The sequence below is a fragment of the Adiantum capillus-veneris genome, chromosome 28 (assembly GCF_014529385.1).
Source record: "Adiantum capillus-veneris isolate H3 chromosome 28, ASM1452938v2, whole genome shotgun sequence".
NCBI lineage: Eukaryota > Viridiplantae > Streptophyta > Polypodiopsida > Polypodiales > Pteridaceae > Adiantum > Adiantum capillus-veneris.
In genome coordinates, this window is record NC_140958.1 from 60,595,346 (window position 1) to 60,667,434 (window position 72,089).

The 72,089-nt window shown below is 43.9% G+C and overlaps 1 protein-coding gene across 4 annotated transcripts; it reads right to left on the reverse strand.

Moving 5' to 3' along the window:
• Positions 1-1,958: 1,958 nt before the first annotated feature.
• LOC147420529 (protein ROOT INITIATION DEFECTIVE 3-like) lies at positions 1,959-35,856 on the reverse strand. 4 transcript variants are annotated; one of them, XM_086504736.1, is made up of 8 exons: positions 35,472-35,856; positions 5,060-5,164; positions 4,671-4,804; positions 4,438-4,600; positions 3,303-3,502; positions 3,048-3,172; positions 2,664-2,917; positions 1,959-2,548 (listed from the first exon to the last, which is right to left on the reverse strand). In XM_086504736.1, exons 2-8 carry the CDS (start codon positions 5,084-5,086, stop codon positions 2,390-2,392), a joined length of 1,062 nt encoding a protein of 353 aa, XP_086360862.1. In that variant the 5' UTR covers positions 5,087-5,164; positions 35,472-35,856; the 3' UTR covers positions 1,959-2,389. The 4 variants fall into 4 exon arrangements, with proteins under 4 accessions (XP_086360862.1, XP_086360864.1, XP_086360863.1 ...); XM_086504738.1 differs by having other exon boundaries at positions 4,438-4,623; positions 4,671-4,822; positions 35,472-35,505; XM_086504737.1 differs by having other exon boundaries at positions 4,438-4,623; positions 4,671-5,164; positions 35,472-35,515.
• Positions 35,857-72,089: the final 36,233 nt, after the last annotated feature.

Here is a 72,089-nt window from a genome sequence, read left to right on the forward strand (position 1 = left end):
TTAACTTTTAGCTCCAGAGAGAGTGAAAGAGACGGGAGCGTTTATGGCGCCTTGTATGACACAAGAAGTTTTGGACAAATTCTCACAACAATTCCCACATTGTGACTTACCTCAACATCATGAGCTTCTGTGAGAGAGGCACCGCATACCTAGCTAGGTACGATTGGGGGCAGGGGACCGCCAGCCCGGTGGTAAGGCGGGGGCCGGGGGTCCCCTACCCCCAGCCGTACCTAGTTAGGTATGCGGAGCCTCTCAAGCAGAACCTCATGATGTTATTCATTGTATGAAAAACACTCGAAAAGACTCCGTCTTCCTACATGAGAAAATTTATAAATCTCCTTGTGATAATATCCCCCTCCAGCCTTGGCACTCGGGCTGCAGTCCTCCTTAGCCAATCTGTTAATGTGGCCTAGCATCAGCCAAAGCCTCTAGAATACCTCATCTACTCACTTTGGTGGGAGGCGGACAAGTGATAGCCAAGCCATCAATGTGGCCTGGCATCGGCCAAAGCCCTTAGGCTACCTCGTCTACTCACCATCTGTGAGATATAATTGAACATATCAGGCTATTAGTTTAGAGATGTCAATCTTTGGCCTACTAGTGTGTCTAATGTTCTTGAGTCTAGAGTCTCACCTTACCATGAACACAGTCTTCAAATGCATGGTTAAGACTCTACACCCCCTGCCTATCATGAGAGAGATTTCTTGTGCATATTACACCAAGGGACACCCACACTAGAGAGCACAAGCACGACATCTACACGTATTCGCATTGTCGAGAAACCCAACTTGCTTCATACTTAGTCACCTTAACTGATCAACATGCACTGCCACCCCTCAGCATTGTGAAGAAAACTCACTTATACAAGGTGGTTGTAGGCTTGCAGTGCTGATTAGCGACTTTGGCTATAATGTACTAAGCCATTGACCGATTGGGAAAAAGATGCCATGTGAATCACAACTCTTGGTCACTCAATCTGGGCTATCCAATTAGATAAAAGATGGGATCATCTGAGCATCCTCGAAGCTCCCTCTGTTTCCGAGGACCCTCTTGATTACGCTACATATAATGAGCTCTTAGAGTGGCTTAATTCCTAACTGAGTTATGTGGTAACCATCCACCCCTTCCCATGGGTTGGCTTACCCTGCAGCAACTAGTCCTCAAGCTACCTCACCCCTGCTTGCGAGCTGGTCCTACGAATAGTTTCACCTTCATAACACCACTGCCCTCAGAAAGCCCTGTTCATAGCCAGTCTCTCCAACATTATCTCTCAATTACACTCTCCCCATGGAACCCTGGGGCTCAGGTAAGCCTATCAAATATCATCATTATGTTTAAAAAACTCTCTCATCCACAGCTCTCCCTCACCACACGAAGCAGGGGACCTGCTCGTTAATGGATGGCTTCATGAAGAACATGAGGATTTTCCAGGGTCGTGCCCATGATGTGTGGACCCTTAGACAAAACCAAGTGAGGAGGCAGTAACACCTATGCCCTACCGAGAACCGATCAAGGACATCAACCTTGGTATGCCTTAGGGCCCTCATACCATTCTCCTCACCACTAGTTATTGGACCAACCAATACTTCTTGATCAGGGAAATCTAGATAGCAACCATCCAAATGCAAGCAATGTGTTGAGTAGAACATGCTGAGTAAAATTTGACGAGAGCCTGATGCACCAATTTGGTCATGAAGGGTCTCATAATATCAGTTTTCAGTCCATCAGTATGTCTGGTGTCCTTCAGTCTAGAGTCGCAGCATAGTCTCCATTGCATATTGAGCACTACATCTGCTTGTCCTGATCGTCCTTGGTATGGAGCTGGGTGTGCTACTAGCCAGTCACTATAGATGGTACATTAACAGTACAGGCGTTCAGCTGAGCATTGAGTTATGTTTCTTCATTTCTAGTCATTCAATTCATTTCGTTATTATTGTCATTTATGGTTATTATGGCTCTTTTCTGAGAGAGATTCTTGGGGCCACTGTACTAAGAGACGCCGCGCTAGAAAGCACGACATGATTTTCCAGCTACAATCTGGCATAGATTGTCTTTTATCCAACCCCCCTCTTTGAGCACAAGATGAAGATGCATAAAAACTTGTAGATGGAATGATCTCAAAATACTAGACATACAGCTCTGTCTTCCCACTCCATACCCTCATGTAATCAACGCCCCTCTTCACCAACCAAATGACAATATTTTTTAGTACAATGCTCTCAGCAACTCCATTTGCTTCACATAATCCTCATTTGTCTAAGAGACATCGACTTTCCTCCCTTTTTAATATGCTAATCTGAATCTCCAAAGCAGCTAGTGTGGATTCGTGCTGCACTGAAACCAGTACACACCACTCCTGTGAAACAATGTGTTGCCTGCAGGGGGCCATTTAATGCCCCTCTTCAACAACCGAATGATGAATTTCTGAGTACAATGCTCTCAGCAACTCCGTTTGCTTCACATATTCTTCATTTGTCTTAGAAGCCTCAGCATTCCTCTCTTTCAATATGCTAATCTTCATCTCCAAAGCTGCTGGTGTGGATTCATGCTGCACATCATTGAAGCCAGGAAAACGACCCTCTTGAGAAACAAGTGGGTGACTGCAAGATGCCCATGCAACTTTTGGTAGAGGGTATGCTAAAATGCAGACACCTTTTGCATACCTGGAGTTCAAAGAGCTGTTTCTCCAAACACAGGGCGCTATAAACACACCCACCAGTCTTCGGCTCAAATTTCGAGGTTGATGTGTGAAGCTGTACCACAGGATCCTTGAGTGCAGTAAACTCTTCTACTGAAGTTTTAAGAGACCCCAATAATGGAGCTTGCAATGGTCTAGACTTATGAAAGCTAAGATCATGTTCCTTGCAATGACCAGCCACATAGCCTTCATGAACCATCAAAAGGTTGGTCACTGGACCTTCATCAATCAATTTATAAGACAAAATTAGCATCAATCAGGCAATGCGGCATAGAATGTTTACAAGCAAGCAACAATTTTTCATCTTCTAAACAATTTCCTGCAGAGAAGACGGTTCACAGGACCCTACCTTTGACAAGATGCTCCTTCACGATGCCTCCCATTCTAATATCCCACATGCGAACAAATTTGTCCTCTGAACCAGATATGAGAGACGCTCCATCCTCACTCAAAGCTAAAGCTGTTACAGATGCACTGCCAAGGAAGATACTTCCAAATCTTAGACCACCGATCTTTTGGTAACACGTGTGAGACTTCTTGTCTAGAGCCCCATACTTAAGACCATCACAAAACAGAGCAACCTTGAGAGAGTACAATGTCTTACCTATGGGCAGAAATATCAGAAAAAGAGTTCCGGGCCACATCTGTGCATGAAGGGGCATACCAAAGATCCAGGAAGCATACAATAATCTTTCCAGCCATTGTCCCCATTAGCAATTGTCCATTTTGATGCAAAACAGCTGAAATAATTGCTGATTGCAACCTAAATGACCGAAGAAGCTTCCCAGTCCCAATTCCCCATACCTGTTTTTATATTGCCCTTACTTAGTAACAACCAGCAGTATTACTGAACGCTTCTGGCCCATTACTTGATTTGACATGAAAGATAACAGAGAAAGGGACTAGGATGCATGAGCTTCAAATGTATAATTAGGGACCTTGTCAGCAAGTTGACATGCCTTTGGCCATGAGAGAAACTAGGAAACGAAAGGAAATTTTCCTGGCCTTCAACAAGTCTGATTTGCAGAATTCAAATGTGAACATAAAGCAAAAAACCTAAGCAGGCCACAACCGCAATACTTCTCATTTAACATGGAATAGGAAAGCTTTACAAAGGGCATAAGAACTACAAAACAAAACCTCTGTTCAGCCGCAAAAACTTCTTCCATTGTTGTAGATGATTGCACATATATGCCTACTAAAATTGGATTGCATAAAAGGAGGTCAGCTCCCTGATTAGAATAGACAAAACACCCTCCTTCATTGAAAGAGGGGCAGCCAAACATCCAACACATAAATAGAGAAGCCATTAGGAAGGCTTTTGAGCATGTTATGACCACACGCTATCTACAATAATGTCGTTCCCGGAACATACCATCTAAGCCCATGGGTGTACATAAAGCATGACTTTGTGAAGACCCTGCATTGCCAGGGGGGGAAAAATCAGCCAAATGACTGACATCGATCGATAAAGATAAGGCTTTTAAGAATGTATGCCATGGTACATTGAGATAAGACAATGTGCTTCTGAAACTATACTTTTTAAGTCCGTGAAGCGTGCACAAAACAGCCCAGTCATTATATGGCACAGCCAAGACGTCTGCCATGCAGTATGACGTAGCAACAGATGATAATCATCAATGCACAGCTTTGAATTCCAAAAATTGACATGAATCCACCGAGGAAAAGTCACACACTAACCTCAAACATGTGGCCGTTAATAACAGCAAAACAAGTACCTTGCATGTTTGATCCAACGAGGAGGTAACAACAACAGCATTTGAGCCTCCAGCACAACACAAAATTGTTGTCACCGGTGCTCTATGACCCGCCCATCTATAAAGAAATAGTTTTGGCATGACGAGAGTTGTTGCTTGTCTCTCTTCACTTTTGTCGACAATGCTGCCAATCACCATGTGCACAGCCTTCAGTGTCTTACTTAAGAATATGAAAACACAAAAAGCCCACCTACCGCATTAGAGGCCATACTGTGACAGTGCCATCATCAGCCCCAGAAATCAACAAAGAGTTATCCTCGGAGAATACCAGACAGCTGACTCCTTTATGATGCGCAGTCCATGAAGCCAATAAACTCCAGCTTGAAACCTAAAAAGTTGCAATGTGCTGCCAGGACACATGAGAACATTTTGCTGTGCACCTTAGTGCTTGTTAAACCAACAAATCCAAGGAAAAAATACTGAGATACAATTGGTGTAATTGTATCTCAGTGTGGAACGGTGTCAGCAACTCAAATAAAAGTTCAACTCTAAGTAGGTTTATCCCTGTCACATCAAAGACTATATGAAACTGCTAGAAATGGAAACTTCAAGAAGCTGAATCAATGAAGGTATAGAAAAGTACCTCCCAAAGGTAAACTTTGCCAGACATACCACCACCTGCAAGGTAGACACTATTGCTTGTGCAAGCAAGTGGCACAATCGGCTCCAGAGGATATCGCCTTTCTACCTGCATATTGTAATTTTCGCTGTGAAAATTTTGAAAAAAAAATCCGTACCGGTAGCGGGTTAATCATCTTATGAATTATGCTTTCAAACAGCCAAACTATATGATAGGCAAAGCGGCGCTCAACTCTGATGAACATGTAATAGAAAAGATAATATGTTGTACCCAGAGCTGATCATACGTAGTCAGTCCGCACTGTTAGCTATACTAATATTTTTCTAAAAACAGTCCGGTAGAAATTATCCTTGGACAGCCAAGCTATATGATAGACAAAGCCGTGTGAGGTAGAAATGGCGCTGAACTCTGATAAACAAGTAATAGAGAAGATTTTAGGTTGTACCCAAGACTGATCGTAAGTGGTCAGTCTGCATTGTTACTATCCTTATATTTTGCTCAACCCAGTCAAGGGGATTATCAAATCTCGGGACTCAATTCATCTGGTGGGCAGTAACCCATCATGGTATTACTCAGCTGATTATTGCTTAATGGTCTTAGAGGTTGCTACAACCACACAGGCCCGTGCTCGGAACAGCTGTTTTGCAGCCCCTTGAGGGCAGTTTTTCATCTTTGTACACGGCATATTCTAGTCCCTCAGAAATCTTATCTGACGGGCAGGTCACAGGAGCCATGGGGTAGAGCAGCTTCCTCTATGACAGCCAGAAGCTGCACTGAGTAGCAGCTGTCCATTGACAGACTGACCAAGAACAACTGCCCTAGCTGGGCAGTTCAGGCCCTCAAACAGCGTCACTGGCAGCTGGCTAGCAGCCCTAGCTGCGCAGTTCTGACCCTGTAGCAGCCTCATTGTTGGGCAGCAGACCAGTATCCTAGCTACGTTGATCAGGCCTCAGCTGGACTCATTCTGGACGGCAGACCAGCCCTTCTTCAGAGGGCCTTTCACGCATGTTCCTACAGCACACCGGGAAGTTGCCTAACAGCTCACCAACAGCCCAGTGGGCAATTACCTAGCATCTCACCCGCAGTCTTCAATGGGCGGTTGACTACCCTATAGATAGTCATTGGTTAAAAGAAAACCTTCATGTGAACTTTGAAGGATCCAGCCTCATCAGGCGGTTAGCCAGGTGCATTCAGGCGGTCGACGAGGGGAGAATCTCACTGAGAGCTGCATATTTCAGCCAATGAAGCCACTCTGGCAATGCCAAGTGGCACCACACATATGGCCAGGGGACAAAGGACTCAGCCACCCATTACCCACCTCCTTGATCATCCAATAAGGTGGCCCATTAGTGCTAGCAGTCCACCTATGAGGGGACCACTTTGAGCTGATCGGCTCCCGATGTTCACAGATGACCTCACAAGGATGCAGCTAGAGCCCCGCAAGGCATGTGTGCTGAGGGTGTTACGGCCAAGGAAGGAGGGAAAAAAGGAATTCTACAGAGATAGCCGGGTCATCATTGATGGCCAGCCCATGGATTAGCATTTTGGGGCCTATGCGACACAAGCTAGCCCACCTAAAGAGATTTTTACTGCAGCGTGGAACCGCAACAGTTCATGATGGGAACAGCCTAGACGACTGAAGCCCTCAGAGGGAACTACCTTGAGTGGAGGGGTACCAATGGATGTCCGTATAGACCATGAGACAGGGGACTTTGAGAAGCTCAGGAGGAGTAGACATACTTTTCCAACGAGAGCTACAGGGACACCTTAGAGTGGTGGTTCAAGATACAAAGGCTCGCTACATGTGGTTTTGCCTAGAGATTTCCCAATCTAGAGTGGTCTACATAGCCCATTGCTACTTCTCTCCATCAGGACTGTCATGCACTATCACAGAGGAGGAGACTAGAGAGGACGAGGAGATGGACAAGCACCACACGCATGCTTATCTACAGAAACCGTGTACTACACCATGGGCGAGGTCTTCCTCATGGGAGACTTCAATGCTCACATGCAGAGAAGACATGTGAGATATATGACTATGAGGACGAGGAGATGCACTTGCACGATCTCCTCAGAAAACTGTGTCTGATATTGTGTCTATTTGTCTTGGAAGGGCACATCATTTTGCAGCTTTCTCCCTCCTATGCTTGTGACTCCCTTGACTTGGATTTGTTGCCGGTTCCTCACATTAGCAACTCTCTCTCCTTTTTTGGTCATAGTGTTCCTCTTCATCACCTGTCACGTGACACATCCCAACCCTATGTGTCCGTGGACAAGCTACATCATAACCAGGTTCAGTCAGTCCAGTCAGTTTAGATTTAGAAGTGATCTGGCACTTTTGTGAGTCTATTTGGCCCAGTCACCGAGTGTAGATGCATATCCTCTGGTTGCACACAGCATGATCATCGGTAATCCCAACAGAATCCATCAGATTCCATCAAGGGAATTTTCCAGTGCATTTAGCCTATTTTCCCTATTTTTGGTATTTTTCACTTATTATTTTTAAGTGACTTTCCAACAAAAGTAGGTAGGGCAATTTTGCTAAGAAAATATATAAGCAACCCCAAGTTAGCACTAAATGTTAGAAGAGGCAACAGGAGCTCCCGCTCAACACGCACCTTCTCAGCAAGAACCCATCAAAACCCTTGGCATTTTGGTGTTCCCTCATCGCCCACACCCTCATCAGCCTAGCGTTTTTGCATACCCTCAGCACCCCACAGCCCTGGCGTTTGCAGCCATTCCAGATCATCGCCAGCACATTAGATCCCCTGGCGTTTTTCACTAACGCTACCTGCAGTTTCAGATTTGGCCAGCGTTTTTGCTAACGATACAAGGCAGCCCAGGGTTTTTGGTTTTCAGCCATTGTCGCATCAGATGGTCAGCGTTTTCAGCCCTATTGGACAGCAGCAGATTCAGCCCTAGTTGGTTGCAGAAGATCCCCATTTTCAGCCCTCGAAAACACAGCCAAAACAGTCATTTTCAGCCACCGAAACAGTCCCGAAATTCAGCAGATAGAAGACCACAGATTTCAGCCCTAAAGTCGTCGTCGTCGTCACCGGCATAGTCCCAAGTTGCATCAGTCCATTGCATCCGCATTGTTCCACTTTGTGCAATCAATAAGTAGACCACTCTCGCCGACGAGAGTGGGGCCTTCGAAGGAGGGTTTTACAACGTCTCTGGTGTCGTATCTCTCTTCTCTCTCTATCTCTCAGTCTCATACACTTGCACGCAGATTGTCCATTCACTTTGTTCGTGATCATAGCACTTTCCATTAAGAACGGAAGGCTCTCCCTTCCATATGAACTAAAAGGAACCTTGAGCACAGTTCGGAGCACTCATCTTGAGCAAAGCGCAAACAATCATTCCGCTGCACCTAACATTGGTATCAGAGCTTTGGCAGTGTTCTGTATCACTCAAGGAAAGAACCACAAGAATTTTTTTGCTTGTTAAGGTCGCACGAACCCAATCGCTTGGGCGTGTCGATTCCTAATCGTGTTTTGTTGAAGAGTGACAGGAATCCCAAGAAAGAAGGGCTTGTGCAACCTCCCCTTCTGTCTCTTTTCACTCATTGAGAGCGGACCGTGCACTTAGCGGCCGGTCAATCGACGTGAGGTGGGAAAAAGCAACCTTGGTGCGAGCGCAAGGCCGCCAAGGGGTGCACCCGCGAAAAAGAGTAGAACTCGGGTGAAGACAAGATCCTTCTCAAACGCGGTTTGCAAGCGAAAGAAAACCTCAAGAACCCCAAGAACCAAGAACCCCAAGAACCAAGAACCCTAAGAACCAAGACCCCCAAGAACCCAAGTTCCTCGTGAACTTAAGAACCCAAGACCACAAGAACCCAAAAGAACCCACGACTTCAGAATGGTCATCACTCGAAGCGGAATGGATACTTCGCTTGGAGGTGATGAGCATGAAAGAGGCGAAGAAGAATTTTCTCCACCAGGAGGTTTTTCTGACCCTTCCCCGTCTACGTCAAGGATTGCACTAACTCCTATGGAGGCTTTGGAGCAATTGTTTCTGGAACAGATTTTAGAACGCTAAGCAAGAGATGCAGAAAGAATGGCAGAAATGAAACGCAGACACGCAGAAGACAAAGCAGAAAGAGAAGCCGAAAGAAAGGCAAGACAAGAACGGCGCGACTGACACATGCAAGAGTTCTTGCGACTCTTGTCTCCCATGTCGACACAGATGCAAGAGATTCAGGAGACAGAGACTCTCTTAGTCTCTTCTTCTCCAAAGCATGCATGACACACAGGATTTGCATGATTGTGTGAAGCATGATGATGATTTGATTGACAATTACTTGCATGATGTTTTGATTGACAATGATAAGCACAATGATTTGAATGACAAAGATAATAAACATGATGATTTGGATGATAATGATTTACATGATGATCTGGATGACAAAGATAAGCATGATGATTTGCATGATCAAGATGTGATTTCTCACAAGTATGATGAGTTGCATGAAGATGATGTGATTGTTCACCAGGATGACGTGCTAGTGGATACTTTTTCTAGCGAAGCTAACCTCGTTGTAGATTCGATCAATCACGAACGACCGATCTTGGCTTTCGAGTCGAGGTCCAAAGAACCCTCACAGGACGATTTGATCATTCAAGAAGAACCGATCTTGGCTCTCAAGCCTAGGTCCAAAGAACCCTTACCGGAAGTATTATATGTTTGCATGATTGATACGCACGCATTGTTCGAATGTTTCATTCGTGATCGTTTCCTGTATTTTAGTCAGCATCGTTATGTGATCCCTTTTACTAGGCATGACATATTGTATGTTGAGCACGTTTCTCTCATGAATGAGCACGGATGTATGCGGATTATTCATGAAAAGCTGAAAAGTATGCATTCAAGGGAGTCACATTCAATGTCTCTTCCTTAGCAGACACAGTTGTAGAAAGAGCACATGAAAGTATGAGCACCAAGCATGGGCATTTCCGTTGTGAATTGCCACAGTTAATTGCTCTAGATCATAAGAGAAAGATTCAATCTCATGGTTTGCATGTGTGTGGTGAACAGTTTGGCACTCCGTCTTTACGTTCATCTACATTGCATGCACAATCTTTTAGGAAGACAAGATTTTTTCCACTCACTTTACATGGAATAGGTATGTTCATGGTTTTGTGTTGGAAATGGGTTCAAGAATTTTCAACCATGGAGATTCTTGAAGAAGAAGGAAGCATGACTCTCAACGAAGATGTAGCACCGAAGGAGCCACAGAAGACTTTGAGTCGCTTTTGGCACGGCCCATAGAAGCAAGCGTTGCAGACCTTTATGAAGTTCAAGTACCGCACGACCCACACATTAGAGTGGGCCGGCGAAGAGTCCCTTCCAGGATTCCGGATGCTATTGGCGATCTCCCTCGACAAAAAAAAGTTCGGTATCAGTACCTCACTTTGAAAAGGAGGGGATGTCACGTGACACATCCCGACCCTATGTGTCCGTGGACAAAGCTACAGCATAACAGGGTTCAGTCAGTCCAGTCAGTCTAGATTTACAAGTGCTCTGGCACTTTTGTGAGTCTATTCGTAGACCGTGCATGCCCAGTCACTGAGTGTAGATGCATATCCTCTGGTTGCACACAGCATGATCATCAGTATTCCCACCAGAATCCATCAGATTCCATCAAGGGAATTTTCCAGTGCATTTAGCCTATTTTCCCTATTTTTGGTATTTTTCACTTATTATTTTTTAATGACTTTCCAACAAAAGTAGGTAGGGCAATTTTGCTAAGAAAATATATAAGCAACCCCAAGTTAGCACTAAATGGCAGAAGAGGCAACAGGAGCTCCCGCTCAACAGGCACCTTCTCAGCAAGAACCCATCAGAACCGTTGGCGTTTTGGTGTTCCCTCATCGCCCACACCCTCATCAGCCTAGAGTTTTTGCATACCCTCAGCACCCCACAGCCCTGCCGTTTGCAGCCATTCCAGATCATCGCCAGCACATCAGATCCTCTGGCGTTTTTCACTAACGCTACCTGCAGTTCCAGATTAGGCCAGCGTTTTTGCTAACGATACAAGGCAGCCCAACGTTTTTGGTTTTCAGCCATTGTCGCATCAGATGGTCAGCGTTTTCAGCCCTATTGGACAGCAGTAGATTCAGCCCTAGTTGGTTGCAGAAGATCCCCATTTTCAGCCCTCAAAAACGCAGCCAAAACAGTCATTTTCAGCCACCGAAACAGTCCCGAAATTCAGCAGATAGAAGACCACAGATTTCAGCCCTAAAGTCGTCGTCGTCATCACCGTCGTAGTCCCAAGTTGCATCAGTCCATTGCATCCGCATTGTACCTATCACGTGACACATCCAACCCTATGTGTCCGTGGACAAGCTACACTATGATCAGGGTTCAGTCAGTCTAGATTTACAAGTGCTCTGGCACTTTTGTGAGTCTATTCGTAGACCGTGCATGCCCAGTCACTTAGCATAGATGCATATCCTTTGGTTGCACACAGCATGATCATTAGTATTCCCTTCAGAATCCATCAGATTCAGTCAGGGAAATTTTCCAGTGCATTTAGCCTATTTTTCCTATTTTTGGTATTTTTCGCTTATTATTTTTAAGTGACTTCCCAACAAAAGTAGGTAGGGCAATTTTGCTAAGTTTATATATAAGCAAACTAAAGCTAGCACTATTTGGCAGAAGAGGCAGCAGAGGACCGCTCAACAGGTACCTTCTCAGCAGGACCCCAAGAACTTTTAGCGTTTTTGCTCTACAGCAACTTGGCTAGCGTTTTTGGACAAGACACCGCAGATCAGCCAGCGTTTTGCATTTGCAGAGCCACGGCGACAAGACCACAGCAGATCAGCCTAGCGTTTTTGCATCTGCAGAATCCCGACGATAGAAACTCCATTTTCAGCCCTAGCGTTTTTGCATCTGCCAGCAACCTCAGCGTTTTGCAGATCTATCGCGACAGAATCAGCCCTACAACCAACGTTTTCAGTTTTCAGCAGTCGGACATCGCAGATCAAGTCCCGAACCTCGCAGATCTCACCTTTCCGCAACAGTTCCTTGCCGCACGGTCAGTTTCCACAAGGCTAATAGTTTCAGCCCGGAAAACGCAGATTTCAGCATCTGCGTTTTCAGCGCGTCGCCATTGACATCGTCACCGACATAGAGTCAGAATTCAGCAGATACAAGATTTGCAGATTTCAGCCCTTAACGTTTTCACTTTTCAGCCCGTCTCGTCGTCGTCCTCATCGTCGTCGACAAGTCCAAGCATTGTAGAGATTTGTGCAATCATTAAGTAGACCGCTCTCGCCATAGAGAGTGGGGCCTTCGGAGGAGGGTTTTACAACGTCTCTGGTGTCGTATTCTCTTCTCTATCTCTCAGTCTCATGCACTTCCAGTCACAGTGTCCATTCACTTTGTTTGTGTCCATTGCACTCTCTCACTAAAGGAACGGAAGCCTCTCCCTTCCGTAAGTAAAAGGAACCTTGAGCACAGTTCGGAGCACTCATCTTGAGCAAAGTTCAAACATTCATTCCGCTGCACCTGACATTGGTATCAAAGCTTTGGCAGTGTTCTGTATCACTCAAGGAAAGAACCACAAGAATCACAAGAATTTTTTTTGCTTGTTGAAGTCAGACGAACCCAAGTTCGCTTGGGCGTATCGATTCCTAATCCCAGAAGGGCTTGTCCAGCCTCCCATTGTGCCTCTTTTCACTCATTGAGAGCGGACCGTGCACTTAGCGGCCGGCCAATCGACGTGAGGTGGGAAAAAGCAACCTTGGTGTGAGCACAAGGCCGCCAAGGGGTGCACCCGTGGAAAAGAGCAGAACTCGGGTGAAGAGAAGATCCTTCTCAAACATATATTGCAAGCGAAAGAAAACCCTCAAGAAGCCAAGAACCAAGACCCTCTAGAACCCAAGTTCCTCGTGAACTTAAGAACCCAAGACCACAAGAACCCAAGACTTCATTGGATGGTCATCACTCGAAGCGGAATGAATACTTCGCTTGGAGGTGATGAGCATGAGAGAGGCGCAGAAGAATTTTCCCCACCATGAGGTTTTTCCGACCCTCCCCCTTCCCCATCTATGCCAAGGATTGCACTAACTCCTATGGAGGAGTTGAAGCAGTTGTTTATGGAAAGAAAGTTAGAACGCGAAGAACGAAAAGCAAAAAGAGAAGCAGAAAGAAAGGCCTACGAAGAACGAAGGGCAGCCATAGATCGTGAATACAAAGAAGGAATGGCAGCCATAGAGCTGAGCACGAGCAAGCACGCTTGGAAGACAAAAAAAGACAAGCCAAATTTGATCACGAAAACAAAGCAAGACAAGCCGAATTTGATCGCGAGAACAAAGCCATCAAAGACAAGAGCGATCAATACATGAAAGAATTCTTGCGACTCTTTTCTCAAGTTCAGGCACAGATACAAGAGAATCAGGAAAAGGAGACTCTCTCAGTCTCTTCTTATCCAAAGCATGACACACATGATTTGAATGACAATGATTTGCATGATGATGATAAGCATGATGATTTGGATGATAATGATGAGCATGATGATTTGCATGATCAAGATGTGATTTCTCACGAGCATGATGATTTGCATGATCAAGATGTGATTTCTCACAAGCATGATGAGTTGCATGAAGATGACGTGATTGTTCACAAGGATGATGAGTTAGTTAAGGCTTTTTCTGGCAAAGCTAACCTCGTTGCAGATTCGATCAATCACGAAGGATCGATCTTGACTCTCGAGCCTAGGTCCAAAGAACCCCCTCAGGAAGGATCGAACTTGGCTCTCGAGCCTAGGTCCAAAGAACCCTCACAGGAAGAATTATGTGTTCGCATGATTGATACGCACGCATTGTTCGAGAGTTTTTCATTCGTGACCGTTTCCTATATTTTAGTCAACATCTTTAAGTGATCCCTTTTTCTAGGCATGACATATTGTACGTTGAGCACGTTTCACTCATGAATGAGCACGGGTGTATGCCGATTGTTCATGAAAAGCTGAAAAGTATGCATTCAAGGAAGTCACATTCCATGTCTCTTCCTTGGCATGACACATTTGTAGAAAGAGCACATGAAAGAATGAGCACCAAGCATGGGCATTTCCATTGTGAATTGCCACAGTTGATTGCTCTAGATCATAATAGAAAGATTCGATCTCATTGTTTACATGTGTGTGGTGAACGGTTTGGCACTCCGTCTCTTTGTTCATCTACATTGCATGCACAGTCTTTGAGGAAGACAAGATTTTTTCCACTCACTTTACATGGAATAGGTATGTTCATGGTTTTAGGAATTTTCAGCCATGGAGATTCTTGAAGAAGAAAGAAGCATGACTCTCAACGAAGTTGAAGCATCGAAGGAAACTCATAAAACTTTGTGTCGCTTCCGGCACGGCCCATAGAAGCAAGAGTTGCAGACCTTTATGAAGTTCAAGTACCTCACGAGTCACGATCCACACATCAAAGTGGGCCGGCGAAGAGTCCCTTCCAAGATTCCGGATGCTATTAGCGATCTCCCTCGACGCCATACAGTTCGGTATCAGTACCTCACTTTGAAAAGGAGGGGATGTCACGTGACACATCCAACTCTATGTGTCCGTGGACAAGCTACACCATGATCAAGGTTCAATCAGTCCAGTCAGTCTAGATTTAGAAGTGATCTGGCACTTTTGTGAGTCTATTCGTAGACCGTGCATGCCCAGTCACTTAGCATAGATGCATATCCTCTGGTTGCACACAGCATGATCATCAGTATTCCCTTCAGAATCCATCAGATTCAGTCAGGGAAATTTTCCAGTGCATTTAGCCTATTTTCACTATTTTTGGTATTTTTCACTTATTATTTTTAAGTGACTTCCCAACAAAAGTAGGTAGGGCAATTTTGCTAAGTTTGTACATAAGCAAACTAGAGCTAGCACTATTTGGCAGAAGAGGCAGTAGGAGCACCGCTCAACAGGCACCTTCTCAACGGGACCCCAAGAACTTCTAGTGTTTTTGCTCCACAGCAACTTGGCTAGCGTTTTTGGACAAGACACCGCAGATCAGCCAGCGTTTTGCATTTGCAGAGCCACGGCAACAAGACCACACCAGATCAGCCTAGCGTTTTTGCATCTGCAAAATCCCGGCGACAGAAACTCCATTTTCAGCCCTAGCGTTTTTGCATCTGCCAGCAACCTCAGCGTTTTGCAGATCTATCGCGACAGAATCAGCCCTAGGACCAGTGTTTTTAGTTTTCAGCAGTCAAACATCGCAGATCAAGTCCCGAACCTCATAGATCTCACCTTTCCACAGCAGTTCCTCGCCACACGGTCAGTTTCCAAAAGGTTAACAATTTCAGCCCGGAAAACGCAGATTTCAGCATCTTGTGTTTTCAGCGCATCGTCGTCGCATTGTCGCCATCGACATTGTCACCGACATAGAGTCAGAATTCAGCAGATTTGCAGATTTCAGCCCTTAGCGTTTTCAGTTTGCAGCCCGTCTCGTCGTCGTCCTCATCGTCGTCGACAGCGTCGGCAAGTCCAAGCATTGTAGAGATTTGTGCAATCATAAGTAGACCGCTCTCGCCATAGAGAGTGGGGCCTTCGGAGGAGGGTTTTACAACGTCTCTGGTGTCGTAATCTCTTCTCTATCTCTCAGTCTCATGCACTTCCATTCACAGTGTCCATTCACTTTGTTTGTGTCCATTGAGCTCTCTCACTCAAGGAACGGAAGCCTCTCCCTTCCGTACGTAAAAGGAACCTTGAGCACAGTTCGGAGCACTCATCTTGAGCAAAGTTCAAACATTCATTCCGCTACACCTGACAGTACCACTTTGTGCAATCAATAAGTAGACCACTCTCGCCGACGAGAGTGGGGCCTTCGGAGGAGGATTTTACGACGTCTCTGGTGTCGTATCTCTCTTCTCTCTCTATCTCTCAGTCTCATACACTTGCACGCACATTGTCCATTCACTTTGTTCGTGATCATAGCACTTTCCATTAAGAACGGAAGGCTCTCCCTTCCATAAGAACTAAAAGGAACCTTGAGGACAGTTCGGAGCACTCATCTTGAGCAAAGCGCAAACAATCATTCCGTTGCACCTAACATCACCTTTTTTCTACGACTTGATCAACGTCATCTCAACCATGTTATACAGGTCGCCGTCTTGTTGGTTTGGGGCTCATTCCTTCCGGATTTTCTTCTCCTCCAGATTTGTCAGGATTCTTGCATTTTCTTGAGCAACTCCTCCGCATCTATTGTTGAGGTGGGTTGTTAAGAGTGTGTTATTAGCCTCTAAGATGCCTTTCCTCCTCCTTACAAGCTTTCCATCTCACATGCATTGGCCCTTGGCTATGAGTCGGCCACCCATACAGGTGTTGGATAAGCATCTGTCACGTGCACATGGCTCTGTGTGCCACATGGACATGCTTTATCCGACTTCCAAAGCCAATTATATACCTATCTGTCTAAAATCCTAGGAGGATTAGTACTAGCAATTTTGTGAGCCTCTTCGCAAGACCTGCATGCCCGAAAGAGTCCATTAGATTAGGTTTTCTAGTTTTGGAACCCTCTTGCATAAATGGATTGTACAAGCGTTTTGACAGATGTTTTCTCTTCAGAGGGCATCGTGCATGGCGTGCATTAGTTTTAGGTTAGAGGAAACCAACGAGCCATTCCCCGCGTCAATCGAATTCTCAAGTGGGCAGATGTGCGACAGTTCACCCAAAAACTTTGTCAAAGTCAAGTTTATTAATAAATCGTAACTTTGTCTTCCAAGTTTGCCCTACCTAAGTCCTAAAAAGTTCTTAAGCAATATTTTCACCTCTAAAGGGAGCAACTCAACCACCATTTTGGACGTTATCAGCTAGCACCAGATCAACCTTAGAGTTTCCTGCAGATCAGCCCTAGCGTTTTGCTTCCCTTCGCGAGCCATCTGCCCAGAGCAGCCAATCAGCCCAACGTTTTCAATTTTCACCCGGAAGTGCGGTGAGTCTGGTAATGCTAATTCCCCTGCTGCACCCACTGTGATGAGCACGCGGCGGTGTGTGCAAGTGAAAGAGCACGCGAGGAAGTGCAGTGTGTGTGCAGAGAGGGGAGGCGAAGGCCAGCAGGAGAGGAAGCGCAAGCAGAAGAGAGAGGGCTCACGTTTTTGGGGAAAACTCAATAAGTGAGTTTTGGATTTTCCCGCTTTTATTATAAATGACCTTTAAAAAATGTGTCCAGGTTCAATATGAACCTGGACAAAGTATAAAAATGTACAAAAAGGGGTTATTTAAGCCTTTAACCCAACAACCTCCCACTTAAAGACATAAATGGGGCCTTTAAGCTACGTGACTCCCACCATCTCTATGCATAGATGATGTTGTGCTTTGGGTAAGCACTTTGTGAGAGCATCGGCTGGATTTTGTGATGTATGGACCTTAACCAATGTAATAAGGCCATCCTCAAGCACTTCTCGTATGAAGTGATGCTGCACATCAATATGCTTTGTGTGTGCATGAAACATGGCGTTCTTTGCCAGACATATAGCACTCTAGCTATCACAACCAAGCATAGGTGCCTTGGCAGGCAAGTCAAACTCATTGCATAGGCGTGCTAACTGTCACAAAGTGATGACGTGGCGGACAGCAAAAACCCTAATTTCTGCCAAAAACCCTAAAATTCCTGCAAACCCTAATTTTTGCCAAAAACCCTAAATTCCGGAAATCGCGGAGGCGGATTATTATAAAAAAAAAAAAAACATGGAAAATGATGAGCGACGCGAATTTTGCTTTTGCTTTTTTTTTATAAAAAAAAAAGAGAAAAGACTCTCTAAGAGAGAGAGAGAACTGATGCTTTTGATTTTAAAAGCTTTTGGGGCTCTGCTTTTGGGCATCCCTTGTAACCTTTAAATTAGTGGTGAGGGCCTCACTTCTCAGAGCATCTGGACGCAGAGTCTGAGAGTGAAACCCTAACCGCTCTCTTGTACTTTGATGATTGATTAATACAAAAAGAAATACCGAAAGGGGCGCCAGTCTTTGGGGCCAATATCTCTAGGCACGGAACTCCGCCGGGCCAGTGCAAATCTATTGTGATCTGTGAATTGTTTTGAAGTGGTTATTTGGTGCTGTCGCGGTTGATTCTTGACTTGGAGTGTCCAAGTTTGTTACAGTGGTATTAGAGCACGGCCGATTTCTCTTCTACGGGAAATCCGATCCCCGAATTTTTTTTTTCCGCGGCACCTATGGCTTCAGGCAATGATCAGTCGACTCCCTCTGCATCTGGAGATGCGGGCTGGGATCACAACGAAGATTCAGACAGAGAGTATGGCCCGCCTCGGCCTACTCAGGCGGAGCAAACAGAGATGGAGCGTCGTCAATTGATTGGCGATGCAACAAAGATGATGCTCAATTTTGCCAAGGACCCGAAGATGGTAAAATATATGAACCAGACCTCTTTGAAAGAGGTACAGATGGAGTGGCAGAGAACCACAACACCACTCCCGAAACCCGCTCTCAAGAAACCTTCTACCTCCAAGAAATATACGGAGAAGGAATTGGAGAACGTGGTTGATGCACGGATTGCTCAGCTTTTCGACGTGCAAAAGAAAGGCAAAAAGCACGGCAAAAAGCAGAACAAAGGTACTGACTTCCCGGGATATTTGGGTCGTCAGTCGACATTCGACAAAGCAAAGAAACGGAAGAAGCGTGTTCGATTTGAAGGAGTACCCAGTTCTTCTTCTTCTTCTTCTGACAATTCTTCTAGCTCCTCGGATTAGAGCGAAGAAGACAGAAAAAAAAAGCAAAAAGCGAAGCAAGACACAAAGCTTCGGAACGGGCAAGAAAAAGGCAAAGAAGGCTACATCTCGCCCAGAGACTGACAGTTCTACTGAGGACTCGTCTACAGACAACTCAGATTCCGATGACGGAAAGTTTTATGCGAACAAGAAGAATTTTTACAAAGCCAACCAGTATGACTTTCTCGAAGATAACAGCAAGAAAGTCCGAGAGTTTAAGGAAGGTGGCCACTCGATCAAGTTTGATACTTTTCAGGATACTCAGATGCTTCGAAGGCTTTGTCTCTTATACAGCAGTTTGACATCGCTTTCACGGGAGGACGCTATTCAGAGCACTCCAAGATTCGGAGAGCTGCCTCTTACACTGAGGGGAATGCTCGTACTTGGTGGTCCACGCTTCTATTAAGCAAGACTGTGCCAGTTACATGGCTGAAATTCAAGAGGCTTTTTTATTTCTTCTTGGTTGACTCAAGAGTTTGAGCGAGATATACGAGCTGCTTGGAACCATCTCCGGATGACCAAGAGCGATACAGTGAATTCTTATTGTGAAAGATTCTGGAGCTCTTTTCTACCCGCCTCTTCATTCAAGAAGATCTCGTTCAGAGAACAAATTGAGCGGTTTACATTGGGTCTACCTACAGAGATCCGAGATCACTGCTTGGAACAGAAGTCAGCTTCTATTCAGGAGTTGATGAGTCATGCGAAGCGGGGCTTTGCCATTCACTCTGGCAGTCTGACCTACCCCACAGATGAGGCCATGACACAACGAGCCAAACAGACTTCTGGGAATGAAAGTAGAATGAAAAAGAGCAACCCAGAGAAAAAAAAAAAGGATGCACGACCCAAGCTTACTCCTGAGGAGAGAGCTCGCTTCATCAGAGAGGGGAAGTGCTTTGGATGCGGGAAACATGGACATATTTCCGCAAAGTGCCCTGATAAGGCACAGAAAGAACAGAATGATAAAGACGACGACAGGTCTGAGAGTTCGAGAGCAGCTGAGGAATGTGGCAGAAAAGGCAGATAGAAAAGCAGAACTGGTACCACATGGCGTGGGACTTGCATCGAATCAAATGAATGAAAGTACAAACTTTGCCGTTTTTTTTTGGGGCAAAGTGAAGGATCAAGAAGCTCTTTTGAAGGAGCCAAGGCCAACTTCTTTTCACTTTGAATTGGCGGCTCGATTTGGAACTGCGCCCGACAGACTGACGCCACTGGCGGAGGTAGTTCGACTGGCACCCGGATGGGATGTTGCCATTACACCGAGCATTGGCAAACTTCGTTTGCAATGACAGGGGTGTTCAGGGCACGTGAGTGACGTTCTACTCGGGATCCCTTGGTACCACAAGAACTACGCCGTGGTTGACTACCGGGCCGAGAAAGCGACTTTGATAAATGAAGGGCTTAGAGATTGTACTTGATGAACTTCAGTTTTCTTACTCATTCTTTTGGGAGAACTGAACCATGGATAAAAGTTGAATATGTTTTGACCTGAAGAAAAGAACGCCAAGATTTTTTTCTCCACGCTCATGCCGATTGCTTTTGAGAGGGCCTGAAGATCATACCATTGATCTGATATCTGGAAGCACGCCACCGAATCGGCCACCTTATTGTGTGAGCCGAGTACAGAATGAAAAGATTATGAACTCAGTGAAAGACCTCTTGGAAAAGGGTCTTGTCCAGCTTAGTACTTCACCGTATTGCTCTCCAGTGTTGTTGATTTTGAAGAAAGACAGATCTTGGAGAATGTGCATCGATTATAGCACTCTCAACGAAATCACCATCAAGAACAGATTTCCGATTCCTAGGATCGATGATATACTCGACAGGTTACAGGGATCCTCGTGCTTTAGCAGGATTGACTTGAAGAGTGGATATCATCAGATCAGGATAGCGCCAGGAGATGTCTACAAGACAGCTTTTCGGACGACTTTTGGGTTATTTGAGTTTTTGGTGATGCCTTTTGGCTTAACCAATGCTCCTGCGACATTTAACCGGATGATGGACAGGATTTTTCGAGAGTACAGGCTATTTGTTGGCACTTTCTTTGACGACATCATTGTTTTCTCGAAGAATGAGGCAGAACACAGAGATCATCTGCTTCAAGTCTTTTAGGCATTACGAGACCACACGCTAGTGATTAATGCAAAGAAAAGTGAATTTTTTCCTACCATGGATACACTTTTTGGGACACATTGTGTCAGCAGCACAACAGGAGTGCAAATGGACCCGGCCAAGATAGAGACTATCCGTGATTGGCCCGATTTGAGGATTGTCCATGAAGTTAGAAGCTTCTTGGGACTATGTTCATACTACAGGCGGTTCATACGAAAGTTTGCAGAGGTTGCTTCCCCTTTGCATATCTTGACACAGAAAGGAGTACCTTTTTCGTGGGGACCCACAGAGGTGACTGCCTTTCAGACATTGAAAGAGAAATTGACTACGGGACCTATTTTGACTTTGCCGGACTTGCAGAAGTCATTCGAAGTATATTGTGATGCTTGTGGTCGTAGTCTGGGTGCAGTCTTGATGCAAGAAGGCCATGTCATAGCTTACGAGAGCCGTTTGTTCTCTAGGCCGGAGATGACAGCACAGATTTATGAGAAAGAGCTTTTGGCGGTTATCCATGCTCTTACTCAGTGGCGGCATTACCTACTCGGAGCGGATTTTATTGTCTTTACAGACCATCAGAGTTTGCGCTACTTCTTGTCACAGAAGCAGCTTTCGGAAAAGCAGATGCGGTGGGCGAACATCTTGTCACAGTTTCACTTCCAGATTGTCCATGTGCAGGGACAGAAGAATGTGGTGGCAGATGCTTTGTCTCAGAAACCGTTGGTTCTGGCTATTTCCGCGATACATCATAGGAGCTTCGAGGATATGGTCGATCAGTGTGCCACAGATACAGATTTTGCAGATATTTTCACACGGATACTGGATGGGGAGATAGTAGCTGGATACTCCCTTCGGGAAGGCTACTTGATGAAAAAGACTATGTTGTGCGTTACACAGCCGTTGAGGGAAAAGGTTATGACTGATTGCCACTGTCCACCTTTTACGGGTCACCGCAGCATTGCTACCACCATGAAAGGGGTAGAGAGAGATTTCTTTTGGCGGAGACTGAAGAAGGATGTGGAAGAGTTTGTGCGCAGTTGCTTGGTATGCTAGAAGGTCAAGTTTGACAGGCATAAGGCACAGGGATTGTTACAGCCTTTACCCATACCCACCCACCCGCCCCTGGGAAAATATTGAAATGGATTTCATTTTTTTTTATCTCCCGAGAATACAGAATGATCACGATGATTTTCCGATTACATGGCACGCCTGAGACGATTGTCTCCGACAGAGACCCCAGATTTATGAGTTTGTTTTGGAAGGCAATTTGGGAGAACATTGGGACGCGGTTGCAGTTCTCGTCATCGTTCCACTTGCAGACTGACGGGCAATTTGAGATTGCCAATTCAGTGATTTTAGATTTATTGAAGTCTTGTATCTCGCATCAGAAGACTCAATGGGAAAAGAACTTACCTTTGGTGGAATTTGCCTACAATAACACGATACACTCTTCGACGGGGAAGACGCCATGAGAGATTGTTGAAACTGCTGCGAAGGTTCCATCCTTCCTGAGCACGAAAGATTAGAAATTTGAAGCGGATGAATATTCGCGAGATTTGGATACGGCTTTTGCCAAGGTTCACGAGACTTTACAGAAGTCTCAAGAACGACAGAAAAAGGCAGCGGATCGCCATCGTCGCGACTGGAAACTGAAGGAGGATGATTGGGTGCTCTTACTTTTGAGAAGGCACGCCTAAGAAAAAAAAAAAAGGGAAAGGAGAGGCTTTTTCCAAAGCTTAGTATGTGATAGTACGGACCTTTCCAGATTACTGACAAGATAAATGATGTCTCCTTCCGATTGGACCTGCCAGATACTTGGAGGATTCATAATGCATTGCATGTGAGTCTCTTGAACCCTGTTAAGGGTGATGTGCCTGATGATGGGGAGCCTGATGAGCAACCCGAAGTGGAAGAAAACGAGGAGATCCTTGTTCCTGAACAGATTTTGGCACATAATGATACGAAGAAAGGTAAAGTCCGAAGGCGGTTCTTGGTTAAGTTCAAGAACTTTCCTGCATTTGATGCGAAGTGGATGGAGGAGGAGGACCTAGCAGATACTCCTCGGATTGTGAAACTTTACCTCGATGTTTTGGTTTAGCATAGTCTACTCCAAACGGAACCCAGAAACTCAGCTTGGCCGAAGATCTGGTGCAGTGGGATGCACAAGAGGGGAGTCGCTCCACTCCTTTGTCAACAGATGCCTCGATTTTGATACTAAAGTCACTGATGTCTCTTTGAGCTTCAGGGATACTGAGAGCTGACAGTATTCTGCTGGATGACTTTATGAAATGGAATTCCTGATTATGATACTGATTTGTTCTTGACTTCTTGTGAGTGCAGGAACTGATAGCCGAAATGACTGCAGCATTTTGGTCTGATTGATCTCGAATAGACATGGTTGCAATAGGGGTTAGTCAATCGGACATCGATGAGGTCCCGATTGGACCTAGATGTGATTGCTCGCTACATTGCCGATAAATCATGGTCTAAGATCCGAATGAATGTTGAATGTCATGTGATGTCCTGTGATGTCTGGTGATGTCCTGTGATGTCATGTGATGTGACTGTCGATTTTGTACATGTGCTAGATGTGTGTTCCTAGTACGTAGGTACTAACAGTCAGTGTCTGCTAAGACGGTTTATGGCTTTTGTCGGTTTTGCAGGCGTAATCGCGGTCGATTACAATGCTTTCAAGAGGGGGGTATGTCACAAAGTGATGACGTGGCGGACAACAAAAACCCTAATTTCTGCCAGAAACCCTAAAATTCCTGCAAACCCTAATTTTTGCCAAAAACACTAAATTCCGGAAATCGCGGAGGCGGATTATTAAATTTTAAAAAAAAAAATTTATTTTTTTGGAAAATGATGAGCGACGCGAATTTTGCTTTTGCTTTTTTTTTATAAAAAAAAAAGAGAAAAGACTCTCTAAGAGAGAGAGAGAACTGATGCTTTTGATTTTAAAAGCTTTTGGGGCTCTGCTTTTGGGCATCCCTTGTAACCTTTAAATTAGTGGTGAGGGCCTCACTTCTCAGAGCATCTGGACGCAGAGTCTGAGAGTGAAACCCTAACCGCTCTCTTGTACTTTGATGATTGATTAATACAAAAAGAAATACCGAAAGGGGCGCCAGTCTTTGGGGCCAATATCTCTAGGCACGGAACTCCGCCGGGCCAGTGCAAATCTATTGTGATCTGTGAATTGTTTTGAAGTGGTTATTTGGTGCTGTCGCGGTTGATTCTTGACTTGGAGTGTCCAAGTTTGTTACACTAACCAAATAGCTTCTTTCGAAGCCTCAGTGGTTGAAATATATTCAGCCTCTATAGTAGACAATGCAACAATCTTTTGCAATCTAGAACACCATAAAACAAAACCTCTCGCAAGAGTAAATACATAGCCACTTGTGGATTTCCGTGTATCCAAATCAGCAGCCATGTCAGAGTCACAAAATCCCTTCAACTCCATTGGTCCTTTACCATAGCAAAGGCATTTGTTTTTAGTCTCTCTCAAGTACCTCATAATGGACTTCACTGCATCCCAATGCAACCTACTTGGATTAGCCATAAACCGGCTCACAACTCCCACAACATGGGCTATGCCAGGCCTAGTGGCAACCATAGCATACATAAGTGAACCACAAGCTAAAGCATAAGGCACACTTTGCATGTCATTGGCTTCTTCCTTTGACTTGGGACGATCATCCTTGGAGATTTTAACATATGGCTGTAATGGCACACCAAGAGGCTTTGCTTCAGCCATGTTAAATCTGTCCAGCACCTTTTCAATGTACTTTTCTTGCGACAAATACAATAGGCGCTTGTCTCTTTGCCGTGTAACACGCACTCCAAGTATATGTTCAGCTGTCCCAAGGTCTTTCATTGAAAACGCAGATTTCAGCTGCCCTTTGTTTTGAAGCAGCCTTGCCTCATTAAAAACAACATCCCGGCTGCGTACAACTCTTTTGAGCTGAGGTAATCAAATCCTATAACCCATTTCGCCTTCTTCACCATATCCCATGAAGAGGCCTTTAATGCATAGTAACAGGGAATGGCCGTTTTCAGGTCTCCGTTCCCCATTCCCATTCCAAGTTCCCGTTCCGAATCCCCGTTCCGTGTTTCAAACGTGAGTATCCGTAACAACGAATGGCATTTTGTTCCGCGTTCCCGTTCCGCGTTCCCGTTCCTGATAACTATGCTTTAATGGACTTCGCATCTAGTTTACTCCTCAACTCAGGTCTAACATACACAAAAGCTTCGCAACCAAAAATGCGTAAGTGATCATATGAAGCAGACTTGCCAAACCAAACCTCTTCAGGGATGTCACCTTTCAAAGACATGTGAGGGGATCGATTGCATATATGCACTGCAGTTTTCAAAGCTTCTCCCCAAAATCCATGAGAGAGATTAGTTGTGGACAACATGCATCTCACCCTCTCACAGAGTGTCCTATTGAATCTTTCAGCCACACCATTAGATGAGGGGCTGTATCGGACAGTAAGCTCCCTCTTAATGCCCAAATTTTTTCACAAAACTTGTTAAATTCAGCACTTGTGTACTCCACACCATTGTCTGTACACAAGCATTTTAGCTTTCTACCTGTTTGGGTGGTCACAAATGCATGGAATCTCTTAAATGCAGCAAAGGCTTCATCCTTAGATTTAAGCAAATAAACCAAATTTTCCTAGAATGATCATCAACAAAGGAGACAAAATAACATGCACCACCCATAGACTTAGTAGGCATGCTACATACATCAGAATGTACAAGATCAAGCACACAAGATTTACGAGAGACACCAGAGTAATAAGAACGCTTTACTTGCTTGCCATATTTACATTCATTACAAAAATCAAGCTTTGTGCCTTTAGCATCAAGCTTGTTCAAAGTACAAAGCTTAAAAAGGCCCTTTTGGCTCATATAGCCAAGCCTCTTGTGCCACAACTCCATATGAGAGTTAATTTCAGCCAATGCAATAAACTTGCCCAACACTGCCTTTCCATGCATGCAGTAAAGTGTCCCTTTCTTTGTGCCCTTTACAATCAGCCTTGAGCCTTTAGTCATTTTCCATGACCCTCTCTCAAACAAGATGCTGTAACCATGCATATCCATGTGACCAATAGAAAGCAGACTCTTCTTGATTCCCGGCACATATCAAACATCATGCAAGACAAGCTCATTTGTCGTATCTATGGAGAGAAGCACAGTGCCAATACCCTCAATGGAACATGCATGATTGTTTCCAAGGTATACATGGCCACGCTTGCCTGCATCAAAAGTAGAGAAACACTCCTTGATAGGAGTCACATGAAATGAAGCACCGGAATCAACAATCCAAGTCTAGGACAATGCATCATTGACAGTCAACAAAGCATCAATAAGATCACTCTTGGTGATCTGCATGTCCTGTGAATGAACATTTAGAGAGGCATCAAAGTCATAAGCATCATCATCTCACAAAGTGGCACACAAGATGTCCTCTACATCTGACAACTCCTCAATCACGACACTAGAAGCCACATTGGCCTTCTCTTTGTCCTTTGAGCTATCCTGTGCATCTGCCGTGACTTCCTTCTTCTCTTTCTTTTTGTCTCCACCATTTTTTTTCCTTTCTAACTCAGCTTTATAGTACCTGCAATCGGGTTTCTTGTGACCTTTCCTGCCACATTGATAGCAAGTCACATCACCCTTGCCTTTGCTTGCATTTCCCCTTTCTTTACTCTTACTCTTACTCCTTTGTGCGTAAGCATTCTTCTTTTCTGTCCTGCCTCTAACCATGTTGGCAAAGCTGCCTCCCTCTCCACTTGCTTTCCTCCCGATTTCTTCATTCAAGATAGAACCCCTAACACCATCAAAGGTCAAATTGGGGTTATTGGACAACGAAACCACCAAAGTTTCCCATGACTCAGGTAAGGTCATAAGCAAGAAGATAGCTTTCAGCTTATCATCAAAAGGGGGCAAGCCAGAATCCTGTAACTGCGACAAAGTACCTGCGAACAATGACAAGTGCTCTGCCGCGCTCTTGGACTTATCTAGTTGCATGCCAACAAGTTTTCGCATCAAGTGCACCTGGTTGACAGGCGTTGTATTTTCATACATTCCCTTTAACTTCTCCGACACATCAAAAGCAGTCGTGAGACCTTTCACATCAATGACAGTCTCATCGGTCATGGCCATTTTAATGTATGTAACGGCCTTCCTATTCATGCTAACCCATACTTCATCCGTCATATTCTGTGGCTTCACCTGTTCAAGTGCCCCTTCACAATCCTTAAGAAATAGGATTCCTTGAATCCTGTCTTTCCAAAGATCAAAACCTGTACCATCGAACCTCCTAATCTCGAAGAGATTCTTTACATCCGAAGAAGATGAGACCATAGTTACACGAAATAAGAGGGATGATACGCTAAATTTTTGGGCAAAATGCGCAAAAAATCGGAGTATAGCCTCACAGAGATGTGCACTACAACTCCAAATGGTCATAGGAGCAATTTGGGGCAAAATAGGTCAATTTGGGTACAAAATTCAATTTCTGAAATTTATACGCAGGAAATTTCAGTGAGCGAATTTGTGCTCGAAAACAACAAATTTAGTTGTTTTTAGCCTCAGAAGACATGCATAAGGCTAATACACAGCCTTTAGAAGCATGTAAGCATAAAAGCCCCAATTTGTAGCATCAAAATTGCTTGAAATTGAGCCACAAATGGTCATACATCGACAAAATTTATCAAATGTGCGTAGATTGCATCAATTTGCACTTTCCCCAATGTAATCGCACCATAAAAACACTTGCAAAAACCTGCGCAAATCTGAAATTTGCTTAAAACACCTGTTTTAGGAATTGTTTTTCGGCAATTTCACTGCTTTCGGGTAGCGGGGACTAAGCAAAAGTATTCCCACACCTTAATACATCATTTGCAAAACCTGTATTTTGCTGTCATAACCTGTAATTTCCTGTTTGTGACCTAATTTCAGCCTGTTTTGGGTCAATTTGGGTTGCCGGGAGCTCTCTAGTGTCCAAGGAAGGACGAGTCCTTTGGCAACAAAATTGCAAAATGTCGCGTGAAAGTTGACCTTCTTGGCTGAAATTCAGCGTTTGCAGGTTTGGGGGCAAACCCTAATCAGGCTCTGATACCAGTTGATGAGCGAGGCGGTGTGTGCAAGTGAAAGAGCACGCGAGGAAGTATAATGTGTGCAGAGAGGGGAGGCAAAGGCCAGTAGGAGAGGAAGCGCAAGCAGAAGAGAGAGGGCTCACGTTTTTGGGGAAAACTCAATAAGTGAGTTTTGGGTTTTCCCACTTTTATTATAAGTGACCTTTAAAAAATGTGTCCAGGTTCATAGTATAAAAATGTACAAAAAGTGGTTATTTAGGCCTTTAACCCAACACACAGGTACTTCGGCAGCCCATTGAGCCTCTTCTAGGCCATTCCTCCCCGCATCAAGTGCTCCCATTGTTGTCTATTATCGGCTCCATCATCATCTATGTTTTCAGCCCGGCTTTGCGCACTAGATCTGCTGCATTTTTGCAGCCATATTTACGTTTTTGCAACCAGCTTTCAGCCCTTGATTCCTCTCACATCAGGAGCGCAAATCAGCCCCAGATCTACCCCTTGGTGACCATCAGCAACCCCTCATCGACACGGATCCAAAGGTGCACAAATCAACCGTGAGGTGCTTGAATTCGAAGAGTTACCGTGGCGACATTCCCCATTCGAGTCTGAACATTCTGCATTGAGGTATTGCTTGTGTGTACATTACATTTACGCAATCACAAGCAAATACCACATCGGCAACATTGTGGGGGGGCCTTAAAAGATTTTATTGGGAACCCATCAGGTGTCGTTCTCCTTTTCTCTGTGTAACAAACTTGGTCACTCCAAGTCAAGATTCTACCGCGACACAGCAGAGATTCACTTCAAAACAGTTCACAGTTCGCAATTGACTCGACACGGCTTAGCGGAGTTCCGTGCCTAGAGATATTGGCCCCAAAGATTGGCGCCCCTTTCGGTATTTCTTTTTGTATTAATCTGAGTTCAAAGTACAAGGGAGTGGGAGGGTTCTCACTCTCAGACCTTGCGTCCGGATGCTCTGAGTTGTGAGAGCCCAACCCACCTATTTATTGATTACAAGGGATGCCCAAAAGCAGAGCCCAAAAAGCTTGTTCTTTTAAAAGCTCTTCAAAAATAAAGCAAAGCTTTCAAAAGCTTCTCAAAAAAATTGCGTAGAGTTTTCAACTACTTTTCCGTACACAAATCAGCGCAAAAAGCGGAATTCTGCCGTACAGCTGCCACGTCAACCTGTTGCCGCTTTTCGCGCCACAAACCACGGGTTTCCTTATGGAATGCCACGTCAGCAAGTCAACGGATTTTTTGGGACTGCCAGCGGGTGTGTGTATCTGCTGCCCATAGCCATGCCATGCCACGTCACCCATTTGTGACATACCCCCCTCTTGAAAGCATTGTAATCGCCCTCGATTACGCCTGCAAAACAAACAGAAGCCATAAACTGTCTTAGGAGACACTTACCGTTAGTATCGACGCACTAGGAACACACATCTAGCACATGTACCAACCGACAGTCACATCACAGGACATCACAAGACATCACTTGACATAACATGACAAATCACATTCAAAAATTCATTCGGATCTCAGACCATGATTAATCGTCAACGTATTTAGCAATCGCATCTATTTACAGTCGAGACCTCATAGATGCCCGATTAACTAATCCTTATTGCAATCATGTCTATCGAGATCGTATCAGACCGAAATGCTGCAGTCGCTTCGTCTATCAGTTCCTACACTTAAACAAGTCAAGTACAAGTCAGTATCATATTATCGGGAATTCCAGTTCTTAAAGTCATTACAGCAGAATATTGTCAGCTCAAAGTATTCCTGAAACTCAAAAGAGACATCAGTGACTTAGTATCAAAAATCAGGGCAATCTATTGACAAAGGAGCGGAGCCACTCCCCTCTTGTGCATACCCCCGCTGCACCAAATTCCGCCCAAGCTGAGTTCGGGGTTCTATCGGACTAGACTATGCTAAACCGAATGCTTCAAGGTAAAGGTTCACAATCTGAGGAGTATCTGCCAAGTCCTCCTCCTCCATCCACTTCACATCCAATGCGGGATAGTTCTTGAATTTAACCAAGAACCGCCTCATCACTTTACCTTTTATCTTTCTATCTTTATGTGCCAATATCTCTTCTCGAACGAGCATCTCCTCGCTTTCCTCCACTTCGGGTTGCTCGTCTGGCTCCCCATCATCTGGCACATCGCCTTTAAAAGGCTTCAAGAGATTCACATGAAAAGCATTGTGAATTCTCCAAGTATCGGGCAGCTTCAGTGTAAAGGAGACATCATTTATCTTTTCGGAGATCTGGAAGGTCCATAGTATCTCATGCTAAGCTTTGGAAAAAGCTGCTCCTTTCCCTTTTTCTTTCTCAGGCGTGCCTTCTCAAAACGTAAGAGCACCCAATCGTTCTCCTTTAATTTCAAATCGCGACGATGTCGATCTGCTGCATTTTTGTGTCTTTCCCAAGATTTCTCTAAAGCCTAGTAGCAAATGTTCTCTATGTTCTGTCTCATCCTTGGAGAAGACAATAATGTCATCAAAGAAAGTGCCAACAAAAGATCTGTACTCTCTGCAAATCCTGTCCATCATTCGGTTAAAGGTTGTTGGAGCATTGGTAAGCCCAAAAGGCATCACCAAAAACTCAAATAAATCGAACGTCGTCCGAAAAGCTATCTTCTAGACATCTCCCGACGCGATTCGGATCTGATGATATCCGCTCTTCAAATCGATCGTGTTGAAACAAGAGGATCCCTGTAGTCGGTCTAGAATATCATCACGATCTTAGGAATCGGAAATCTATTCTTGATGGTGATTTTGTTGAGAGCTCTATAGTCAATGCACATTCTCCAAGATCCGTCTTTCTTCAAAACCAACAACACCGAAGAGCAGTAAGGTGAAGTACTCGGCTCGATAAGACCCTTTTCCAAGAGGTCTTTCACTTGGTTCATAATCTCTTCATTTTGGGCTTGGCTCACAAGGTAAGGTGGCCAGTTCGGTGGTGTGTTTCCAGGTATCAGATCAATGGTATGATCCTCAGGACGAGCTGGTGGCAACTCCCTGGCAAGCCCTCGAAAAAGCAATCAGCATGAGTGTGGAGAAAATCTTGGCATTCTTTTTCTAGATCAGACATGTTTGTCCTATGATCATCATTCAACTCTTTCAAAAAGATCGAGTAAACAAACAGACTGGATTTCATTAATTTCATAACGGCCAAAGCCGATACAATAGGGACAGGCTCGCCCTTAAGTCTCACATCAAGTACAATGGTTCGGTCCTTTTCAGTAGTCATTGTCGCTTTCTTCGCCCAATAATCGACCACGGCGTTGTTCGTATGGTACCAAGGGACTCCCAGGAGAACATCACAACCTTACAAGGGCATTATGTAGAAGTCATCATGCCCCAAATACCCCTGACAATGCAGCCGAAGTTTGCCAACGACAGGTGTAATGGCCACGTCCCTACCGGGTGCCGCTAGAACTGCCTCTGCTTGTGGTCCCATCCGATCGGGTGTAATCTCGAGCCGGGCCGCCAATTCAGGTGAAATGAAGTTGGCCTTGGCTCCTCCATCAAAGAAAATCAGGACTTCTTGATCTTTCACTTTGCCCCAAGCTCGGCAAAGTTCTGTACTCTCATCAACCGTGCTTGGGTCAGTACCCATGCAATCTCGAACCAGTCCTGCTTTCATCTTGCCTTTTCGTCCACGTTCCTCAGCTGCTTTCGAGCTCTCTGGCCTTTCTTCATCTTGTTCTTTCTGTGCCTTTTTAGGGCACTTCACAGAGATGTGTCCTTGTTCCCCGCACCCAAAACACTTTCCCTCTTTGATGTAGTTGGCTCTCTCCTGAAGAGTGAGCCGGGGTCTTGCATCCTTATCTTTCTGATCTTGGGGGCTCTTCTTCTGTCTATTTTCATTTTTGAAGGTCTGTTCGGTTTTCTGTGTCACGATCTCATCTGTGGGGTAGGTCAAACTGCCTGAATGTATGGCAAAACCCCGTTTCGCATGACTCATCAGTTCTTGAATAGAATCTGACTTTTGTTCTAAGCAGTGATCTCAAATCTGTGTAGGAAGTCCGCAGCTAAATCGCTCCATCTGTTCTTTAACCGAGATCTTCTTAAATGAAGAAGCGGGTAAAAAAGAGCTCCAAAATCTTTCGTAATATGCGTCCAAAGTATCTTTCTTGGTCATCCGGAGATGATTCCAAGAAGTTCGTATGTCTCGTTCGTACTCCAGAGTCAACCAAGAAGAAATAAAAAGCCTTATAAATTTCAGCCATTAAATTGGCGCTTTCTTGTTCAATAGAAGAGTGGACCACCATGCTCGAGCATTTCCCTTGAAGTAAGAGGTAGCCCTCCGAATCTTGGAGTACTTTGAGTAATGCCCTCCAGAGAAAGCTATATCGAACTGTTCTATGAAGGCCAAAGCCCTCGAAGCATCTTGGAATCCAAAAAAAGTGTCAAAGTTAATTGATTGTCCACCTTCTTTAAATTCTCAAACTTTCTTGCTTTTATGCTCCAAAAAGTCATAATGGTTGGCTTTATAGAAATTCTTCTTCCTATCATAAAATTTGTGATCATCGGAGTCCGAACTATAGACGAGTCCTCTGTAGAACTGTAAGAAACTGGGCAAAACTTAGGCTTTTTTGCCTTTTTCTTGCCCTTTCCGAAGCTTTGCTTTTGCTTCGCTTTTTCCCTTTCTTGTCTTCTTCGCTCAAGTCAAAAGAGCTAGAAAAACTGACAGAGGAAGAAGAAGAAGAAGAACTGGATACTCCTTCAAATCGCACATGCTTCTTCTGCTTTCGTGCCGAGGCAAAAGTAGATTGACGACCCAAATAACCCGGGAAGTCAGTTTTTTTCTTCTGCTTTTTGTCGTGCTTTTTGGCTTTGTTGTTTGCGTCAAAAAGCTAGGTAATTCGTGTATCAACCACCTCTTCTAATTCTTGCTATGTAAACATCCTCGGAGTAGGAGGTTTCTTGAGTGCCGATTTGAGGGGTGGTTCTGTGCCTTCCGCCAGTGGGAGTGCGCTTCGTTAAAGGATGCTTGAGTCAAAAATTTTGCAAATTTCGGATCCTTCGCAAGATTGATCTTCATCTTTGTCGCATCGTCAACCAATTGTCGACGTTCCATCTCTTCGATCTCCACCTGAGTAGGCCGAGGCGGGCCGTACTCCTCGTGAGAATCTTCTTTGTGATCTCTTTCCGCATCCCCATATGCAAAAGAAGTCGATTGATCTCTGTTTGAATCCATAAGTGTCGCGAGAAAAGGATCGGATTTTCCGATAGGAGAGATATTGGCCGCGCTCTGATACCACTGTAACAAGCTTGGTCACTCCAAGTCAAGATTCTATCGCGACACAACAGAGATTCACTTCAAAACAGCTCACACTTCATAATTGATTCAACACGGCCCAGCGGAGTTTCGTGCCTAGAGATATTGGCCCCAAAGATTGGCGCCCCTTTCGGTATTTCCTTTTGTATTAATCTAAGTTCAAAGTACAAGGGAGTGGGAGGGTTCTCACTCTCAGACTCTACGTCCAGATGCTTTGAGTTGTGAGAGCCCAACCCACCTATTTATTGATTACAAGGGATGCCCAAAAGCAGAGCCCCAAAAGCTTGTTCTTTTAAAAGCTCTTCAGAAATAAAGCAAAGCTCTCAAAAGCTTCTCAAAAAAATTGCGTAGAGTTTTCAACTGCTTTTCCGTACGTAAATCAGCGCAAAAAGCGAAATTCTGTCGTACAGCTGCCACGTCAGCCTGCTGCCGCTTTTCCCGCCGCAATCACTGGTTTCTGTACGGAATGCCACATCAACAAGTCAGTGGATTTTCTGGGAGTGCCAACCAACCGGGGAGGTGTGTGTTTGTATATGGTGCCTTTTGCGCCCAGTGGGCCATGGGTGTGGCTTGTGTATGGTCCAAAAGGCACTAAAATCCATGGAGTATGTACCAGTTAAGCTTGAAAACCTTTCAATGACAGCCCAACACACTTACAAGATATAAGTGCAAAATGATATAATGATAAGGCATTAGTTGTCCTCGACATTTGTAAATTCACCCACCCAACACCTAGCAAGGGCTCTCACTTGTGACTTAAGTAGGAATTTTGGACATGTCGCAGTATTTCTTTTACTCGCCTGACATGAATTCAGCTCAATCACGTTGGGGGCAGCTGCAAACAATTTCTGGCAGCAAAGAGCTCTTCACCCATACAGATGGACAAGGCAATCTCAAGAGTCAAGAATGCTCTCCCACACCCCTGTTTAATATTGCAGGCAGTATTTAGTATTTAAAAGTCCAACTTTGATAAACCTGATTTTTAATTGAAAATACCCATCTATCCCTACATAAGACATGTACATGATGTGTGAAACCCTCTGCTCTTTGATAATTGCTAGGAAATGCAAAACAGTATTTTCATTGCGCAAAAAGCATTCAAAGTCAAGAAGATGATACTACAAGTAGTCCTCAAATAATTCTCTTGGCAATCGCTTTGTCAAAACTTATGAGATAATGTCTACATTTTTAGGGTTTGCCACTATGCTCCAAGACAAGATAGGAAGGGATGTCACCATGGTAGACTGACCATTAGATTTCCCACTGGACCAGGTGATAGACTACTAGACACACATTCGGCGAGTATGCACATACAATAGATGAGTCCATTGCACACCTTCGATCTTATCCTCCATGATGTGAGTGAAATGTTGGATAGATCAATGTGCCATGCCATCATCCCTCTTTGTTGTGCCCAAAGCTTGATTATGATGAAATATTTGCCTGATCCACTAGCGCCAACATTGCTAACCAAGGAGAGGGAGGGGGAGTCATCCACCCAAAATAAGAGGATGTGCCCACACTCATGGGTGGCCAGCCCTACAAACACATACCGGTGTGTGCATCCACCACACGCACGTGCTCACCCTGGAGGTGACTCCAAGACAAGGACCCATACATAGGAGGGGGTGCCCATACTGATGGGTGGCTAGCACAGCAACAAAAAGGCCTCAGCCACACGTTCATGCATATATGGACACATACATACAAGGAGGTGCACCCACGAACAGCTGAACTCTTGTCCCCCGTGATATATCACTGTCTCTTTATGTTGTGCCTAGAGCTTGTGCATAATGTGATGTTTGCCTGATCAACCACAGCTGAAATGCCTTACTGATGCTATAAACTCCCATCGACCTCTTGTTTTGAGGTTGAATGGCGTTTCCTGGGAAAATGACAGCTAAAACACAGTTTATACCCATTTCCTTCTCAACTTTACATACAATGATGACAGAGATTGTGTGGCCCCCTAGTCTACATCAAAAATAGCAAAAATAAATCGCTTGCAATCATTAATCTTGCCATGTGGACTAATCAAGAAGCTCAATAATGCCAACCATCCACAATTGCCCCCGAGAGCTCAAGGAACTAAAACAAGCATGACAAAAGGTACTGTACATGAATACAGAAATCTGCAGCAAAAGAAGCAATTACATGATTTTGCCTGAGGAGGAAGAAAAAGAACCTTATTAGAAGCCCACAAGAAGATTTCACCCCTCCCAACGGAGCCAGCTCTTTGGATTTGAGAAGCTGCAAGGTAGTGGGGAGGCAGAAGGGCCAAGCCATGGCGAGGGCAAGCACAGCCAAAGCAGCGGCTCGATGACCCGCTGCAGCCATCTCCTGCATAGTCCCAAAGCAAAACCCCTGCATCCACAGCAGAAGACGATATTATCACAGCTGCCCTCTCCCTCAACGCCAGCTCTAACAGCTCTACTTCTCTCGACTTCCCTCACAGAGCTCTGTTTCGGCCCTTCAGAATTTGGCCAGACAACGCTAGCTCCTCCAGCAGTGGCCATAGCTTAGATGTGCAGTGCATAGACTACTGTCGACTTTGTAACCGTCGTTTAGCAAAGTAATATTCAAATATGAGAATGAGAATGAGAGACAATAAAAAAAGAGAGAATAAAGATTCTCCCAACAGATGCTATTCTATCACCCAAGTGTGGTAAATTGGTTATGCCCTTTCCTTCTTGAATAACAGGTCTTGAGTTCAAACTCTCCTCGTCAACTAGATCTTTAAGGTCTCTTGGGATAGTTTCCTACTACGTTAAAACTCTCTTCTTCTCTCTCTCCTCGTGTCACTGTGGTGATAAAAAAGTGTGAAGGGGCAGCAGCTTCTAGAAGAAGTAGTGGCAGCTCTCTCTCTCTCTCTCTCTCTCTCTCTCTCTCTCTCTCTCTCTCACCAACTCTTAAGAAAACGGGCATCTTTCTCGGGGATGATCTTACCCTCTCACAGATCGCTCATATGCAGGAGGTAATGCCAGAGATTAGAGCGGCAAGGGAAAAAGGTAAGATCGCTTTTTACCGAGATGGAAGAGTCGTGATATTGGAGCCACGCTCCACATGACGGTGTGAGACCTATGGGACCACACTCAAAGTTGCTACGTGGAATTGTAATGGATCTATGCGTCTTGATGTGGGTGCTTTTGAGGAGAGTTTTATTGGTAGAGACATCATCTTCTACTCTGAGACACATCAGGCCCCTGGGCAGTCTATGCCTCACGTTAGTGGATACAGATGGGAGACAGTTTGTAGACGAGAGATACGATCAGAGCACAGAGGACGAGGCTCAGGAGGAGTGGCAGTGTTATTCAGGGAGGAGTTGCAGCCATTGATACATATAGCTCGTAGGGATGCGCAAGCTAGGTACATGTGGGTGAGATTGAGAGCAGAGACTGGTAGATATCTTTACATTGCCATTTGCTACTTTCCTCCGAGTACGTCAGTATATGCACCACCCAGAGGACAGTCCCTCTTCTCTATTTTGGATGATGACATATGGGAATTCTCTAGAGATGGCGACATTATCATTCTAGGGGACTTCAATGCTAGAACTGCCCATCATCAGATGGTATTTTATGATACTTCAGAGGAGATGCTGAGAGTTTTGGATATTGCTGAGACGGGTCTATCCAGAATATCACAGGATGGGGATCATACTGAGTATGGACGGCACTTGATAGACATGGGGACTGCACATGAATTGGCCATCTTGAATGGCCTACAGAGATTTCCCGATGCGGGAGGCTTCACATGCTTTCCACATAGACATGGAGCCAGCACGGTGGATTATGTCATGGCACAACCGAGCCTCATATCTAATATACAGGATCTCATAGTTGGGCCTAGACTTGTGGGGGTGGCAGTGGATCATGATATTGTGTCGATGACCATCTCTTTCCAATTCAATGTAGCACACATTCCACGGGTAGTAGCCCCTACTCGCTACACCTTCACGTGGGAGACGGATTCTGTATACATAGACGAGATTTACAGGCGCCTATCCACTGAGGAGTCGGGGCGACCTCTGGAGGAGCTTACTACCATACTGACACAGACATTACATGATGCAGCAGCAGAGGCATACCCACACACACAGCCTGAGCAGAGACGTCGTTCTAGGAGCATGCCTCAAAACAGCTGGTACGATGAGGAATGCTGTCAGACTACGGCTAGACTTCAGAGGGAAGTGCTTTTGGGGGACATCACACACAGACGGTCACAGATTGAATTCCGACACCTAGTGCGGCGGAAGAAGAGTGCATTTTTGGCTCGACTAGAGCAGGATTTATACCCGTTATTCTTGAGTCAGGACTCGCGTGGGGCATGGAGACTCTTTCATGAGCAGTCTCCCCCCCTTGCCATTACCTCTACAGAGACCTGGGGTCAGTACGCATCATCTTTGTACACAATTTCTAGACAGCAGCCCCTTCCCGACCCCCCCGATCCATGCCCACACACATGTGCCTTTTTCACCACTGAGATGGTGAAGAAGGCCGTTGACAGGATGAGGACTTGGAGAGCATATGATCATGATGGCTTAGTGGCTGAGCAGTTCATGCATGCCAGAGATCTACTAGAAGAGCTTCTAGCAGTTATGTTTTATCGTGCCATGAGGGCTTGCCTCATACTTGGAGCCTATCTACGATCGTACCTATCTTCAAGTCAGGAGATCCTATGGAGCCTGGAAATTATCGCACTATCATGATTAGACACACATTGGCACGGTTGTGCGCATCCATTCTTGAGCAGCAACTGAGTAGGTGGGCAGAGAGGGAGGGAATGCGTGTTGTTGGGCAGGCAGGGTTCAGGAGAGGTTTCTCCACTCTTGACCATATTTTGACACTCAGGGCCATCATCGAGGAAGGCAGATCCTGTGGGAGACGGATCTACTGTAGCTTTGTGGACTTCCGCAAAGCATTTGACACAGTACCCATAGCTAGATTGATGCGCAGATTACAAGAGATGGGAGTACCCACAGAGCTCATTTGGGGGATCATGGCACTGTACAAATCAGTAGTAGGGCATGTACGCACCTCAGAGGGTCTATCTACACTGGTTCACTCCACTATTGGGGTGAAAGCAAGGATGCCCGCTCTCTCCTACTCTATTTGGTATGTATGTGGATGAGGTTTCTGACTACATTGAGAGAGATGGTGATAGAGGGGCACCGTTGGGAGGGACATGGATTCCGCTATTGTTATATGCTGATGATATTGTGTTGATCTCTGACTCTCCGGAGGGGATGCAACGTCACTTGGATGCTTTGCATAGGTTTTCCCATGAGAGTGGCTTGTTTGTCAACCTTGGTAAAACCAAGGTCATGGTTTTTAATACCACCCCAAAGTGGATCAGGAGGTCAGTGCCCATATTCAAATATGGCCAAGAGAGTGTGGAATATACATATGCTTACACTTACCTTGGGGTGGTTTTTAGTGGACCAGCATTTTCTTTGAGGAGAGCAGCAGAGACTAGATTGACCACAACCCATTCGGCATTGGGGAGACTGGAGAGGATGTGTTCATAGGTTCAGTTTCACGAGCCTCGGGACAAAGCTCTAGCTCTTTGACACTTTGGTGGCTTCTGTATTGCTCTATGGAGCTGAGATATGGGGGCCTTCATTGGATCATCACGGGAGAGCAGGTCGTACTGATGGATGGGGGGACATGGAGAAGCCTCTGGTCTCTATGATCTTGTGGCTCATTAGAGCCAAGGCTTCAGTACCATGTGCCATTGTCCGAGCAGAGCAAGCTGCCCCCCCACTAGTAGTTGAGGCGCTCACCAGATCTGTTTCCTTCCTACACCGCTTGTGGGAACTTCCCAAACACAGATACGCCCACCTTGCACTTGAGTCCTCTCGACAATTCGCCAAGCAGGGAGACACAGCATGTTGGTATGGGGAGATGACATCATGGTTCCAGGCACATGGATTCAGTATAGACAGACTGCCCCCCTTCTAGTACTCACTGGATGCACCCTCTTTGACTCTTACACAGCCCGAGACCACCAGGCTCATCCGCAAGGACCTAATTCAGCTAGACACCAGAAGGACATGGATACAGCTAGCATAGGAGCTGGGCACGAAGATGGATTTCTACAGAGAGCATCTTCTCCAGCTTACGGCGGACGGTTTTGTGACGAGGCCCAAATACATGGACACCCGCCTGTCTCATGGGATACAGTGTGCCATTGGCCAGATACGCACATCCTCACACCAGCTGCGGATCAAGACCGGGAGATACAGCGGAGTGCCAGAAGAGAACAGGACATACACCCTGTGTGACATGGAGCCTGAGACAGACTTACACTACACATGCCACTGCCCCGTCTACTACGAGATACGAGGCCGCTTCCACTGGTTGTTCAGAAAGGGCTTTCGACCACTCTCCAGAGTCATGAGGTACGAGGATCAGAGATGCCTGGGTTTGTTCCTGCTCGACTTGCGTAGACACAAAGAGAGCATGATAAGAGGAGAGGTTAGCCAGTCTCAGAGACACATCATAGACTTCTTTAGAGCAGACACTAGACACCCAGAGGAGCTACTACCACAGCAGATCTTGTCGCCTCACACCAGAGGCACATTGATCGATCGAGCGACTGAGCTGGGGAGATCTAGACGCCCACGACTGCGGAGGACTACACAGCATCGACGGAGGCTACATCATAGGATTCGGATCACTTTGGCCCGACATGCACGACGCCCGGTCAGACTACTGTCCATGGAGGAGATTGATGAGATCCGCCAGCGAGATTGATGTTGGATTTCTTGTGACTTGTGATTTAGCTATCCCAGCTAGCTGCTTAGTTCACACCTACCAGTTTAGGATCCCATAGTCCTTTTATTTTATCATTTTGTCATTTCATTTTGTTACTCGGACTTTGTATGAGATTCACCACATTGTAATGCTTTGGTCTCATAGGTCATTTTGGCCTTTTGAAGACGTTAATATAACATTTCATTTCATTTCATTTTCTCTCTCTCTCTCTCTCTCTCTCTCTCTCTCTCTCTCTCTCTCTCTCTCTCTCTCTCTCTCTCTCATATTTGCACCCCATACAGCATGTTGAGGCTACTAAAGTATCAAAGAGACATAGCTTTGTCCAAGGTTCCTGGAACTAAACATGCGAACACATCCTCTCCAAGCCTCCCAAGGCTGCATAAGATCTAGTCAGTCTAGTCTCTGTTTGCTCTCCCCAAACCTCGGCCCAGAGGTCTTAAGTTCAACGCTCCTCGTCAGCTAGATCTTTAAGGTCTCTTGAGATAGTTTCCTACTATGTTAAAACTATCTTCTTCTCTCTCTCCTCCTATTGGTGTGGTGATAAAAAATTGTGAAGGAGCAGCAACTTCTAGAAGAAGTCGTGGCAGCATTCTCTCTCTCTCTCTCTCTCTCTCTCTCTCTCTCTCTCTCTCTCTCTCTCTCTCTCTCTCTCTCTCTCTCTCTCTCTCTCTCTCTCTCTCTCTCTCTCTCATATATGCACCCCATACAGCATGTTGAGGCTACTAAAGTATCAAAGAGCCATAGCTTTGTCCGAGGTTCCTGGAACTAAACATGCGAACATATCCTCTCCAAGCCTCCCAAGGCCGCATAAGATTTAGTCAGTCTAGTCTCTGTTGCTCTCCCCAAACCTCGGCCCAGTGAAGACAACCCCAAGGTAAGTGTATGCATCTGTATACTCTACAATCTCCTGACCATATGTGAAAGTCGGTGATGATCTCCTGATTTATAGACAATCCACTATCCTCTGCAAAATTGTGTAATGCATCCAATTGTTGTTGCATACCCTCTGGTGAGTTAGAGATCAACACAATATCATTCGCATATAACAACAATGGGATCCACGTCCCTGCCAGCTGGGCACCTCTATCACCCTCTCTGTCAATGTAATCAGACAACTCATCAACATCCATACCAAATAGACTAGGAGACAATGGACAACCCTGTTTCACCCCAATGGTGGAGTGAACTAAATCAGATATCCCCTCCGAGGTGCGTACATGTCCCACCCGAGGTCCCATCATTAATCTGTATAGATCCATAATCCCCCAAATCAACACTATGAGCACCCCCATCTCCTGCAGTATGCACATCAATCGAGCCTTCGGTACCATGTCAAATGCTTTGCGGAAGTCCACAAAGCTACAATAAATCCGTCTCCCATGGGACCTGCCCTCCTCAATGATGGCTCTGAGTGTCAGAATATGATCGAGAGTGGAGAAACCCCTCCTAAAACCGGCCTGGCCCTTTGCCCGTACACCCTCACCCTCTCCCCAATTACTCAATTGTTGCTCAAGAATGGATGCATACAATCGTGCCAATGTGTGTCCAACCATAATAGTGGCTATGTAGGATCACTTGCCTTGAAGATAGGCACAAATGTAGACAATGTCCAAGTCTCAGGTAACCCCTCACACATGGCACGATTGAACAACACTACAAGAGACAGAGCTACATTACATATGTCATTGCATTGTGTACTATGAGATACGGGGTCGTTTCCACTGCTTATTCAAAGAGGGTTTCGGTCCTTTCTCTAGGGTCATGAGTTATGAGGATCAGAGATGTCTTGGGCTATATCTACTTGTGTTACACATATATAGAGACACTTTACTACGGAAATCTAGAGAGAGACAGTCCCAAAGACAGACTACAAATTTCTTTTCATTAGATATGGGCCAGCCAAAGGAGCAACCATCACTATAGAGCTCGACCCACACTCATTCAACCACTACCGTCACTCTCATCGACCGAGCATTGGATCTACGGAGATCCAGACGGCCACAATTGAGGAGAGGGGCTACACAACATCGACGGAGACTAAAGCAGAGGATTCGAGCCATACTCTCTTGACATCCAGAGTGCATATGAGGATGGATTCTAGTAGTAGTATCTTTGTTCTAATTCTTTTGTACCCAAACATGGTATCAGATTCACTATTTTGTAATAGATTGGCCTCATAGGTCATTTTGGCCTTTTGAAGACGTTAATATAACATTTCATTGCATTTCTCTCTTCGTGTCGCTTGGTCACGGCCCCTTCTCTCTCTCTTTGCCACTTGCTCTGCCTCCCAATACGAGCTACTGGCCTAAAGGCCACTACAAAGAGCTACTCTCTCTCTCTCTCTCTCTCTCTCTCTCTCTCTCTCTCTCTCTCTCTCTCTCTCTCTCTCTCTCTCTCTCTCTCTCTCTCTCTCTCTCTCTCTCTCTCTCTCTCTCGCTCGCTTGTCGAGGTCCTCCCCTTGGGCGAGGGGTTGCTCATGGGGGAGGGCGTTAAGCCTACAGCCTTGGCCCTTACCCTAGCAAAGCAAAGCTCGGAGTCGTCACCGTCGACAGCAGTCCTCGATTGTCTCGGTAGTAGCCCTAAGCTCGACAGCCTTCGCCCCTACCCTAGCAAGGCAGTCCTCGGCAAAGCTAGGAGTCCTTGTCGACAACAACCCTTCTTGCGACGACAGAGTCCTTCAAACGATTTCTTCTTTAAGAAGAAGGCACAAACAAAAACCCTAAAGTTTGGTTTAGAGCATGTTCTCACCAAATCCACCTCCACCAACATGAAGAGAAGAATGGCGACCAAAAGCTCCAAGACTAGCAACTCGAAAACATCCGAGAGAAGACGGGCTAGCTTTGTCGCTATCCTAGTAGCCCCAAGCAAGACAGATCGCATTGAACAACTGCAGACCGCTCTTGATAGGGCCATGGAAGGAAATCTAGACCTCAAAGCGGGCCTTAGCATGCTCGAGGAACGATTTGACTCCATGCTGGGCCTCACAATAAACAAGGTGAAGGAAGTCAAAGCAAAGGTTTCTCAAGCTGACATAATCACCCTCGTAAAGACAGAACTTCAAGAATTTCATCTGCAAGAAGAGAATGTCCTCAAGGCTCGTATTGGAGGGCTATTCTGATGTGGTCGAAGTGCGCGTGTACGGAGTGTGTGCAAGAGAGGGAAGGAGAAGTGGGAAGGGGATGAAGGAGAAGCTCTGCACAGGGACTTGGGTTATTGGAGAGGAAAGTTAGAGAGTGAAGTCAACTCTCTTAGTTCCTCTCCTTATGTTCATTAGGAAGAAAATGTGAGTAAGGGTGGTTTCCCACAGCCACCTTGCCTACACCCCAACAACCTCCCACTTGAAGGTCATGGTGACCAATAGTGGCATCAGTATAGTTAGTCTATACAAAGTTGATGAAGCATCACCTAGGCTTCATCCTACACCCATAAGTTCTATGCAATGTGTAAATCGCTCCGAGGCTAGGCTCTTCGTGAGGGCATCTGCGGGGTTGTCGTCAGTGTGAACCTTGACAAGGTTAGTCTATACAAAGTTGATGAAGCATCACCTAGGCTTCATCCTACACCCATAAGTTCTATGCAATGTGTAAATCGCTCCGAGGCTAGGCTCTTCGTGAGGGCATCTGCGGGGTTGTCGTCAGTGTGAACCTTGACAAGCTCGACGCGCTTGCCAGCCAATGCATCTCGTATGACATGGTACTTGACTTCTATGTGTTTTGACTTTGAGTGAAACACCGGATTCTTTGCCAAAGCAATGGCACTCTCACTATCACAATGCAGTACTGGAACCTCGTGAATGCCCAAATCTCCCACTAGACGAGCCAACCATATGGCTTCCTTGCTTGCGTGTACACACGCAGCAACATATTCTGCCTCAGTAGTAGATGACGTGCAGTCTTGGAGACACGATCTCCAAGAGATCGCTGCTCCTGCAAACATGAACACATAGCCCAATGTGGATCTTCTACGATCCACAAAACCCGCGTAATCCGCATCAGTGTAACCTACAATAGATGCATCACTGTTTTCGAAGCGTAAACACTTGCTAGTTGTACCCTTCAAGTAATCTGAGGATTTTCTTCACTGTTTCCCAATTCTTCTTGCCAGGGTTTTCCATGTACCTACTAACCACTCCCACTGCATGTGCAATGTCTAGTCTTGTGGCTACCATAGCGTACATCAAACTGCCAACTACTGAAGAATATGACACTTTCGCCATTTCCTTTTTCTTAGCCACTGTCTTGGGAGAATCTTCCTTGCTAAGTTTGGAGTATGCTTGCCTTGGGGTACTCAGTGACTTCCCCCCTGCATACTAAAACGTTGCAAGACTTTGTGGATGTACTTTTCTTGAGATAAAATCAAGAATTCCACGTTGCCTATCACTCTTGATTTGCATACCAAGAAAGTGATTGGCATTTCCCAAATCCTTCATGGAAAACTAAGTGCTTAGCATATTTTTCAATGTTGATCTCATCCATTGATTTGTATGCAGTAAGCATATCATCTACATACAAGATCAAGATGATTAAAGAACCATCGTTCAACCTTTTTGTGTATAAGAAGTGATCCTCTTGACTTCTTATGTACCCCTGAGACTGCATGAATTTGTCAAATTTTTGATACCACATTGGTTCTCAACCATGGCAAGGAATTTTTGGAATGTTGAAAAGACCTCTTCCTCACGCTTAAGGAGATACACCCACACCTTTCTGGTAGAATCATCTATTGAACATGAGAAAGTAGTTTGCCCCCCCTAGAGTTTTATGTGGCATTGGACCACACAAATCACTGTGCACTAAGTCTAGGGGTTTTCCTAGTTTCTTGTTCAATGGCGAAGATGTCAACCTAGTCTGTTTGTCGTATAGACAATGGTCACACAATAGAAAGTCTGTGTAGTCTAACATAGTTAAGTAGCCAAAACACTGAAGTGTTTTCATTCCCCTTTGGCTAATATGCCCTAGGCGGCTATGCCACAACCCAGTAGACGGTAGCTCGGCAACATAGATAGAGTGTTCATCGACACTCGAAACAAGCATAGAGTACATGGATCCGTTTTTGCGACCTTTCATCATGATAAGGTTGTTCTTGCGGATCATCCAAGAACAATTACCAAAAACTGTAGTGTAGCCAAGATCATCCAATTGCCCTATAGAAAGCAAGCTTTTTGTAAGCTTGGGAACATGTCTGACATTGTGCAACACAAAAGTAGTGCCATTATGCATTTGAAGTTCACATCACCAATGCCAATAATGTCAAGCTCATAGGAATCACCAAGCTTGACTATGCCATGCATGGATGCATAAGAGGTAAACCACTCTCTCTATGTGGTGTGACATGAAAACTTGCACCAGGTTCAAGAATCCAATTCTGTGCATAACCCTCATGCTAGGCAACCAAAGCATGTGGAAGAGATCTAAAGTGAAAATGAGAACATCTGAGGGATCTGATGTCACCCCTGTATGAATCTCTATTGGCATAATGATCATCACTGAAGGAGGAGCATCCTCTACTACAGTGGTAGGTATGGGAGACTCAACTACATTGAGCTCCTCAATATTTACCGTACTTTTGCCTTTGCCACAATTATCTTTTGCATGTTTTTATGATCTCTTAGGAAACTTCGACAATGGCCCTTCTTGTGGAAATAGTAACACTCGACATTTCTGGCACTGCGGTCTCTACTTGAGTTTTTGTGTATGCTAGGACCACGAGGATGTCGGTCTCTACTTTTGCTTTTGTATTTGTTCCTGTCACTCTTGCCTTTGTTGAACTGCCAGCCATAAATGCATCTCCATGACTAGCACCGTCGAGAGATTTACGTCGAATCTCTTTGGTGAGCAACTCATCTCTGACAGCATTGAACACTAACTTGCCATTAGGAGCCGAATTGCTAATGTGGCTGTGCAAAAGATATCCCATGAACTAGGTAGAGAGCATAGCAAGAATATAGACTTGAGTTTGTCATCAAACTCCTTAAAGCCTTGAGATATCAGCTAACTGAACAAGGAGTTGAACTCATTTAAGTGACCAGAAACTGTGCTACCTTCTTTCATGTTGAGCTTCATAAGTTTCTTCATGAGAAAAACTTTGTTGGATGCACTTTTGCTCTCCCATGCTGAACATAAGCTATCCCAAAGTTCCTTGGTTGTTGTCTTCCCTATGATAGTGAAGAACACTGACTCAGCTAGATGTAAACGTATCGTAGCCATGGCTCTTACATCCAAAAGCTCCCACTGAATTTGCATATAACCATCATCCTCTGTGCGCTCTTTCAATGGTTCTGATAGGCCTTTGTTTGTCAAAACATATTTCATGCGCTCTTTCCACACGGTGAAGTTGTTGCCATTGAACTTGCGAATGAAATACTCCTCCTTTTTTGAAGAAGAAGCCATCACTGACAAGAGGGTTTGAGAGGTGCCAAACTATGGCGGGAAGCTGCAGAAATTTGGGCAGAGTAACCTTTGTATCGGGAGTAAAATCTCAACCGAAATAGACTCAAAAGTTCCAACATGAAAGTCATGACTCGCGAGAAGGAAATCTGACAGTGTCTCCTTTGTATGAGGAGTCAAAACTCAAAATACACATAAATGTGCCAACTGCACTAACTAGGCATCTACTGCACAAAATCACTGTTGTGTGATCGCCAACTTGGCGTCTAAAGCATAAAAAGTCTATCCAGATACATATCCTACGGTGAGGATACCGTAAAGGGGAACTCCAGCTACATGTATCACCGAAGGTGTCTCAACATTTGAGCACATCCCAGCTTAAAGAAAACCTCACGCTATCGACCCTCCAAAGGCTAATGCAGACACAAATGGACTAGCCACAATTTCAAAAAGGGCTCTTCGAGACCAAGTCTCAGAAACGACCGGGAAAAATTACCAAAATAGCCAAAAATGGCTCCACACGTAGTACAGTGGGCAGTGTCCGCAACTCAACGTACATGAGTGAACTGCACTCAAACAGGCACTAAGAACTGCTGCATGTAGTAAAAGTGATCCCTGCGGGGATATCTGCTCTCAACAGAGCTCAGTAGCACTAGGTGTGCTCACAGCAAAATGCATCTGTCAATGCATCTGTCCGCAGAGAATCTGCTGTCAAAATGATTGTCAAATCGCCTGTGAAAGCATTGTATCTGGTAATCTGGAGAATCTGTGTGTGAATAGGCTGAAAAACCCCCTGTAACCTGTACCCTGTAACCTACGTGTAAATGTCGCTATGTGCTAATTTGCCGAAAATCGTGCTGTATAGCGCGATCGGTGTGCGCGGTGCCAATGCACGGGTGTCACTCCTCTATGGTAGAGGTACCTCATCCGTACGTGTGGCAAGTACAACTGTTGATCGCGGAAAATTATCGACTGGGTGAAACCGGTGTCGGGTCGGATGTCGAAAATCCTCATGTAATGGGAGTAATGTCGAGCCAATGCGAAACGCCGAGAAGAAACGCTAAAGCCGAGCCACTAAATCAATGTCGTAAACTAACAATCAAGAAATGCTAAAGCCGAGCCGCTAAATCAATGTCGTAAAGAAACCCTAACAGCCGAGAAGAAACGCTAAAGCCGAGCCGCTAAATCAATTTTGTAAACTAACACCAAATGGCCGGTGCTCAAAGTCGTGGAGGAGAAACGCGAGATAAACCGTCGAATTAGTGTCAAAAATTGATGCCGATGATGCCTCCTACTGCCGGGTGAGAGTCTCCGATGTCTAGGAGAACGCTGAGGAAATGGGCGGATGTCGGGCTTACTCGCCGCTTGTAGCCGAACACACTGTGTTCTCACACAGCTCGCTTTCTCTCTGTCTCTCTCTCTCTCACACACACACACACACTGTCTCTCTCAACTCACACGCTCTCACTCGCTCTCACTCTATCTCCAAGCTGGGAGTGTGTTTCCTGATATTGGGTCCAACCGAAAAATTTATTCGCTCACTCTCTCTTCCAGGGTGAGAGAGTCGGGGTGTGATCGAGCTTTTGGCTCAAACTTCATTTTAGATGGCTTTTATATGGGTGTACTTAGGATGAGTTCTCTAAAAGACTCCATGTTTAATCAAGTTCAAAATGCTATTAGACATGGCAAGGCTACAAAAGCTCCTTGAGCTTTAATTGGGTTAGTTTGCTCGATTTTTTTATTTGCTCAAAAAATCTTGCTCGCTTTTTGGAATTGCCCAGAAGAGAACGTGTAAGTGCACCTCCTAGAGTAGAGTGCTACATAAGCATGGCAAGAGAGGAGAGGTGAGAAGAGAGAAGAAGGACACAATCATTGGCATTTTTCTCTCGCACGTATTTGTTTATAGATTTTTTGAATGCTCAAAATGATTACAAATTTTCCATCCGGACGTAAAGTGACCATCGGTCATAAAGAGCACTTTAATAATAAAAAATCATAAACGTGCTATCCTCTTGCATAATCCATTGACTACTTATGCTTTTGCCATATGTCAGCTATAATAAATAGATATATTTCCATTTCCATTACAATGACGTGGGACTTTATTCAAAAAATTTGCTTAAAATTTGCTCACTTTTTCAAATTATCATCAATGGAAATATTTCTCCCTCATTAAGGATTGGGTTTGTATCTCACCCTTGATAAATCCACTCTAATTTGATGCTCTTGTGTGGGGAGGGACAAAAATTCTTGGAATTGGAGGAAAATCATTTACCCTCCTTCAAAGTAAACCAATTGATAACAAAGGTGTTACTAGCATATAGCTCAAATGAAAGGAAACATTATAAAATGGGTACACATTTGCACAATTCTTGGCATCCTCTTTGTGCTTATGTCCAAAAGGAAACAATATAAAATGGGTACACATTTAAACAATTCTTAGCATCCTCTTTGTGCTTATGTCCACAATATCCAATTTCATAGGCTACAACATATAAGGAGAGGCAAATGGGGAATTCAAAATGGTCATTATGAAAAAATTTAGTGCTTTCTAGCAATCTCCTTAAAACATAGGTCCTTTTTGTTGGGCGTGTTCTCTTAAATGCCCTCCCTACAGTGTCCATAATGCCTAAAAGAGGATTCACATCTACCATTTGTAACATTTTTATAAAAGAGGATCCATCAGTGACAGTAGCAAATGGCTCTTCTTGATAGCTAACCAAGGTGGAAGATTATAGTTCACCAAGAAAATAGGCCATGTGCTCCATGAGGAACTTTGTAATCCAAATGGGTTCACTCCATCCATTGCTAAACCGAAAGGGACACTACAAGGTTCTTCTTTAAATGCAGGTTATCTTTCTTCTATGTGTTTCCACGCAAGAGAATTAGCAAGAACCTGGATCACATCATCTGTGGATCTACTGTTTTGATGCCATGTCATCAAAGCTTCTATAGACTTGCACATGAACATGCTCTTTATTCTTGGAATAATTGAAAAGTATCATAGAATCTATGCAGGGACAAATTTTCCTTATGTGTCATCTCTATACCTATTTGATCCACATTTGGGACATTGTTTCAAATACTCATACTCATTCCAAAAGAGTACACAATCATTAGGACATGCATGGATTTTATTATAATCCATCCCCAAGTTTGTAAGAAGCCGTTTGGTGGTAGGTCGCGAGTAGGGGGCATGTGGTTGCCTTCTGGCAAAATTTGCTCGTTGAGAAATTTGTCGATACCATGCACTTAAACACTTAAACAAGAACTTTGTGTTGAAGCTAACTTAGTATGTCATATATTTACCTGAAAAGCTCTGTGAGAGTAGTGTTAGACCATCCACAAATAGATTATAGGTTAATCATCGCCAAAATCTATACGAAGAACATAATTTTTTGCACCATTGTAAAGCGACATGTGGGCAAGAGTTCACATTATCTCTCCTTCCTCTTCGTCATTCTCATGCCATCAATGTGGATGGGATGATTGAGGTTGAGAGGTTGTGTTACCTTGAATGCTTTCTCCACCTTGGATTTCAATGATGGAGTCCATATCAAAGAAGGCATCCAAGATTTGTTCCATCTCAACTTCTTAGAAAGTGGCATTGAGTGGCGGTAGGGTGGACTCCATTGGTGATGTTTCATTGGATAATCGCCTCCTCTGTTGAGTCCATGATGAATGTGGAGCAATATCTAAGAGTGGGGGTTGACCTATTGTCTCCTAACCACTCCATGAGATTGATAGCGCAGATCTTGTAGCTGCTCTATGGAAAAAAATCATTCTTGCATATATGCTGATCACAGATCTTTCGTTTCCAAAAGATTTGATGCTTACATATCATACAAGGACATGACATCCTATTGTCCATAGTTAATCTAGAGACTACACAAAAAGTTAAGAAGTAATAATGACTGTGATTTGTTATTACAATATATAACATTTAACACATTACAATGAACAAACGACTAGCTAACCCTAAGCGTATTGGAACTGCTAAACCATTGAAACTGCCAAACCATAAGTTGCTAACCCTAAGCGGCTATCCCTTAAGAGCTTCTAGATTGGCATAGTCTAAACTACCTCACATTCTCTAGCCATGCTCGATCCCCGCACACCTCTCGGTCTAGAGGTGCACAGAGATCAGGACCACCGGGTTGTAATATCGTCTTTATTGATCAATGCCTATATTCATGGGTGCGACATATGTACATACCCATGTCTACACGACAATGCATGTAGTGGACAAACCCTAACACTCTAACGCACTCGACATCCTAAATGGACGGCCAATATTAGCGGCCATACCATAAGCGGATTAAAATGGACAAACTAATGCGATCCTAAGACGATTTAGAGCGGCTAAACCATAATCTACTAAAACTAAGCTGTTTTATAGCGACCAAATCATATCGACTAACACTAAGAGGGTTTAGAGTGACCAAACCAAAAGCCGCTAACCTTAAGCGACCAAACACGGCCAACTATTAGAGTCCAAACCAAAAGCCGCTATTCTTTTAGAGCCTCTACATTGGCACAATGTAAACGACCTCACATTCTCTAGCAATGCCCGATCCTCGCACACCTCAATCTAGAGGTAAATGGAGATCATGACCTTAGGGTTATAATCTCGTCTTTATTGATCAATGCCTATATTTGTGGGTGCAACATACATACACACCCACATCTACATGACAATGCATGTAGTGGAAAAACCTTAACACTCTAACACTCTACCCTAAAACTCCTAGCGATGAAACCAAAAGTTGCATGTGCACACATACCCAAAGCGGCTAGCCCTAAGCATAATGAAATGACCAAATTAATGCGACCCAAAGCCAATTTAGAGTAGCCAAACCAAAATCCGCTAACACTAGCCGGTTTAGGGAGGCCAAACCAAAAGCCTCTAACCATAAGCGGCCAAACATGACCAACTATTAGCATCCAAACCAAAAGCCTTAGAGTTAGCTCTAAGCGGACTGAAATGGCCGCCAATATGACCCTAAGCCGGTTTAGATCGGCCTACCCTAAATGCCTTTACACAGCCAACCCTAATAGCTTTACCCGACCAACTCTTAACGACCAAACCAAAAGCCACCAACTCTTAACGACCAAACCAAAAGCCACCAACTCTTAATGACCAAACCAAAAGCCACTTACCCTAAGTGGCTAGCCCTAAGAGAATTGAAATAGCAAAACCATAAGCTGCTAACTCTAAGTTTTTAGCCCTAAGTGGGCCGAACTAATGAGATCCTAAGCCAATTTAGAGCGGTCAACTCGAAGCATCTTTACATTGCCAACCCTAAGTGCCTTTACAAGGTCAACTCCTAGCCGCCAAAGCAAAATCCGCTAGCCCTAAGCGGATTGAAACGACCAAACTTAACCCGATTTAGGGACCAAAAGCAGCAAACCCTAAGTGGCTATTCCTAATCGGATTGAAATGGCCTTAAGCATCCCTAAGAAGACTGAAATGGCTGAACTAATGTGATCATAAGCAGGTTTAGAGCGACCAACCCCAAGCGTCTTTATACGGCCAACCCTAAGCATCTTTATAAAGCCAACCAACTCCTAGCAGCCAAACCAAAAGCTGATAACCCTATGCAGTTAGCCCTAAGCGGCTAGCCCTAAGCGGATTAAAATGGCCAAACTTAACTCGATTTAGAGTGGCCAAACCAAAAGCCGCTAACCCTAAGTACCCAGCCCTAAGCATATTGAAATGGCCCTAAGCTGCTAACCCTAAGCTACTAATCCTAAGCAGCTAACCCTAAGCATTTAGCTCTAGCCTAAGCGGATTGAAACGACAAACTTAACCCAATTTAACGTGGCCAAACTTAAGCGGCTAAACCAAAATTTGCAAACCCTAAGCAGTTAGCCCTAATTGGCTAGCATCAAGCCAGCATCAAGCCGATTCAAATGACCACCCTAAACCTGCCAAACTTAAGCGGTTTACATAGCAAACTATTAACGACCAAACAAAAAGACGCTAAACCTAAGCGACTAGCCCTTAACGGACTCAAACAACCAAATCAATGTGGCCATAAGTGAGTTTAGAGCAGCCAACCTTAACCGACTTCACACGGTCAACTTCTAATGGTCAAAGTGTAAGCCGCTAGCCTTAGCGGCTAGCTCTAAGCCGATTGAAACATGTTGTATCTGCATAGCCTTTTGTGAGGATCGTTGCATGAGGATTTTTGAAGCCAAGCACTAGGGACCGGGTTGCCCAATGTGAGGTGGATTAGGCTGGTGGAGATCCCAGTTCGTGGCCTTGCAATAGGTTGGTATAGGTGCTTTGACACCAAGTTGGTAGTTGTTCAATAGTTTCTTCGAGTTGTATATGCTAGTTTATGTCCACAGAGCACTCTTGATATTTTATGTGTTAATTTTGTCTTGAGTCTCATTTGAGATTTTGATCTTTTGCAAAAATTTCACTATAAATTCCTAGTCTCACTTTCTTGCATTTGCTCTTGTCAGTCATGGCTAGAACTTATGAGAAAGAAGAGTATTATATCAAGAAGTTTGATCGCACATACTTCACAATATGGAAGCAACATATGCTTGATGTCTTGGTCAATAAGGGCCTTGCAACATCATTGAAAGAACGTAAAGAGGGTGTTTATACTAATGAGTGGGAGGAGCTTGATGCTCGTGCTATGGAGACCGTTTGCTTACACCTTGGTGAGTCCATTTTCTTTACAATTATGGACAAGACTACTGCAAAGGAATTATGGGAGTCATTATGCTTAGCTTGGGATAGTAAGAATGCATTGAACAAAGTGTTTCGGATGAAGAAGCTTATGCGCTTAAAAATGAAAGTGGGTAGCAATGTCACTTCATATCTGAACAAGTTCAATAGTGTTTTCACACAGTAGACTTCTAAAGGACTAAATTTTGATGATGAAATGAAAGAAATTTTCTTGCTATGCTCTTTGCCTGTATCATGGGATACATTTAACACTACCATAAGTAACTTTGCCCCATCAAGGAAAGCTTATTTTCAATGATGTTACTAGTGCTTTGCTCACGAAAGAGATTCAAATTCAATCTCTTGACACTAGTGGGCATGGTGATGCATATATGGCTTGTAATGGAAATGGCCTATGAACTTTGGGAATAGCAGAATTAGAATTAGAGTGAGTATTTTTGTGAGACTACTTGGAGAACATAGAGGGTGAACTTAATTAGCGGTAGCAACATAACCATAATACTTAGTTAACTTGGCATGAACAATACTTTTGCAAGAGAGAGAGAGCTTAGAGAACTTGACAACAGTTGAGGATCGGATTTATGGGGAGCCGGTCTCCCCTCCAATAGGCTTTTGTATTATAGTTTCTCCCATCAAGAGAGACTTGGTACAATACAATCTTTTTGTTCCTTGTGACCTAGGTGATGCAATGAAGATGGAAAGCTTCATGCATCACGAGAATAAAATAAACTTCGTAAAAGAATTGACCATCCCTGGCCTCAGTACCAAGGCCTCAAACACCTTCAAAGGTGGAGAGAGCTAGTGGGGAATGAGGGTAGGGAAGAGGAAGAAGAAGCATTCAATAGGAGAAATAAATAGTTCCTTACTTATCATCACTCTTCTTGCATGGCATATCATAATAGCGTAGTAATGAAGATGAAGAAGATGGCAAGCTTAAGCATTTGAAGAATGGCTCTTGGTTGGATTTGCATCCCATATCCAAGGGTGTTGGCGTAGGCTCTCAACTTCTCAACAAGCTTAGAGAAGGAGATGGAGCTTTTGCACTTTGCACTTCACACAATGAGAGAGAGAGAGAGAGTGGGAGAGTGGGAGAGTATAAGGATGCCCAAATCAGCCCCCCCTCTCATGCTTGGTGGGAGAGAGAGTGGGAGAGTGGGAGAGTATAAGGAGAGAGTGGGAGAGTACAATGAGAGAGAGTGGGAGAGTGGGAGAGTATAAGGATGCCCAAATCAGCCCCCCCTCTCATGCTTGGTCAACCTCTCTCTCTCTCTCTCTCTCTCGTATTATTTAATTATATCATTTGAACAAGTGTCCTCTTTTCCTCTTTGAGAGAAACAACTTAATTATTCATTTAGGTACATCTAAATTCTCATTGGACCCCTTTAAAGCCTATTCAATAGGATTCAAGCACATCATAAGGGACAAATGGGGAGGATCTTGATATGTCTCTTTTATGCTTCTTAAGAGATCATGTTTGAATTGAACACTTCAAGCACTTTAGTCATTTAAGCATGAAAATCTTTTATGCCTCTTGAGAGATCATGTTTGAATTGAACACTTCAAGCAACTTAGTCATTTAAGCATGACATCACCTCCTCAAGCTGGGGCAAGGCTCCCACAAATACCTTAAGCACCTTAGTCATTTAAGCATGACAAGCACCTCAAACTTGGGTAAGGTTCCCACAAACACCTTAAGCACCTTAGTCAGCAAGCATGACAAGCACCTCAAGCTTGGTCAGGGCTCCCACCTCAAGGTCAACCCTAGCTTGCTTAAGGTCTTAGGTCTAAGGACTTTTAACACTAACCTTCGGAGGTCTTTAATGAAGCTAACCCTAAGGTCTTTAAGCTCCATTAGATATCATTGCTCTTTGACATACCATCTCTCATTTGGACCCTTTTACCTTGGATATTCATAAGCACATTTCTATATCCTAACCCTTGTTCCCATTTATTCTCCCACATTAAATGGTCAGTTTAATATGAGAAAATCATTTGGGTTGGTTAGATATTAGATTTTATGACATCACCTCTCTCTTGAAATCATAGTCGTCCTCGAGTGTGAGGTAGAAGAGATAAAGTCTTAGTCATTAGTCTACGTTTCTTAGCCGGTAGAGGATCCCTTTTTACCCTACGACATCATTCCAAAATGGTTAACTAGTCCATTTGGTGCTTGGGAGACTTAGATGCCGCAAGCATGTCTGCTCTTTAGTCCATATCATACTCCCAAAGTAGAGTGACAAATTCTACTTGTTGGTGTTTGAGTGACGTCATTATCACAAACATGATTCTAAGCATGCATACTATTTTAATTTGTGCACAAAGGAGGATTAGTCTTATAAGAAAAAAACATTGATCATTTAAAAGAAACATTTACATTTGCTTACTGAGTCTTATTATACACCAAGCGACATTTTTTGAGCGAACCAAAATCCGAGCCAATTTTTATATGGCATGGGTCCATGTTGTCCTATGTAGACAGTTCGAGCCCCATCCTCCATCAAGGATGAAGCAGAGGGGGGCATGCCACGTAGGGACCATGTCTACAGTTTTCTTCTATTCTCTCTCTCTCTCTCTCTCTCTCCATAGCATATGCAGAACCACCTTCAAATCCTAATACGATAGTGATCAATAAGTGTTGATTCTCGTCTTCACGTCCTTACTCAAGAGATGTGAGTCGTGAGGCTTTGACTCCAAGAGTTGTAGGGCACATACATGTTGCATGCTTTGCGTCTCTCCTCTCACATCCCCTCACTCTTTCTCTCATGTTGCAAATACGCTTTCTTCGCTCTTTGACCATAGCGCACAAGACTATGCCTCCTCTCACATGCTCTCTCTCTCTCTCTCTCTCTCTCTCTCTCTCTCTCTCTCACACACACACACACACACACACACACACATACATACTGCACATGTGCTCATGAATGTAGGCTTATGTGGAAGCTACTAGAGGAGCAAGGCAAGCCCAAAGGTGCAGTGCTACACAGGCTAGGCAAGGCATACATGTGGGTGAGGGTCATTATTTAGGCAAAAATATGAGGGGGAAAGAATATTTATAATATGTATGGTATCTAACTCTTATAATTGAGAGAGACAAGCAATTAGGGCATTCAGAAGAGGGACAATGAGGGCCACACAAGAGCCATGTGTCAAAGGCCTGATTGTTGAGTGATTTTGAAATTTAAAAATTCATAAAAGAATAACGTTCCTTGCAATGGCATCTATTCATCTCTCAGACTCTTAAAATTGTAAGAAGCTTAATTGTTGATCCCTCTTCTCCATGAGAGAGAGAGAGAGAGAGAGAGAGAGAGAGAGAGAGAGAGAGAGAGTTCATAACAAATAGGTGATGGTCTCAATTTGCAACACCCTAAAATAGTTATGATAGTCTGCTAATAACGTTGTCCCATGAGCAACGAGCTGAAAAATATTAAGGGTTGCTATAATTAAGCAAATATAGTGCAAAAGTAAAGAGGGGGGAGGGTTGCGTGCAAGATTGAGTGCTAATGCGTAGGAAGGCCTATAGATAGCATGTCAGCAATGTTAGACCAGTGTTCGAGAAAAATGATTTTCACGAACTTAAAAAATTCCTTTGGGCAATGAAAAAGCTACAAGGTTTCTTTTACTTGCTAGCAAAAAAAACAAGAAAGAACAAGCTCATAAGGCTTGCTAGCACCTACCAATTGCTTGGCGTATCTATTCTTAAATTTAACTGCCATCCTTAGGAGGTCTAGGGCTAATTTATTTAGTCTCTCAAGTGAAGGAATGAGTGACTTACAGGAACCCTTGGCTAAGTGTGTTTTGATAAAGTGCCTCTCACTAACTTGCTTGATTTTATCATCGCTCAGAGTTTGGGATTCCTCTTGCTTACTCTAAGGTAGCATTGTAAGCATTGACAAGGTGCATACTATCCTTAAGCTGTATTCCTTGCATCCATCTAACATCTTCAAAAGAATATCTTTTAAACTTAATAAGATACGATCATATAATCTTACCACACCGTAGTACCTTGTCTTCATGCTGAAGGATAGATTCGGCTTGTAGCACCTCTTCTTGATCTTCGATTTTTGGAGGATCTTCAATAATTGGTTCTCTTGGTGGCTCTCCTTTGTAGGGCTTAAGTAGGCTCACATGAAAAGCATTGTGTATGAGCCAATGGTTGGGCAAATTGAGTTGATAAGCCATGTCATTAATCGGCTTCAAGATTTGAAACGGGCCATAGTACCTTTTTGCTAGTTTAGCATAATACTTTTGATGGCCCGTAGGATTTTTGCCCGTTGTTTGCCTCAATCAAGTCTTGGGAAACTTAAGTAAGACCCAATCATTTTCTTTGATTGTTAAGGCCCTTCTATGCTTGTCAATAGCAGCTTTTTGCCTTTGTTGAGAGATGGATATAGCCTCCTTAATCTTTTGAGAGATTCTTGTAGGTCACATCAGCAGCGAAGATCTTCCAATGTACTTTAAGTAGCAAGGGACTTTTAGGTCTTCCCTCTATGATCTCAAAAAGTGCTTTTCCCGTAGTAGTATGGATAGTATTATTGTATGCATACTCTACAAGGGGTAAGTACTTCTCCCATTGTGAGCATTGATCTACTTGTGTAACATATGTCTTTAGTAGATCGAGAATCGTAAGATTGGCTATCTCGCTTTGGCCATCCGTTTGTGGGTGATAGACCGAAGAGAAATCCAACCTTGTACCTAGATTTTCAAAGAGACCTTTCCAAAAATTACCGGTCATTCTAGGATCTCTATCTGACATGATGCCATGGTGTTTGAAAATGTGAGATATGAAAAGATTTTCCATTTGTTCTGCCTTAATAGTCTTTTTGATTGAATAAAGTGTGCTTGCTTGGTAAACTTGTCGACTATTGCCCATATTCCCGTATTCCCATGGATAATCCAAAGATAAAATCCATGGATATACTCTCCCATGGTGAATTAGGGATTGGCAATGGCTGGAGTAATCCTGCTTCCCTCTATCATACTTGGTCTTTTGGCATACCACATATTTTGAAACATATTCTTGTATGTCAACTTTCATGGTAGGCCAATAGAAGTATATCTCTATTCCTCGAAGAGTAGGTTGAATGTAGGAGCTTTTTGCCTTTTCTGAGAGATGGATATAGCCTCCTTAATCTTTTGAAAGTATTCTTGTAGGTCACGGCTCTACTCATCAACAACAAAGATCTTCCCATGTACTTTTAAGTAGCAAGGGACTTTTAGGTCTTCCCTCTATGATCTCAAAAAGGTGCTTTTTCCGTAGTAGTATGAACAATATTATTGTACGCATACTCTACAAGGGGTAAGTACTTCTTCCATTGTGAGCATTGATCTACTTCTGTAACATATGTCTTTAGTAGATCGAGAATTGTAAGATTGGCTATCTCACTTTGGCCATCCGTTTGTGGGTGATAGGCCGAAGAGAAATTCAATCTTGTATCTAAATTTTCAAAGAGACCTTTCCAAAAATTACCGGTCATTCTAGGATCTCTATCTGACATGATGGATGTTGGCAATCCATGGTTTTTGAAAATCTGAGATATGAAGAGAGTTACCATTTGTTGTGCCTTAATAGTATTTTTGACAGGAATAAAGTGTGCTTGCTTGCTAAACCTGTCGACTATTGTCCATACTCCCATATTCCCTTGGATAAACTTGGATAATCCAAAGATAAAATCCATGGATATACTCTCCCATGGTGAATTAGGGATTGGCAATGGCTGGAGTAATCCAGGTTGCTTCCCTCTATCATACTTGGTCTTTTGGCATACCACACAGTTTGATACATATTCTTGTATGTACACTTTCATGGTAGGCCAATAGAAGTACGTCTCTACTCCTCAAAGAGTAGGTTGAATCCCTCTATGCCCTGCATAGGGAGGATCATGGGATTCATACATAACTTTCTCACGAAGGGAGTGAGTAACACATAGCCTGTTGCCATCATGGAGAAGATAACCATCCTGCAAGGTGAAAGGTTCTTCTTTCTTCCCCAAAGCAAGGGCTGACATTATGTCTCTAAAGTCAGGGTCAATAGCATACTCATCTATCATAGAAGATAGATCATTGTGAGTTGCTATAGACACTGCATTGACTCTTGGTCGTCGTGAAAGTGCATCAGCCACTTGATTGTGCTTACTAGCAATGTGAGCAATATGAAAATAAAATTGCAAAATAAAATTTTCCCACCTCATTTGTTTGTCGGAGAGCTTGGTTTGCATCATGAAGTACTTAAGACTTTGGTGATCCGTCCGTAGGATGAATGGAGTACCCAAAAGGTAGTGCTTCCATGTATGAAGGGCATGTAGGAAAACTAGTAGCTCCTTTTCATAGATGCCAAGGACACGCTCATCGGAATTGAGTTTTTGACACTCATATGCTATGGCATGCCCTTCTTGAAGCAAGACTGCTCCAAGGCAATCTCCACAAGCATCACATTGGACCTCAAATGGTTTTGAGAGGTTTGGAAGTCTAAGCACATGTTGGGAGGTAAGCTATTCTTTAAGCTTATCAAAAGCATTTTGCTTTATAGCAGTCCATGAGTACTTAATGTTCTTCTTTCTTAAGTCATGTAATGGTCCTGCTATTTGAGAGAATTTGGGCTATGAAGCATCTATAGTATGTACACATACTAATAAAGCTTCTTATCTCATGTAGATTCCTTGGATTAGGCCATGCTTTTATTACCTCCAACTTTGATCGATCCATACGGATACCATCTTGAGAGATAATATGACCTAAGTATTGAATCTCTTGAAGGAAAATTTTGCTCTTCTTTTGATTGATAAAAAGCTTGTTCTCCCTCAAAGCTTGAAAAATTACCTGGAGATGTTGCTTGTTGCTTGTCTAAAGATTTTCTCCATTAACTTATTGAACATGGTTGGAGCATTTGTCAAACCAAAAGACATGACAAGATATTCATAAAGACCAAACGTTGTACAAAACGCGGTCTTTACGATATCTTCATTCACTATCTTTATTTGATGATAGCCACTTTTAAGGTCAATCCTACTGAAGTAGGTTAAACCTTGTAGCTTATCAAATAGATCTTGAACCTGCGGTATGGGAAATTTGTTTTTGATAGTGAGACGGTTTAACGCTCAATAGTCCACACACATGCGGTATGTACCATCTTTCTTTTGCACTAAAAGGACTAGAGAACAAAAAGGGGAGGAGCTAGGCCTCACCATCCCTCTGTCTACCAGTTCATGCACTTGCCTCTCATATTCTCCTCTTATTGAGCTTGAGAAACTCTATAAGGAGGCTTGTTAGGCGGTGAGCTTCCTGGTAGGAGCTCAATTCAATGGTCATCATCCCCTCGTTTTGGAGGTATGTCCATAGGGATATCATCGATAAAAACATCTTGGAATCCATTTAGAAAAGTAGACAAGTCTAACTCTTCTTGATTCCTACCATTTTCATTTGATAAAACATTAGCATCATTAGTGGATTCTTTGACAAAAATCATATACGCAGAAATCGAGCTTTTCACTGACTTATCAAAAGCAGGCGAATTTACAAGTGGTATACTATGACCAGACTTATTAGCATATATATACTGCTCTTTTCCCTGTAGGTGAAGTAGATTCTCCTTTAAGGGAACTTCATGTTGGCAGCCATGCGGTTGAACCATGGTGCCCCTAGGATAACATCCTCATGTTGGAGAGGAGAGATGAAAAAGTCTTCTTTCGCCGTAGCTTTGGACATGAAGCCTCAAATTCCCAATCAAGGGAGTAACGGAGGCTTGTTGTCCCTTGAAAGCTCCATCGGAAGTTACAATATCTCCCATCTCAAAAGCTTGAATGCCCAATTTAGTGGCCAACTCCGTTGATATGAAGTTGTGAGTAGAGCCAGGGTCAAACAAGATGAAGGCATCATGCTCCCTTACCTTTCCCCAAGCATAGGAGAGAGGTGATCCTTTGCAATGAGCATACTCTTTTGGAGCTTCGATCGTTGAAGCTCTAGGAGTCTCATTGCGGGTATTTCTTTTGGGACAAGAACGGTAGCCATGTCCTTGATCCCCACACTTGAAGCATTTTTGGTCCTTACAAAAAGCTTCTAGCTCTTCAAGAGAGAATTTATTTTAACCTTTGTAAACTCCCTTCTCCTTGGACGGATTGTTGTTGTTGTTGTTGGAATTGCCTTGGGAAGAATTTTGGGCATTGTTTTTTTCCTTTGCATCACTTTTGTCTTTGCTTTCCATGGGCTTGGAATTCCTTGTAGCCTCTTGTTCGAAATTGATGCGTGAAGCAACCATAGTGTGGTGGATTACTTCGGTGATAGAACTAGGCCGTTGAGAGTTGACATACTTGGCCATTTCTGTAGGTAATCCCACACAAATTTTTTGCTTTTGCTCAGTGAAGTCTATCTTTTGAAAGACCGTAGCCTTGAGATGTAAATCCAAAAACTTGTCCACATATTTGTGGATAGACTCATTGGAGAGCAACTTCAAACTCCGCCATTCGGTAAGCACTTTGTCCTTTGCATCGCTTGCAAGGAGTTGCTTCATGATGGAAACTCATAGAGTTTTCCATGTCTTTGGGGCCTCTTGTTTCCATGAAGGCTAGCCCACCATTGACGAACATACTTTTGGAAGTGCATAGGTACATGGCGTAGCTTAGAGGACTTCGTGAAGCCCTCGTCTCCAAAGGCTACATCAAATTGTTGGTGAGGGCCAATACTTTGTCGGTGGCACCAAAGGTGCCATCATGGGTGAGAAAAGAGATATTGTTTCCTCCCTCTTTGAATTTCCTGAGCTTTTGGGACCTTCTCCATGCAAGGTAAGTTATGCGATGTCCTCTCCTCTTGTATTCTCTAGGAGAATAGATGTTGCTTTTGTTGGAAGAGGAGGACGGTGAAGAAGAAGGAGAAGAGGATGACCTCTTTCTTGCCTTTTTCTTCCTTTGTTTCCTCTCTTCCCTTTTGGAGTAACGAGGAGAAGGACTATGGGTTAACCATTTCCTCTTGGGAGGAGTTGGCAACCGTCTAGACTGCTGTCTTTGTGGAGCCACATCTTTAGAGGAACGTAGGGATTTGCTTCTTTCTTGTTCTTTGGATTCCTCCTCTCTTATGGGAGAGAGTCTTCTTTTGGGAGTCTCATCAAGAGACCTCCTAAGCTCTCTCTCCTCTTGGAGAGGAATGGAAATCCCATAAGCACGAAGTTGTTGGGTAAATTTGGTTTGCAAAGCAAGGTTGCCCCTAGCTTGATGCAACCTAGTAACAAGATAATTAAAAAACATGGGGGCATTATCATTGGCACCTTCATGTGAAAAATCAAAGTTATCAATGTTCATTCTACTCTCTTGGTTATTGTCAGCCATGATAATTAAACTTATGTATAGAAATACTTTGTGCTTGTTGGGAATTTGGGGAGGCCGGTTGCTTAAAACAATTCAATACTTGCTCACAAACATCACTCTCAACCTGTCAACCCCTTTCTCCAATTTCCAAGCGCGCGCGCACACGCACGCACACACACACACACACACACACACACACACACACACACACACACACACAAACATAGAATTGACAGAGACAAGGTCTAAGAGGGTGTAAGAATATGGAAGAGAAGATGTAGACTTAATTAGGGAGTACACAGCAAACACAGAATAGCTTAAGAGAGGGGAGATGGAAAATTGAGAGCATCTACACAAGAAATACCTAAAATCCTAGCCTCAAACTCCATGGCACCTCTCTTGTGGAGTTTGGTATTTGATATTTTGACTTATTGTTGGTGCCAAAATTGGAGGCCTCTCTTTTACACTTTAGTCCTTCTTTAGTTATAAGTGGTACACACTACTTATTGCATGACCCTCTTAGGGTGGGTTCTTACTTTCCTATTGCCATAGTGGCTTATTTCTAAAATACTGTGCTAGGATAAAATGACTGAGAGAATTATTATTTGCCAGCACCTCCTCGTCAACTCTCAGAGTTCCAATCTACAAACCATCATGTACTCATTGTTAGTAAAATTCAAATAGACAACACATAATTAACCATTAAGCCGGCTATCCCAATTGCAGTTAACCACATGCAACAAGAGGGTGCCCAGTCTTGTAACATCCCTCCCACCAAGGATAGCAATTGTCCTCAGTTGCTCACTAAAGAATCAACTGGATAGTGAGTGATGGAAAGTGTGGAGAGAAGGTCTGGGAAGTTGCGATTTTTTTTTTCAGGCATCCTCTCGAGGGTGGCCTTTGAAGGTCAAAAGATAACGGTTATAAACCATGCCAGTGTGTGTTGTGGTGGTCTCGTGATCAACTATTTGTGGAGGGATGAGTTATTCTTCTTGGTCCACAAGTGAAGGTGGATCCTCATTTATATTGTGAAGGTAAGTCTAAATGAAAGGAAACATCATTAATCACAGCGAAAATTTTGAAAGGACCATAAAAACGAAGAGCAAGTTTAACAAGAACATTAGTATCAATACTTTTGATCCTTTGTTTTTCAATGAGAGGCATAACATAATCACCTTCTTGGAATTGGTGTGCCTTGCGGTGCTTGTTAGCATGCTTAGTGTAAAGTTCTTGTGAGTGTTTAATGGAAGAATGCACAATTGCATAAATATCATGCAAATTAGCAATAAAATCATCAACGGTAGGCACAATATTGGAAAGACGTGAAGCAAGAGTAGGCAGAGAATGACCATAAACAATTCCAAATGGAGATTTACATGTGGCAGTGTGAGTGGTGTTGTTATATGAAAATTGTAAAATATGCAGGTAATCATCCCATTCTTTGGGTTGAGAAGAAACATAAGCTTTTAACAAGTCAACGATGGTGCAACTAGTGACTTCGATTTGACCATTAGACTCAGGATGGAATGCAAAAGTAAAATTAGGTGTGGTTCCAAGATTTTCAAAAACAGTAGTCCAAAAAGAACTACAAAATTTGGAATCTCGATCAGATATTATAACTTTAGGCAAACCACGATGTGGAAAGATAGCTTTAAGAAATAGAAGTGCAGTTTGATGTGGTGTAAGTGTTTTCTTACAAGGAATGAAGTATGCTAGTTTAGAAAAACGGTCAGTGAAAGTCAAAATCATATCATGCTTGTGAACAATGACACTACAAGGGCTCGCTTAAATTTTGACGTCAAATTACCAGCTTCAATGGCGGGCCTCGATATATGTGTAGGTAAATCTGGAGGGAGATCAAGTTTTTTTTAAAAATAATTTTCAAAATTTCTGACGCTCATATCGGTGACTATATCGGCGTGCATACCAATGTTCATACCAACGCGTATACCAGCACCTGTACCGACCGACCCTGCAAAAAACAAAACCGCGGGTCTTTCTTGCACATTTCTCTCCTTTCTTCTCTTATTATCTTTCCCTCCTTCTCCTCACTTGTTGCAGATCTGCTGCCTCACGACTTGCCGGAGGTGATAGTTTCACTCCTCAACTACTTCCCATCAACAAGGTGAGATTATTTTCAAGTTTCCTTGTAGATTTGTGCACTTTAGTGTATGTGTGTATAACATAGCATGTGCGCGTATGTGTGTGTGCGTTTTTGCATGTTTGAGGATATTTTTCCAACTTTTTCTTGCTCAAATAGGCCGTATGTGAGTGCTCTAACATTCTTGTTTGTTGCATACACATACAGATACACACACACACACATTCACATAAACATGCACACAAGTAAATAAAAATGCACACTAAACAATATAAACACACTATATACGACGCAAACACATATATTTCAATTTTTTTAAAAAAATATTGTTTTATAAGTAATATTAATTAAAAATCACCATTAACTAAGAAAGATAACTATATTTTATCATTAAAAGAAATAATTATTTTGATTTATGTTATTTTCTAATTAGTTTTGTTGCTTTTGTGTAAATAAATTTAGAAATTTGAACAATATATTATTATTTTTGTAATTGTGACTTATCGTAGGCTATTTGCTTAATTAGGTTTAGATTTAACACTAACCGCTCAATGTTAGCAACTTAGTGTTAGCCGCTCACCGTTAGCAGCAAAAGAACTTCGACAAACAAAGTAAACAAACGCAATTGGACTTCAATAGCACACACAAACTACAAAAACGCAAAAAAGATTTCAGAAATAGACTTATGTCCTGGCTAGAGAATGTGAGGTTGTTAGAGCTAGTGGTAAATAGTAGAAGAACGGCAAACGAACTTTGGAAACACAAAAGTCTTCAGAAATGACTTGTGTACTTCAAAAATACACTACACTAAAAAAGGGGGTTATCAACGTATATAGCGACGCTTAACGTCGCTATACACGTCGATATATGCATCCCTGTGAAACTGTTGCAAAGAGCGTCGATATATGCGTGAAAAGGCTATATTAGCGACGCCGATAGCGACGCGTATATCGACGCTGATATAGATGGGTATAACGACGCATATATCGACGACCATAACAGTAAAAAAAAATTCTTGGGCAGAGGGCAGGTAGCCTGGCGTGCGCCCAATGAAAAGATGGACACAAGCACCACAGCCAGACTTCCTGCCCTCTGCCCAAGAAAGCGAGCAGCACCAAAATCAACCGTGCTCGCGCAGAAATTTTGGCAGAGTTCCCTTCGTTTTTACATAAACTTTTCAAAAAAAAAAATCATGTATACGCCTCCTACATGCTATCCATGTAGGATCTCACATGAGATTTAAGGCCAATGACCATAACGAACCATAACCATAACTTAAAAGCATAACCATAACCATAACTTAAAACCATAACCGACCAATATAACCACTTTGATCATAACCAGAAACAAAATTAACAATAACCATAAGCATAACCAGAAAGTTAAACATAACCATAAACAAAACCTGAACCATAACTATGTCTATACAAGAATAGGAGAAATAACCATGTCTATACAATGACAATAACAATAACCATAACCATAAGGAAAACAATAACTGTCTGAACATTAATCATAACCATATATATATGTCTATACAAAAGGAGACACAGAAGCGTGTCTGTGTCTCACAAAGCATATATATGAAATCCGGGCCACTAATGACTAGGCGTCACAACCTGCACATAGGACAACTCACAAAATTAGTATTCACATATACTTAATTAAATCAGCTCACACATATTAACGTCTCACCTCAAACGATCAGCGAGACTGTAAGGCCGCCCAGTCTACAGGCTCTCCTGAAGCATCAAGATCATTCAATACTTCATAGATACCTTTTCGATATCCATCTGACTCCTCCTGACGTGTCGGGGCTCGATGCATCGCAAGATTCTGCGTTTATACAAAAATCAGAGTAATAAGAATACATGATTCATCGCGTTTTAAAAAACGCCATAGTTAAGATTGGATTAGAAACTCACAAACTCATAGCGAAAGGTGTCGAAGCCTCCACTGCCAAGATGAGATGTCCCCCTGGTCATCTGTCGTATTTGCGCAGCCTCACGCTGCTGTCTAAACCGCGTGGCCGCTGTCCGCTTATCCTCCCTGATCTGAAGCTACGTCTCGTGTGGGATGCCCAAAGGCTTCGGCGAGCCGGTCCTGAAAGCCTTCCGAGCTACATCTTGTCGATGTTTCACGGTGTCCCATGCAACACCCTTGATCCAGCTCCTCGGAACAACGTCAAAACCCAGAGCAGGGTGGTACTCTCTCAGGATGGTCTCCACTATGTAAGTGACTTTGTCCTTTTCCTGCCGATCCCAAGACGTTAGAATGCTGGTCAAAAATTGTAGCTCCGCGAGCTGGCAAATCAGCTGTCTCATCTCAGTCCCGACTCTATCCATGTCAACAGAACCATCTGGCCATACAGTATAGAGCTTGGAGGCACTAGGATCGTGTGCCCACCAAAGTGTCTGAGGTGTGCCAAGAGGTGTGTCGAGAGGTGTGCTTGGGTAGGACGGGGGTCGTGAGTGAGGAGGGGTCGAAGCATCTGTGGACCCTCCTCCACAACTACCACCACCTCCACCTGACGATCGCCGAAATCGGCGAGTGTGTCTGTGCTGCGGAGATGAGGACGTACCCGCCTCTGTCCCACCCCTAGGTGTCGAAGCGGCCGTGATGGGAGAAGCAGGCGTCGTACCCATAGGCGTCTCCCCCCCATAGGTGTCCCCCCCCTAGGCGTCGGACCCTCGGGTGTGAAGCCCGGAGGCGTAGTACCCGTGCCTCTGGCTACCCAGTACTGAGAAGCCTCTGCCATCTGAGCACGCGTCATCCGTGTAACGAAGCCCATGAATGCATCGACACTCATAGAAGCGGGATCTGGAAACTGATCTGCCATACTAAAGTCCTGAACAAAGAAAGTAAAATAAAGCGTCAGAACACAGTTGTTTAAATTAACTTTAAGCTTAATTTTAAATCAACGTCTTCACACAAACACTTACATGCCTAGGCCTCGACGAGTGAAGCATCATCGATAAGATCTTGCACCGTTTCATCGTCTATCTCTAATTGCAAACATAACTCTGTCCCAACTCGTTCTGGCAGATTGTCTTTATCCATTGCATCTTCATCTACAAGTGTCAATTCTGGCTCGTCTGCGTCATCCCTGGCATAGAAGCCATTTTCCTCTGCCATACTTTCGTCCATCTCATCTAATGTCACAATAGTATGGACGTCGTCTAACTGAATTTCCTCCAGGAGATCTTGCCCTTCAAATACTTGTTTATTTCTTGGAGCAACCTGAACCACAAACCACCACTGTCGCTCTCGAGGGTCTCGCATCTGTCCAAACCTTTGTAGAATCTATTTGCACAAGTTTGTTTCCATCTCTGCGTACCGTTGCATTGCGACCAGAAGTAATCACCTTGAACCACTTCACATCCAACAAAAACATCTTAAACCGCCTGAAGCTTACTTTCAGGATATCTGACACCAGACCACAGTAATCTAGGTTGCTAGTGCTCTCATTCGTGTCTCTGGCACTAGCCCTTCTCTTTTGCATGAAACTAACCATCACCCCACTGTCAAACGTGTTTCTTCTGCTGTCAATTTGTTGTGTTCTAAAATGCTTTCCATGCGACCAGCCATGTATGTATGATACTTCCAGTCACATCCAATAGCCAGTTCTTCCTCTTCTAGAGATATGGGTTCTCCGATCTGTCGAGCTACTCTCACTGTCTTGTCCAACCATGCCATTGGAGGGAATTCAGGTAGAGGAGCGAGATAGTCTGGCAAGGGTAAACCTCTAGTCGTTCGGCTTCGCCTGAAATCCTATCGCTCCCTATTGCGTCTCTCTTCTCTTCTTTGTACCTTTCAAGCCATTTTTGCATTGGCGCTGAATTTAGTATACAGAACTTCATGATCTTTTCTCGCATGGCGTCGTTCATTTTCTTCGGCACCCCTTGGCCTTGTGGCTCCTCTCCCACCAGTCTTGCACCCTCCTCATCGCTCCACAGTCGAGCCATTTCTGGGTCAGAAACAGATAGAAATTTGGTCGTCAATACAAGAGACTCTTGCACCAGTCATCCTTCTGCCATGCTCCCCTTTGGACGCGCTTTTTGGCGAACAAAACCCTTAAGTGTTTTCATGAACCGCTCTAGAAAGAACATCCAACGGCTGTGGACTGTACGTGCCACTGCAACCTCATCTACTACATGGACGAGCAAGTGCATTTGGATAGTTAGACAGCTCGTGGGTAGATACTTCTCAATCATGCAAACTGCCTCAATGGAGTTAGCCCTTGTGACTGCAATAGATTCCTCCTGTATCTCCTTGGAAGGCACTAGCTCTGAAATCTTGTATATGCAGGTCCGCACTTCCTCCGTTAAACACCCCTTGATCGCAATTGGAAGAATGAATTGCAAGAACTTATGCCAGTCGTACGTCATGGGTGAATGCTGTCTTGAGACATCGCATATATCCTGTTGGCGTCATGAACTCTGAAATCGCCCTTTTAACTTGTCGCTCTTCGTTTTTTAGCAATACCCGTGGCGCTCTTGGAAGTTTTATTTGGCCAGCTGCATTGGTGAAAAGCCACAGCTCTAGCATCTTTCCAACTGACTGCAAATCATCTCGTGAAGCTCGATTGTCTTTCATTTCCATGATTGTCTTCCAGAGGAGCTCTCCCACATTCTTGAATATATGCATTGGATCCAACAAATGGTTAATTAGTAGATCACCCCAGTACGGCAACGTATGGAGAATGGACAAACGTTTCATTCCTGGAACAGGTTGCCCCTCATGTTGCTCCCATCGGTGACGCCACTCTTGTACATGCATAGGACGACATTCAATGCGACCAAGCTGACCATCTGGAAGATAACGGTGGTGGCCTTGATAAATTGTCTTTCGAAGAGAGGCAGAATAGCGCACATCCAAGGACTGCCCGCAAATTGGACATGCATTGTATCCCGAAGTTGTTAGCCCTGCATATATTAAAGCATGAATCAGGCCAAGGCAAAGTGCTTGCGAATAGCGAGAATTTTGTAAATCAAGAACCATTACCAGAAGCTTCTCCGTATCCTGGCCAATCATGCATAGTCCACATAAGAAGTCCATGGATCCTTGCATGCTGTTGTCCTAGTGGTTCAACCGCATCTGCTATGTCGATCCCATGCCACAACTCCTTGAGCTCGTCAACTAGTGGAGCTAGATAAACATCCATGTTTTTTGCCTTGAACTTACTAGGTAAAATCAAGCTTAATATCAAATGACCCTTCTTGATGGCAAGCCATGGCGGGAGGTTGTAATTGATAAGGCACACAGGCAAAGTGCTCCATGACGAGCTTCTCAAGCCAAATGGATTGACTCCATCCATTGCCATGCCCAAACGCAAATTGCATGGTTCACTCTTAAAATGTGGCCAGGTATCTTCAATGTGCCTCCAGGCCTTTGAATCAGTAGGCACCCTAAATGTTGCGTCAGTGGATCTATTCGTAGAATGCCACCGCATTAACTTTACAATGGAACCACAACGAAACATGCTTTTTATCCTAGGAATAATAGGGAAATGCCGCAACACTTTAGCTGGCACTGTCTCGCCAACTGCATCTTGTTTGTAGTGCATTGCTCCGCACTTAGGACACGACAGACAATCTGTGAATTCATTGTGAAAAAGAATACAATCATTTGGACATGCATGAATCTTGTTGTAGTCCAAGCCAACTGAGGTCAATAGTTGCTTTGCGTCTGGCTTGGAGGGGGGCATTTCATTGCCAGTCGGGAGAAGTTGCTCTCGCAACAACCTGTTTAAGCCACATTAAATTAAAAAGCTCTCCAAGCACGTCACCGTTGCAATCGGAAAATTCCTTTTATAAATTACGTACCTAAACAAAGCAGTGACGCTTGCATCTGACCACCCGTACACTGACTGAAGATTCAAAAACGTCAGACAAGTACGAAGCGTCGATATTTTGGCGCCTTCATAAATTGGTTGACGTGCCAACTTCCTCAACATGTCTTCAGGAGATAAGCGCACGGCTTCTGGTGCTGCTTCGTTAGCGTTCTCCTCACATGTCTGGAAGAAGGCATCCAACATCTCCTCCATGCCATCGTCTTCTGTTTGTAAGTCCTTTTCTGCTTCCATCCTTGGCTCTATATTGGTCGGACCTTCACGCGTAATCTTTTTTCTCTCTCTCTCTCTCTCTCTCTCACATGTAGGTGCTATGTCGCGAAAATCAATGCCCATTCCGTTAGAGTCGTATCGTAGATTCTGTACGATTTCTTTAGCAAACTCTCCGTACTTGTGCACATGCTCATTACATATCCTACGCTTGCGCAGGATTTGATACTTGCAGAGTGTGCACGAGCATGAAATCTTTTCTTCCATGTTAGTTGATGACGTTGCCATCTACAATGATTACGAATGTTGTTTTGATATATACTCCTCACAACGTAAACTACCTCGCATTCTCTAGTCTTGCCCAATCTCCGTACACCTCGGTCCAGAGGTGTACGGAGATCAGGACCACCCGGTCAAAATCTCGTCTTTATTGGTCAAATTCTATATGGGTAGACACATACGTGCACTATCATGTATACATAGCAATGCATGTAGCGGGCAAAACCCCTTTGCCTCTTTTAGTTCCATAGTTTCTTCAACATCCTACGGCTTGTGTAGTTGACGTTAATTCAAACCCATTGACTTACGGCTTGCCATACACGCTCTTGACATTGCTTTAAGACTACTTAATGAACTACGGATGGTTTCGGTATGCATAGAAGCCATTTCCGAAGTCCGTTTGCGTTTTTCCGTAGAAAAACGCAACCGGATTTGACCTACGGCTTGTGTATTTGGTGTTTCTTCTATCCGTTTGACCTACGGCTTACCATACGCGCTCTTGACATTGCCTAAAGACTACCTAATCGTCTACGTATGGTTTCAGTAGGCATAAAAGCCATTTTCGAAGTCCATTTGCGTTTTTTCGTAGAAAAACGCAACCGGATTTGACATACGGCTTGTGTATTTAGCGTTTCTTCTATCCGTTTGACCTACGGCTTTCCACACGCGCTCTTGACATTGCCTAAAGACTACCTAATCCTCTACGGATGGTTTCAGAAGGCATAGAAGCCATTTTCGAAGTCCGTTTGCGTTTTTCCGTAGAAAATCGCAACCGGATTTGACCTACGGCTCGTATATTTGGCGTTTCTTCTATCCGTTTGACCTACGTCTTGCCATACTATTTGGCGTTTCTTCTATTCGTTTGACCTACGTCTTGCCATATACGCTCTTGACATTGCTTTAAGACTACTTAATGAACTACGGATGGTTTCGGTATGGATAGAGGCCATTTCCAAAGTCCGTTTGCGTTTTTCCGTAAAAAAACGCAACCGGATTTGACCTACTGCTTGTGTATTTGGCGTTTCTTCTATCCGTTTGACCTATAGATTGCCATACGCGCTCTTGACATTGCCTAAAGACTACCTAATCGTCTACGGATGATTTCGGTATGGATAGAAGCCATTTCCGAAGTCTGTTTGCGTTTTTCCGTAGAAAAACGCAACCTGATTTGACCTACGGCTTGTGTATTTGGCGTTTCTTCTAT

Bases quoted from the DNA above. Each gene is read 5' to 3' on its own strand.
- LOC147420529 (XM_086504736.1), bottom strand. From the start codon at position 5,086: ATGTCTGGCAAAGTTTACCTTTGGGAG. The intron at 4,805-5,059 runs GTACTTTTCTAT...GCAACTTTTTAG, and splicing joins GCAAAGTTTACCTTTGGGAG to GTTTCAAGCTGGAGTTTATT. The intron at 3,503-4,437 runs GTACTTGTTTTG...ATATAAAAACAG, and splicing joins CGTTGGATCAAACATGCAAG to GTATGGGGAATTGGGACTGG.